Raw genomic sequence first — 71,741 nt, 5'->3', positions numbered from 1 at the left:
ATTCACACTTTATTCACACAACCATATTGTGAGGACCAGGAACAAGAMAGAGTAATGAAAACTACTGTTTGTGCTCTTTTTTTTTATGCATTTCTTCTGTAACTCTCCAGGGAGGGTCATTAAGAATCTTTTTTTAAAGCCCAACTGATGTATACTGAAATTGTGTGTTGTACACAGAAAATTACTGATGATTTGTAAAAGTAATTTTAGTTGGGCTTCTCAGGATGCCAGCTGATGAGGTCTTGTTTGTCAAACCATACCATGGTGCAGACAAGTCTGAGACTTGCTGGGTCCCTCATATATGTGATCCTGATATTTATTGTGTTGTGGTATGAATTAATAAAGGCTATTTTTTCTAGTATGTGTTTGATTTTTTTTTATTTTAATTTTGCCAATAGAGCTTTTACTTGCAAAAGAATTCTTATTGATCCTAATGCTGTTGCTCTTGGTTGTGTTATTTGTTAAGGAAACTTGAAATAGTAGCCATACTGAGACCCCTTAAAACAAAAGTGTTAATATCTGTCTGTTTCTCTGATACCTAAACTGAATAACCACAGACATTATTCCAGGCTGAATGATCTCCTCAACTATTTTAAATTAAGGGAATCCCTAGACTCAGGAATGGCGGTTTCAAATATTGTCCTGTTTTTTTTCCAGCTAGTGAAGTCTAACAGGTATGTTCACAGTCCGTGTGTGTTGACATGCTTCTTGCAAATGCATCAAGAGAAAACTCCCTTGCAATACAGAGCAGGCCGTGTATTATACAGGGCTTAAGCTACTATGTGTTTAGCATTTCCCTTTGAATTTTCAACTACAAAATACAGTGGAAAAAATGCATTACAACAAATCCAAACAAAAGCAATGAAACAGCAAAGCAGTGAGTATTGCTAAATGGAAGAGTTGGAAAAGGAATTAGGAAATGACTAGAAAAAAAATGTTTAAAAACTCTAATAATTTTCTAAAAAATTTCTTCTCAGAATGTAATGAGAAATTATATAAATAATGTAATTCTTCTCATAATTTGCCACTGATGCATTTCTGAGATGGAATATCAACTAGAATGCATTTAAAGACATTTTTATTTCTGCAGTTTTTATTTCAGCAGTGGCTAAAAATGCAGCAAGGTAAGCATTTTGATCATTCTTTCTCCTTATTTTCATATACCAATTAATCCTACAGTAAAGAGGAATAGCAAAAAGTATTAACATAGCATATAGACACAAATCTTTATAAATTGGGAATTTAATGTACTATATTATTTGTATTATAGCTAATGTTAGCTTGTTCTCAATGCTAAGATATTGTCTACAATTAAGTTTTGCCTATTCCCATTTATGCATGCGCTGAATGTAGTTTTATCTATTGGAAAATGTTTCCATGGTAAGTTATTCCATATCAGCAGCTAGAGAAGGTATTTCATTCCAGCAAATACATTGCATGTATTGCAGCGTGTCATTTGTCTTTACCAACCAGAATAGCTGTGTTAGCAAAAACAAAGACTTACACACAGTCTTGTGTGCTCAAAGTTTTCTATTCAGAGGCTTATGCAGATGAAGAAAAGTAGGTAACTTTCTGCCCATATAATTTGCCACGTGTCTAAATCCCAGTGAAATCAATGTACTCAAAGCTAATGTTAGCCATTAATTTCAGTGGGATTCAAGCGTGTGTCTCAGGTCCTTTGTTAAAGGGGAATCGATATAAGCATATGCCAAAATGCCTTTGGAATTACAGTTGGGGAACAGACTGCAATTATTATTCAAAACATAAAAGGTACAATAGGCATCTATGATTAGGCAATGAAATATGCCTTTAATAAGCATAGTGCAGACAGTTTGTTTTGCAATAAGTAAACTTGTATAAAATTCATTGACTTTTTCATTCTTTCAGGTTTGTGTGCTCTCTTTTAAGAGAAGTTTTTAGTTTTATGCACAAAGTTTTCCTGATGTTCTTCCAGCAGAAAGACTGGTTTTGTGTGCATTTATTCTAGTGCCAAACTTAAATTGTACTGGGAAAGAAGGAAAGAGAAGAGCAGACTTTTTTTCTTTTTTTGGGGGGATGATGAATTTAGTTTAGAAATGGAGTATTTCTGTCCACTGCATGTCAGAAAGCTAATTATATTTCTGTTGTGGCACTCAAAGTCAATATTGTCAGTTCTTCTTAGTTTTAATCCTCTACATTGAATTTTGATGGGCCAGGTGAAATATCCCCTTCAGCACCTTATTGCAATCCTTGTCAATCATCTTGCCATGAGAAACACACATATTACAAAGGCTTTGGCAACACTGCATCTGATTTCAGTCTTTAATCTTATACGCACCTTAAGAAAACACCATTCAAGCTACTGACGTTCTGTTTGGGATATGAATGGGATCCTACTCTCTGTGGGAAACAAAATGATCTAATCCTTAATGGATATAATGGAATTCTAAGGCCATCTCAGCATGAAAGTATAGTAGTAACACACCAGTCTAGGGAGAACAAAATTATAATGGTGAACAATGTCGAAATTAAGAACAAAATAACTCACATGAATAAGAAAACTGTGGTTTGTCTCTATCCATTTACCATATGACTTTAAAATATTTGGATTTGAGCCCATCTAGGTTTAGGAGACTGTCTTCCCCACCTTGCCCCCCAGACTTTCTTTGCAAGGCGTGCTGTTCACTGAAGTCCATTTCTAAACATGATATCCATACTCTCTGCATGCCGTTTTTTGTTTTGTTTCTTATAGACAAGATCTAGCACATCTAAAATCTGCTGGTCCTACAATGGAAAATCAGCATCATCCTTAAGAAGCTGGAATATAAACTAATAAGGCAGATTTCCAAAATCCGATTGCATCAGTCAGAAAGATATAGTATGAAGGGAAAAGTGGATATTCCCTGGGGGCAGTGTGAAATGGAGACCAGTCTTGTTTGAACAAGGTGCTTTGCATTGTTAGCGAGATAGAGGTATTGGGAGTTGCAGCCTGTCAGAACCAGCATCTCAGGGCGGAGGGGACTGTTCCAGGTAAAAGCCTCAGCAGTTTATGGAGGGGTATGTCCAATGTATTCATACAATAACTTAAGCAAACCCTTTGCACACCATGGAAGATGAACTATAAAGATACCCTTTCTGCACCCCCTCATTTTCTATCTGAGTGTATGAACCAGGAACACTGTTCATATTTTTCCATCCTTGTTCCCCTTACCTTGAAAAAACATGGGAATCAGGCTTGTTCTTCCTTGTCCTGGCAGAAAACTGAAAGGCAAGATCTTTCCTCTTAAATCTTTCATAAGGAGACCTCTTTTCCCAAGGCTATGTTAGGATTTGGAATTAGGTAGGTGTTAACATAACTCGAACAAATCTGAAACAAAAGGACTATAGATACTTCTCAGTCTTTGTCTATTAGGGCATTACATAACTTTAGTAATATAAGGAAATAACTACCTAATATTTCTAAAGTACTAGAGAAAAGAAAACAGTAAAAAATAGATATCTTYTAGATTTTCAACTTGAAGTCAAGAATATACACAGCCGCTTTCCCTTCTTTGCAGGCTACCTGTGAGACAAGACCCGAATATATTATTCCCCTGTGTATTCCTAACAAAACAGTCTGTGTTGAAAGCTTGTTTTATTTTCATTTCTTACTAATGTGTGAACGAGCCATAATGTAGCTGAACAATATTCTATTCAACACTGTGTCAGTGCAACAGGTTACTTAGCAGCTTTTAGCTTTATACTGGAGACTGAAGGGTATTACATGACTCCTGAGAAGGTCTAACACAATTAGGATGCACTGGAATTTTAGCTATTTAGTGAAATGCTTCTGTTCAACAGAGACAAAGGCTTGAGCTTTGGCATTTTTATTTAATCTTGATAATCTTCCTTTTTGTGTTTCTCTCAAAGGACGGAGAGGAAGTGCATTAATTTTCAACTTCACACGAAGGCAAGTTGTACAAACACAGCTGAAAACATCAGGAAACCCAGGCATTTTCCTTGGAGAGATGGAGCGAACTAGTGTTCTGCTGGCAGGAGACTGGTAAATAGTGGGGAAGATGTTGGCCGCAGTGGTTCAGGCACGGTGGTTTGGGTAGCAGGGTGTTCGTAATCTGACAGAGCCGTTCAGTTCGGCACGCTGGTGAACATTTCCACTAATGTAGAAAACAGAGATTATTAGCCACATAACAGGGAGCAATTTAAAGAGCACAAGCTGCTTTGGAAACATAAGAAATGCCTCTCAGATTGTCAAAAGGTGTTTTTTTCCTTTTTTTTTTTTTTTTTTTAAAAAGATTTAATTTATGCCAGACTTGGAATGAAATCATGAAAGACCTTTTGATTTTTTTCCTCTTTGTGTTTTCATTGAGTTTATTTCACAGACATATTCAAAAACTGGAAAAATAAGGAGAATTTCCTTGACACTTTTGACTTCGTTTACATTGATTCCTGACCCTGTTCCTTCTACATACATTCAGGAGGCCTTCAAGTTTTAGGTGAGAACTTTGATCTTATCCTTAATTAGGAATTTAATTGCATTCCTGACTGCTCTTTGACTTTTTTTTTTTCCTGTTTTGTTTTTTTGGGGGGGTGCTCTTGAAATTTTACTTCAGTTGCATTTGGCCTTATGAAGCCCTGGTGTATTCCCYGTGGGAGGGATATGAGCCCAGTGTACTCTTAACAGAGCATTTCAGCCTTCTCTGCTCCTTATTCCTTTTAGCTGCCTTGTGCACTTACTCTACCACCAAGTTCTTGAAACTTGGAAAAGCTCTTGAAATCTGGAAATGCTACAGCTGTGGAGGAGGCAGTTCAAAACAAAACAAAAAATCCTGTCCTGACTTCAGCCTACTCCCTGGTGAAGCCCAAAGGGATCAACCACTGTGAGTGCTTATGTGGGGCCTTCTAGTGGGCATCATCTTTCCTTAAAATGACAAAATACATCAGGTTCATGAGTTGCAATAGCACTTTGGTGTTTCCCTTGCAGTGGTAGAGTGGACCATCTGATGAAATTGCTCATGAAATGTAAAGCCACCTTCCCACCTGTTGCTGTGCTTACTGTGAGCCTTACACTTGTGCTGAGCAGCAAATTTTCAACCTGCGGACAGTTATGCAGGCCTGTGTTGGGATTGTCCTTGTATGGGGCTTACTCGTCCTTGTGAGGCCACCTCATTGCCTTCCTCTCTGGTGCTGGAAGTGCTCTGATTATTTCTGCAGTTCACAAGTTGGGTGAACATTTGCTGTAACTTATGGAATTAATGCCTAACAGCAGCAGAGAGGCTGCTCGCTTGGACCTGCATTATTGATTGAAGCACTCTCCATCACTGTACTTCAGTGAAGTGTGGCCAAAAACAACAAGATAAAAATTAATATAAGTGACAGGGGAGTTTCTCAGACTGTGCTGGTGCATATTAGCCTGGCTGAAGAGAAAAAGCTGATGCTAAAGTCTTTTGAGCTGCAAAGGGTCTGGTCAGTCCTTGAAGGGGAAGCACATGAATGGCCCAGTTGTCATCGCATTTTATTTTTCCTCCAACTTTGACTAATGGTGCATTTCCTCTGGCCTCCCACGGGCCRTCCGTGGCTGACTTGCTTTGTCACTCTTCACGTCTAGTCACTGGTCTAGTCACTGCCTTTACTGTCCACCCTGTTCCCATGGCGGGAACTCGGTGTCCTCTAAAAAAGCGCACAGGCACAAACGATCTGTCATTYTTCCCACTCCTCTTTCAGGCACCCACTTCCCATATTGTGTGGCCTTGCAGGCTGAAAGCAGCCTACCTCCCCCTGCATGCCTGGAGTACATGCCAAGCCTCTCCACTTGATAAGGGAGCTCCCAAATCTCCGCCTGTAAAAATACTAGTCGGCATCTCCCTGTTGATAACGGCCTCTCCTTTTTTTTTATTGTGTTTGTAGGGTGATAAGTTGTCTGGATCAACAAGGAATTGTCCCTGTTGCTTCTTTGCAGCAAGTTATTAGGGTCAGCTTAGGTGCAAGTTGTGAAATTTATCATTGCAAGAACAAAAAAATTGTCGTGTCCTATGGGCAAAAGGGGAAAAAAAAGGAAAGGGGAGAAGAGAGTGTCAGGAGATGTCATACCCAGGCCAACCCTACCACCTCTGCTGGACTTGGTCTCCTGCACCTATGAACCGTGAATTCAGAATAAGGCAGTTCTTCAGTATCACTTGAGAGTTCAGGTAATCCATGCAACAGGCGTTGTCTTGCAGATCAAACCTGTGAAAGCAAAGCCTCCTTGAGAAACCAAGACCTCTGCATGAATTTGGATTTAACTTGGGGAGGGTGGCCAGAAAAGATAGCACAGCACCCACTGAAACTCTTCCACATTTTCTGCAATGAGACGCCTGAACTTTGTGCATAAAATGCAAAGCTGAAGGTGTGCTAGATTTGTCTGGAAATGCTGCAAAGCAATTCTCATTTCCTGAAACTGTTGTGAGATTGGCCTTTTTCCATGGCCCCAGTTCTTAGCTAGTCAGAATGAAGTGGCAGGAGAAATTCACTCTCTCTTTCACTCTTTCATCTTATAACATATCTAGCAAGGCAGGAATCAGGACTTGGAACCGTTACCTCCTAAGTCTGCAGCTTGATCTCCTGCAGCAGAAATCATGTTCTAAGGGTTTTGTCTTCTCTTACCAAAGCTAATTGTTAATTGCATCTTCTTTTCTCTAGCCACTGCCATGAGGAACAACCGCCTTTTGTGCTGMTGACAGATCTGCTGCTCTGTTATCAGGCGCTGCTCTTTTGTCATCTCAGTTTCATAACTACCTCAGCCTGAGAGTCAGCAGAGCAGCCGTGTTGGGCAAACCAGGGCTTGGAGGCAGAGGAAGAGGATGGATGACAYTGAGTGCTTCCCTTTGACATGATTGTGGCTCTGATGGTGTGTTCTACCAACTACTAAGACAAATCTTTTTTAATCTTTTAATCTTTTTCTTTCCTTCCCCCTTTCCATGAGCTGAATTAGGGCAAATGATGATGTTGTTGAATGAACAACAATATAGATGATGTTACAGTAACTTAAAAAAGATATTTTGTGGCACTTTTGTGCATCACTTTTGTCAAATTTATCAAGAAAGAGATAATTACTACAGGTGGCAGAAGTTGACAGATGACCATCAGAGGATGCATAAGGGAATATATTTGATATTCCTGCCACCTTTCATGTATTTATGACAGGAATACTGTTTCCTTTTCATCGAGTACTGTCATCTACATCATTTTGCTAAGCTCACACGTTTGCCTGCTCTGCTGTGGCAGGAAGCACTCAGACCGTGCTGAGATTCCCTCAGCTCCTGGAGGTGGGTTTGCAGCCATGTGGTTGAATTGGTGCAACACTCGAGGAAGGTGCCACACTATCCCAAAGCAAAGTGTATCTGGAAGCAGCTTGTCCCGGGGAGCATCCGCAAGGGGTGCAGATATCCCCATGGAGATGGGTTCCCAGAACTGCATCCTAGCTCTATTGAGAAGCAGCCTGGTATTCATGTACTTCCCTGAAATATTCTCTCACAGATGATTTGAACACTCTTCAGTAGAGATCATATTTCTAGTTTGGGATTCCCTTTATACATCTTTCATTAATAGAGGGATTCTCTGCAATCAGAGATCAGCACTACAGAACAGCTGGATCCATTTTGGCTTGACAAGTGGCATGGGCATTCTTTATATATATTTATGGATCTTGTGAACCTTCAGAATGCTTTTAATAAATATTAAAAATAATCAGGGGTTCTGGAAAGAATTCACACTGCATTGCCATAGTCTGCAGGAGTTCTTCCATCTTCCTCCACAATATGTATTACTAGCTGACACTGGGAACTAACTGGTCCAGTCTGGGAATTTCTAGCTAGAGGAAAGGGAGTCTATACAGGGAACTGGTATCTCTTTATCATCAGAGAGTGCAAATATAACACAGGCGGCAGCTTGGCTGCCCCAGGAGCAAGTCGAGCAAGAAACTTTCAAGCAGGAACCTCAGGAAGCTCCCTGGAGTTTTGCTCTGCCTCCTGCACCCGCTGTGGTGGTTTGGTAGGTTATTTGCCTTGCTTGTCTGGAGGTAGCTAGAGCTGAAGCATATGTTTTCCATCTAGAGCTTGGAGGATGCCCAGGTCTGACTTGGCATGCTGTTTGTGCTGGGCATCAGCAGTACAGATGTGGAAACCACAAACCCGATTAATATGAGCCTAGGGTAAAAACTCAAATAAGCTTATAAATAAAACCAGACTCGCAGATTATTTGTTTCCATATTAGTCTATAATAGACCCTACTCAATATGTTTGTTTTATTTGGTTTGGTGACCGACATTGGTATTTATATTTCCAATAAAAATTTAAATCAGAATAAAACCAACCAAGTAAGCTTAAATTATTTGTGCAGAAGATGATTGCAACTGTCTGAAGCGTGTAATGCCTTACATGAAATGTTAGCGTGCTTTGAACAGAGATGTGACAAACGCCTCACTATTTAATTTACCATTCCATCTTAGCTCCAAGTCCTACCCTTTCATATATTAAAATAGACTCGTTAGATACAGCATAATCCTCAGCAAGCAATCTGGTGGTTGTGTGATGGCTTGGTGGGTAAGTTTCTAAGAAAGCATCATCTGTATGGCCTTGGTKGAGTCACTGAATGAACCCTAGGTCCTAGCTGGAAGTGGTGACTATCTGTTAATGGGATAGGATGCGCAAGTAAATACCTAAATAGGTTTGTTCGAAACTGTCTATTTTCACTGACAGAGTATCTGCTGAGACCTCAGCGTGCCCAAGGACCTCTGGGTCCTTTCCAGCAAATCCTCAGACAATGCACTGCAGTGAATGAAACTGTCCGTGGGAGAGGGCTCCTTGGAGGAAAAGAAGAACCTGGGAAGGTTTTTTGTTGGTGGCAGCAGGCACATTTGACTCAGTGATCTCATCCTGGGACCTGTCAGCTCTCTACCCAAGGTAAGGTTGCCTCCAGTCAGTGTCATTTAAACATGTTTGTACTTCTGTAATCTGTGGTACAGCAGCAATAGGGCCTCCAGTTTGCTTTGCCATAGGAGAGGATGCCTGCACAAAGCCTGATAAGTCTTTGGAATCAAGCTTGCACCAAGGCCTTGCACACATTTGTGGTAGGTGGTATCTACAGCTGACTGGTTAGGCTTACCTAGATTTCARATTTTACCAAGATGACTTGGAAATAAACACTTCCATGTGCTGTTTTGGATCTCCTGTAGGCTGTTAAGGGAGAGTGCAGTCCTGGTGGGTTTACCTATCTGGTGGGATAAGGTGGGATCAGGTGGGATGAACTTGAGCCATGGGCAGGTATGGGCAGTGACTCCATTGTGTCACTGTGGCTCTGAAATAAGTGAATAAACAAACAGGGCTCTCCTCCTGTCTTTGCCTTGCAAAAAATAATAAGGGAMAAAGTCTCACACCCTTTGTTAGGATGTCAATGCCAGAGGAAAGACACCAGCAGTTATTCCATTCAAATGTCCAGTTTTTCTTTCCGATTGTTTGGATTCCTTTATAACTTTTTCCTCTCTTCAGCCAGTTGAGCGATAGGTGGTTCTTATGAAACACGTTAAATGTCTTTGCAGCTTCACAATGGTCCTGACATCTGATTGTTTGAAAGGCAAGAGGGTCACTCAAAGTAAACTCTCTTGTGCTAGATAATGTTTTTCCACATGGAAATATTGGAGAGCCACTCTGGGCTGTCAAACCCATAAAGGCCAGAAGATGCCTTCAGACTCCCCAGGTGCCTCTCTATTTGTTTTCTCATGTTATTGTATATACAATATCATTAATATTGTGTCCAAAGCTTGGCTTTTTAAACAGTCAACAAATCTAACCTATTACTCAGCCTCAGGGAAGGAAAAAGAAAAAAAAAGGAATGGATAAACACTGCAAGGAATTAACCATTTCCATTGCCCAAAGAAAAAGGTAAAGTGATTTGACCTCATTAAATTGTAAATGTGATTTGATTGTTTTCTCTCACAAAGTAGTGGAAATAAATAATTCATTTCACTTAGGCACATTAAGCAAAATTCAAAAGGCTGTGTCATGTGAGAACTGGACAAGACTTATAAGATGTTCTCTTTTCTGTGGCACACACCATTGAAGGGCAGAAAATTCCCTCCCAACTCCCTGCTGCTTCTTTTTTTTAATATCTTCTTTTCCCCTGGGCTGCGCCAGGTACTGGGCTCGGCTTGGCATGTAGACACAACTAGAAGTATAGGCGAGACTGCACGGCCCAAATGTCCAAGCGCTGAGTGAGTGCCCAATGGGCCGTAGCAAAACGCACAACCAAGTCAAAGGAAAATGGAAAATATTTCATAAAATTCATCTTTGCATCCCTTTTTCCTCTCTTGATATATGGCCCCTTATTCGCAGCTGCCCGGGCCCCGGCCTGCGTGTAAATATGTCAGTGCATCAATGAGACGGAACATGGTCACAGAAACGCCGGCGGCTGCTCCCAGATAAAACGCTGAGCTGGAGCCGAGGCGTTTATTGTAAATAAAGATCAAGGCAAAGCAGCAACATTTCTGCTTAACTTGAGCCTGCCAAGGTTGCTAGTCCAGCTCCCTTCATGACTACCACATGTCCACATAGATCTCCCCTTCCAGCAATGACATGTTACTCCTAGGATGGTTGCAAGTTTCTCGATGCTCCCTATGTGCCATCTTACAGGAACTCCAGTGGCAGGGGGGACAACAGGGATATGTTGGTGCCTACAGGGGAGAAGCAGCTTTCCAGCCCTTCTGTTCCAAAACTGCTCTATCTGAAACACTAACTTTGCAGGGCCTGAGACATAGTGATGCTTTTTTTGGCTGTGCTCAGCAGAGGGCACTGGATCCTGTAACTAGGAGCTGGTAGGGTGCAGCCCAAAGGGCCTGATTGCTTTAGCAGATGGGCTAATCTTTTTTCCTCTGGATACTGGTTGTGTAGAACTGAAGACTGTGGCTCTGTCTGCTGCACGTTGATTGACTGAGAGACGACCATGGCAAGTGTTAGCAGGTGATAAAGTTGTGTCTCTTTTTGTATATGTTTTATTTTAATTAAAGTGGTAGCTACAATAATCAGTCATCTGGAAATCAGGTTGGCTAAAGTACTAGACATCTGGCATCCTTCTGAACAGCAACACCCGCCAACTGGCACAGCTCGAGGAGATGCAAACACCTACAACCCGGTGCTTGAATAGCACGGGCTGGTGTGGAAACACGTTGAATTGTACAGACTTGTTTCCTGTAGTTCACAAGGGAACCGTAGGAACCATAAGATTGGTCTGTGAAGAGCTGGATGAATCAGAGAGCTGAGTCTTCTTCATAGCCCTTGATCCAAGGTCTCCATAATTTGACCACAAGCATTACCTTTTTTTTTTTTTTCCAATGGATTTGCCTTGTTTTCAGCAATACCCACAAACACTTTACTGTCAAACTCCTCTTCCATGGCTGGGCTCTCTCTTGCAGAGTGCTAGTGTTTGCATTTTCCTCACTAAGCCAAAGGGACTAACAAAAGAATATTAGAAATCTAGCTTTTTCAGATTACCTTTTTAGTTTAGATGGATCTTGCTCATGTATATTGTAACATAATTCTTATAATAATAAAAAATTTAATACCAATAAAGAATGTATATTAAAATCCCCTCCTAAGACTTCATCTGGCACTAGTTTAATATGTTGTAGATTTGGCACAATTCACTTATACAATGCAAGAATAAGAGCTGAAACTATTCATTTTCCATATTGATAGATACTTTTCTGCATTCCTGAGCTGCTCTAGGATGCTTCACTTCAGATGACGGATCCACATGTCCTCTTAGGCAATACAACTGAATGCTGCCACAGAACATGCCTCAGTTCTGAAGAAAACTGCAAGGCTGTGCCGATTCCCAAAAAGCAGATGGTTAATTCTACRAGGTTTTTTACTTCTGTGGCTATACATCTCACTGCTGGGTAGCAGCTGCCAGACCCAAACTGGAGGTTAAATGTGCTGGAAAATGAGGCAGCAGCTTCCAGCATTTGCGGATTTCTGTGCTTAGTGGGATTCAGGCATGCCTGCATTGCACAGAGGCAAGAGAGGTCTTGGAGCTGGGAAAGAGAAGCGGCTTTCCTTTCACACGTGTCCTCTCTCACGAGTCTCGGTTCCTGCCTTTGCACTGGCAATGGCACGCACGGTTCAAGAGCTGCCTGTGTGCTGCACGTGGCCGCCGCTTGGCCTGGGCTGCTGCACGCTGCCATTCCCACTAAAATCAAACAGAAATTGTGATTGCTCAGGATTTTGGKTTTTATTTTCTTTTAAAAATAGGTCGGCAGGCGCTAACAATTGGCAGTCTTCTCCAATCCAGGAGTTGTGTGATGAAAGGTTATATTATGGCAGGCTCCAGAGTATCTTTTCATCTGTCCTGCTTGGTACAGCGTGTTCCAGGTGGAGACTAGCAGGGTGCTCATGCTAAAAGCTGCTCTATCGCCATTCCCCAGTGTGAGCAGCAGCATCCTGACTCCTCATCCCATGTTCAGGTCACAGCTCCTTTTGATTGCCCTGGAAACTGCAGTTCCCACCCAAGTTCTTTGATATATGGAGATTTCTTGACTTGGGTACTTGATTCTGGAAAGCGAGCTCAATCCCTTTTAACTTCTTTACAAACAGATGTGCTCTTGAAGTGGTTCTTATGGCTTGTAAAGGCTAAACCAGGTCTGCATTTTGTAACCAACTTCACCTTCTGCTGCAAAGCCTGATATTGTATCTTCATTTATAGTACTATAAATCATTATTTCTTAGCAACACCCAACAGAAAAGTAGGTAGATGATAAACTGTGTAATCAGTTTATTCAGTAGCAGTTGCCTTAGCAGTTTTAAACTGTCTGCTTTTTCTTTTTTTCTTTTTTTTTAGCAGTTTTTTGACAGGTTAATGGGGTACATGGACAGGAGACTTCTGCTTTATCCCTGGGAGACTTGACAGTCTGAGGTGTTGCCTGGCTCCACTCCTTGACGGGAGAGGAAGGAGTAACTTGCCCTTCAGCCCGGCGATTTCCTGATGCTCAGTGGTGGAGAACATGATTCACTCCAGAAGGTACCCCTGAGTGCTCCCAGGTGTCCGATCTGCTGAGATGGTGGTGGCAACACCTCTCCATGAGGTTCCCCTCTCCTGGGGAGAGGCTGGTGTCAGCCCCAGCTACCCCTCGGACGTCTGACATCAAACTGCTTTGAGCTTTGCGTTAGAAGCCGGCTGAGAACACGGTGCTGTTATTATCTGACACTGGCTGAAACAAAAGCCAAATGTTGATGAATGTCTGATCCTAAAAGTAAACAGTTCGATTTTTTTTTCTTTGCGAGTTAGGGGCCCTCTAGGGTTTTATCTGATTTTGGCAATCTCCTCCACACTTTGGGGCCTGAAGCATGGTTTTAATTGTTACATCACAAAAGTTGCCAAATAATGTTGAATGCTCCTTAAAAACTCATTCAATTTTATGGAACTTCTCAACGGCTTGACTAATACAATAATTACTGGAACTCGGCTGTGTTGCCTAGTGGCAAAAARGAATTTTTTCATAATGATGCTGTCTGTCATTAATAGCAGGATTTGTTCTTTCTCTCCATGGGAGAGAGGCCAGAAAGCCGTGATATCTGTCTTTTTTAATGACAGCCAACAGCAAGCGGATAAAATAATCAATTATATCTACAGATAGGTAGATAAAGTATAATTTATCATGTCAAAAACAAAAATGTTTTTAATTGGGCTGTTAATCATTTTGTAATTTTAACTTAAGAGATGGGGATTCTGTGCTCAGACATCACTAATATTTCATGCAGCATTAGCTGGTCTTACTGTAGCTTTAATACTACCACTTACTACAAAATGCCAGAATATAAAATATCATTTCTGGTCTCATTAGCTGGAGCCTTTACAGTTACAAAAGATTCCCTTTACTTCCCTTTGCTTCTTCTAGAAGTTTCTAAAATAGGCTGATCTTTCTGTTTTACTAGGAGGCCCTATACTAGTTGTATTAGATGACAAACATGTGACTGAAATGATGATTTTTTTACAGCAAAGCACATGGTCTGGTTCATATAACAGAGCAAAGATTGGYAGTTGGGAGTCTGGATTTCTAGCCACACCTGTGCTGTCTTGTGGGAAGCCAGGCAGATCACTTAATCCCTCCTAACTTGTTCTCCCTGTCTGCAACTTAGGTATTAGATAGCTGCTTGTGAGGCTGTTGTAGAGCACGTACAAGTGCTTCGAGATTCCTGAAAAACTGAAATAAAAATGGCAACATCTGGGTGGATGGCTGCACAAGCAGGCTCTCTGATGGGCTTTTGAGGAAGGAAATGAGAAGTTTACAATTGGACCAAAACCTTTCCCGTATTATAGCTGAAAACAACTTTGTGATATTGCTTTATTTCAGGAACAATGAGGAATCACCTACTAGAAAAATCTCACAACATTGGGGTAACTTTGGCTGTCTACTCTCATTATTATTCCTATAGCTATCATGACAAGATCTCTCTTTTACCTATAAATTCTACATTAAAAAATGTCAGTTGTGCTAGGAAGAGAAATGCCATGACCATTTTCACAGCTTCTTTGCTGGAAACACGCTGGAATTACTTCTCTGCTTCTAAAGGGTTTTTCATAGGCAAATCAATCGCCAGTCATCTTAACAAGGGTTTKCCTCAGAAAATCCCAACCTGCCTTAAATCGAGACCTGGCCTCTGAAGTCCCCAGTGGGAACAGAACATGCACTTGCATTGCTTGGTGAGGGCAGTTCTCACTTTCACTGTTACTGGCTATGGGTTTTGACATCCCTAGATCTCCATAGCATACATAGGGATGTATGTGGAACAGAGAGGGGCAGAACTACCCTTCCTGTAGCTGGATCTTCCCAGGGCATGGGGAAATTGGGTGGATTCAGCAGGTTTTTTACAGGTCCAATGGCAGGACTGAGGCTGTATTCATCCTAGGGGARCAAGGAGGAGAGGCTCTAGGGCTGGCTTGCCCAAGCATAAATAAATTGGATGTACAGGAACATTCAAAAAATTCCCAGAGAGTCACATTGCACAACTTAATGGGCTTGGTGCCCTCACCTGTGCCAGTTTTATGTGACTCTTAACTCTGGCGTTAAACAAAAATGAGACCTAGCTCTAATGACATCAACAGCCTGCGGAGAAGAAAATAAGCTGCTACTTTGATACAGATCCCCTCTTAAGGAGGTCACAGTAGACAGCCAAGGCACTTTTCCCCATCTGTTAGGTGAATGTTATGATTCTGTGGTCAAAAGTGTGTTAACAACCCCCTCCACGTTAAAAATCAGATTTTTAAAAGAAGAATATGGTTGTATGTTGTCTGGTTTGGCCACCTTCATTTTGTCCTCTTTCTCCATTAGATGAATGAGAAAGGGGACCATGAGTTGGCTGGGGGAAGGGAGCAAATTGCACAGGGGGACACAAATGATCCAGCTGTTCTGTGCAAAGTATCTGCTTTCTAATTGCTTATGTTGGAATTCGGGGGTGGGGGCGAAGGCACTGGCTACACTTAATTAATAAGGCAGGACTCACATAAACTCCAGCTGTGAGCACAGGACTGGTCTTTAAAGGCTAAGCCCAAGAGGTGGGGCAGGGAGTTTGATTTCCTTGCACTAAACCCTATCACATGCTGCTGGTCGTTTGGGTGTCCACTTAAGCCTTCAGTCGGGCTGTCTGGACCAGACGTGAAGTGTCTGTTGCTGTCCACACACGCCACTCCAAGAAAATTGATCTGCCCTCCAGTGTGCGAGGCGGCGTTTCCAGCGAGGGTGGGAGCACGGTGCCTTCACTCCAGTTTGCAGTGGAAAGCCTAGAACGCGGGGGCGTTTGCATCAGAGGTGTTGCAGAGATGCAGCCTTCTGCAGCTGGACCCTGATACGTGSTTGTCTCTTGGGTCTCCTCTCTGCCTAGTTTGAGGGTTGGGATTTGGCACGCTGTCAGCATCTGCCTCTCAGATGAAAGAGATGCTCCAGAAGATGCCCAAAGGCCACTTTCCAATGAAGGCTTTGAGGAGARTAAGGGCCAGTTTGTGTCTGTTCTTTGGGAAGGGTTGGGCAAGACAACCTGGAATTCTCCTGAGGTGCCCCTAAACACATGAAAATATRGGTGTCACTGTGTCCCCCGTTTGGTCCTGCTATGTTCCTCACTGCCATAAGACATCCCAAYGGGCTGCCCTCACCACCAGGACAAGGTCTTCCCAGCAGTATCGGAGCCCATGCCAAGACCGAAGGCGTCTCCCGCTTCCCATGGAGTGGCACCTCTGGATTTCAAAGCTTGTTTTTAAAGCATGTTACTCTAGGAAACAGTGGAAGCAGAAACAAAGCTGGAGGGGATATTCCCACGTAGTTAAGAGCCTGTTTTTCCTTGCTGGCTGTGGAGGGAAATGAGCTTCCTGCTGAAGGTGAGGTGTCATTTGCTGGCCGGAAACATTTGCATCCCGGCTGCGTTGCTCCTTTGGGTGCAGCCACCCAGGGCAGCGCTGCTGAGCAGCGACYGTTCCCCAGCACAGACCCTCTCCTTCCCCGGCCCTATGTTCCGATGCTGGTGCTCCCCACAGGGTGCCAGACTGAGCACGAAGGAGGGGACACGGCCATGGGGCTAGGTTGTGGCAGGAGGAACGCGCTTTTTGGCACGCAGCGCCTGTGGATAGGCCCAGCTCTCACCGCACCCTTCCTCCTCAGSCTGGAGCACAGCGAGTCTATCCCCATCATTCCCCCGTCTCCCTCTTTCTGCCTAGGAGCAGCCACTGCCTTCCAAGAGCTCTGAAAAATGCAAGGACCTTCAGATTTATGGTCAGAGCAGTTGGCTGTTTTGAAAGGTAAAATAATGAGAGCGTCCAGCATCCAGGAGGTTGTTGGTGTCTCTGCTCCTGATTTCAGAGGGAGTTAGGCCTGGCATGGGCAGATGCACGTGGGGTGCTGGTCCCCTGAGTTGGCTGCATGGAGCGAGACTTCCCACCGGGGAGATAAACAATTCCTGGCGTCTAGGCAGGTTTCCAGGCAAGAAAGGTGGGGCCTCATCTTGCAAAGCTCTGTTAACAGCAGCTCTTTGTCTCCTCCTTTCTGTTCACCCCAAACATCTTGCCACTTTCAAAGGCTTCTGCCTCGCAGCACCAGCCAGGTTGTTTTATCTGAGAGAAATTAGACTGAGAATGTTGAGATTTTGTAGTGTAAAACTTGATTGGAAATAGCAGTGTATTTGACATGAGACTGTTATTTATGCTCATTTCATTTAAGGCTGAAGTGGGTGTCTTTTCATTCTTTTTTTCCAAGTGTAGCTCAATCATGTATGAAGATGAACTCCCACTCAGCCTCCCTTGGCCCCTAATACTTTCATTTCATTCTTCTGCTGCTCATTATTTTATGGTTATGTCCTTGACTAGTAACATTTCTCTCTTTTCTTCCTTACATGCACTGTTAAGGAGGAGAAGAATTGAAAGTTCAGGCCTTGTGTAGCTCTTAAGCCATAAATAATGTTTTATACAGATTCTAAGATTATTAAATCCTTCCACTTAGCCTCCCTCTTTTCTTTTACAACTCATCTGATTAAAAGGGACGTACTCTCTTGAAACTTGTCTTAACTATTCTGTTTTGCTTTTGCAAGCAGACCTAAGATACAATCTGGTTATATACAGCGCTAACTGAAAGATGTGCTGTAGGAATGCAAAAACACTGGCTGCAAGAGAACCGATTGTTGGCATGGAAAAAAAAAAAAAAAGAAAAAAAAAAGAAAGAAAAATCACCTGAGAAACTGTGTAATTCTGAGATGGGGTTGACTTTCTAAAGAAAGACAGGCAAGTCCATAACTGAAACTGAAATCTGGAAGGGAGTGGGGGGAAATGCTTTCAAAATACACTTCTCTGGAGGGAGCTGGCAGGCATGTGGTGAGCAAAAGGAATGTTTGGTGTGAGAAGATGGCTATGCCTGGGTAATAGCTGATCTTGGACAGCTCATAGAAATAACCCACCAGGTTATTTCTGTACACCACCTGATAGCTACATATCCAGCTCTTTAGGATACAGGGCCAGATGCTATAGAGCCAGGGTTGCAAAGCTCCTTTTTTTTTTTGCTATAGATGAAGCCAAATGAGCTGCTGAGCTTTGCGGAGATCCTGACACTGTAGCAAGGAGCTGCTCTTCATTCAGCTTATTGATATCTCCTCATCTTAGCCAGCACCCAGTTTGTCAGGCCTTGCCCAACTTTGGAGCTGAGCAGGTGGAGGAGAAATATCCCTGGAAGAGACAAAGCAAGTGAAAAGCTGCTGAAAAGCCTCATAGTAGACAGAGCCTACACAACGAAACTATCTCCTCTAATTAGTCCACAGTCATGAATGAGGCAAAACGTCTCTGCCTCCTAAGCCAGACAAGGTGGTGGTGTTTTAATAATAGGCATAAATCTATTGTGCTCCTCTCCGCGTGACCTAGCACATGCTGTCAGGGCACTGCATACCTCAGAGAAGGAGTAGAATTTATGTGCACAATAAAACAATAGAGCTTCAGTGATATCAGCTGTTTGACAAACTTTAATATACATTTGCTATAAAACAGGCCTCAATTACCAGAATGTGATACTGAAATAAAAATCCTTGATCCGTTTGCACGATAGATCTTCAATTTACTCACATTCATGTGAGAGAGACACATAAAAATGATATCCATGCTTAAAATCACTTAGAAACACAGTCTGAAAGACCCCACAGTTGCAAGTGATACTGCAGTACTTAGCTAATGCTCATGTTTCGATGGCTTTGCCTTCATGATTCTTCCAGTGGTTCCTTTATGTTTTCTGGTATTTTGCCAAACACCTGTGAATCAGCGCACAACAAATATTCTTGCCATTTAATTTAGCCTTGCATAGAAAGGCTATATTAGGCCTGATGCAGACCTAATCCCAAACCTCTAAAGAGGTTTAAGGCACTCTGGTTTCACCTAATCCCGAAACCTAAACCAGAATCATTGAAAACCTCCATAACGCCACAGGAATGGGCAAATAAAGGGTTTCCACTATGAAATTATTAAAAGGGCACAGTGTATCTTTTGGATTTGAGACCCAAGGCTTTACCTAAGGAGCTTGGACTGTCCACAATAAAGGTGTTTATTTTGAGGATAGGAGGTTAAAAGGTTTATTTGACTAAAGGGTTGATTCTACCCCTCCCATCCAAAAAAAGAGAGAGGGGATTGCCTAGAGGAGTGAAAAATCAGAAAAAAAAAAAAGAAAAAAAGAAAAAAGAAAGAAGGAAAAAAGAAAAAAAAAAAAGTCTGAATAAGTAACAAGGCAGTGGCAGCTCAGCAAAGCAGCCAGAGAACATGAGGTCCAACTTTCTGCTCGACTCTCAGTCACGGCATTTTGTCTTTCTTCTTCTGTGAGAAAGGGAACAGCCTTCAGTACTGTGTGGTCTTGGTCCCTGCAGTTGTTCACAGTACACACATAAGTGAGTTACTGGTCATACTATACTACATTGCTGCCTTGCAAAATGGGGAACCTGCCTCTTTTGAGATCTCTTATTAATGAGAGAAAGCGTGTAAAAACCTGCACTGTAATGGAACTTTCAATTACAAATTGCATCCAACTGTAATAAATTTGATCTTGCCTTAATTCATGTTAAATTAATTGGATTCTGTCATTCCTGAATTCTGGTAACCACCTTATCTTGCCATATAACTCATTATCTTTGTGTTGTGAAAGGGGTATTTCATTTTGAAGGAGACTGCAGGGAATGTTAACTGCATCGTATTCCAACAAACATTTAGTTCCTAACAAATTAAAGACCTGAAGGGATGCTGTACATGTGCTTTCATTATGCATAGATTTTTATGGGCATGATCTGCTGTCTTTAATCTCTTAATTTTCAGCAAAACATGTAGGAAAACAGAGCTGTATTTGTGCCTTGTATAAGACTGAAGCTATTTATCTGTATTTAGGACATTAAGAGGCATAGCCTCTCCAGCGCATTGCGTTTTCGTTAACCATTGAATCCAGCTGACATGCTCAGGAGCAGCCTCAGGAATTAAGCTGTCCTACAGGTAATGGGTTTGATGTAATAATTGCATTAGAGTAGGAAAAAACAAGCCCATATGTGCATTCACATACTTGCTTAAAAAGTACACGTCTTTATTTGCTTTAATGGAAGTTGAACTCTTACTAAACAGCACTGTGATACTCTAGGTGTCATTTAACTTTGAAAAGCCCTTTGACTCCAAAGCCAAAAATAGCAAGAAAAGTGAAAAGCATTATTTTTATCATGTACCAATAGCCCAAACYGAAATTATGGCAGTATAGCCTTCTGAGAAGCTACATAAAATGAGTAAGTTATTGAGTTATATATAGTTACTGAGACGAGTGCTCCAAGCAAATCATGGTTGGTTTTCCCCTCAGCAGGTCTCAGGGGACCTGGAGAGCAAGGGGGGACATTTATAGGGGAAGGTGTTAAACTTTTCCCTCTGACGAGTCCCTTCCGCAAGGAAGGCAGCATGCGGGACGCCCACGGAGGCTGCGTGGGGCCGAGGCCGCGGGGCGGCTCGTCCCACGGCAGATGSGGACTCATGGCGGGCTGCACCACGCGCCGGCGGCTTCCCGGGCTCCCCTCAGGCGCCGCCGCCCTCCTACGGCGCATGCGCGCCTCGCTGCTCGCTCCCCCCCCCGCTACGTCACGCGCGGGCGTCGCGGGCGTCACGTGCTCGCCCCCGCTCGCGCTCTTCCGCACCCACCCGGGGCAGCGGAGGCGCCTCTGGGAGCGGCCGGTCCCCCCTGCACCCGCTCGGCCGCCGCGGAGCCGCTGGCCGGCAGCGGAGCCCGCCGAGGGAGCCCGGTGAGCGGCGGCGGGCGGGACGGAGGAGGCAACGCTGCCGCCGCGAGGGAGGCGCGTCACGGGCGTGGGGGCGGCGCGTGCGGTGTCGTCATGGCAACCGTTGGGCGGCGCGCGGGGCGTTTCCGTTAGAGCCGTTACGTTTTCCGTTAGCGCCGTTGGAGGGGGCGCGGAGCTGGCCCGGCCAAACGAGTAAGCGGCGGGGCGGGCAGGGGGGGACTGTGTTCTGGGCAGGCGCTCCCCGGAGCCCCACGCGGTCCGGGCTGCAGCCGCGTGGTCCTTCCCCGGCGGCCGCCGCCGAGGGTGCCCCGTCCCGCAGCTCGTGCTCTGGGTTCACAACGTGCCCCGAGAAGCGCCGAGTATCAGCGAGCCGTAAATACCAAACCTAGCCGAAATGGAGCTTGCGGTTTGGGTGCATTGAATTTTACAACTGTTCTGTAATAACCTCTGCTTTTGTTTTGAGACCAACAGTAATGATTTTTTTGTTTGCTTGCTTTTTAAGATAGCTAAAAGTAAGAGCTGGGGAACAAGCTTGTCTCTCCTGCGCTCGTGTGCACTCTGCATCATGTGCAGTAGATATGGGATGGGAACTGAACCTCCTGAGTTGTGTATCCAGTCCTTCTGTCCTTTGAAAACAAACCCTTGGTGGGATTTTCCTTCCTTTGCACTTCCCTACCTGCAAAATTGTAACTGTGATCCTCAAGAAGAGCTGCTGAGCGTAACTGACTTCTAAAGTGCTTCAGTAGCTTTCACTTAAAAACACTTGCAAAAGTAAATATATATATATATATATTCTTATAATACTTGTACTATAGTAATAGGAGAAAAAAAAATGCATTTATCTCACTAGAGATAGTCCTGAGCAACCTCATATGCTGTCTTAGCTGAAATCACTCTGTGCTGGAAATTAGACTGAGATTCCTTCCAGCCTGAGTTATTCAATGATAATTAATACACCACAATTTTATGCAAATAGTGCACATTTCTGTTCAGGTATAGCCTACTGAAATCTACAAAACTCTCCTTAAAGCAACAGCTTGACCAGTGTTACTATGTTTTTACTCACATTGCCATCAGAAATTCTCCTAGTAGGTTTTCCTGTCGGGAAAGTGAAGAAATCTCGCCTGGCTGCATTTTCACAGACCGCTTTAGGTAGTGGGGAAAGAGAAGGAGCCCCCGGCTCGCTTGTGCAGCCTGGGCACACAGCTCCTTCTTCCTGCACGGCAGCACTGGCACTTTTGGATTTCTGTTCCGTGTTTACTTGCTTTTGCTCCCTCTACTGGCAGTCTGATTCTGCAGCAAAGTATTGCAGATTTATTTATAAGGTGTGGGAGACTTAAGTCTRCTTTCCAGTTGTTCTCAACATGAGCGCTTTGTTTGACCCATAACATTTTATGGACCTAGTTTGTRTTCTGAGTGTGTTCTCGTAGTGTTTAGATGGCATCTACATGCCTGAAATTTGGGTTCTTTTATTATATATGTTTTTTCATCTCCTGTAGGAGTACTTCATTAGAAAGAATGCAATACYTTACGCAGCTCATTTATATGGCAGAGCTTAAAGTAGACAGTGCTCAGAATCAGTAGCCTTATTCAGACATGAGCAAGGCACAAAATAATTGTTTTACATCCTTTGGAGAAATACAGGATGTGGGAGACTGAAGTCTGCAGGCAGCTTTCTCTGACAGTCATTTGGCAAAATACCTTTTTTGTGCAGTTTTACGTTTTAGTGCATTTTCTTTGCGTTTCATCTGTCATTTGTATAAAACTCCCACTGCCGAACTCCATTTCACTAGTTTTTTTATGAGGCTTTTCAGGAGGGGATTGTGACTGGAAAGCATTTAATTTATTCATTTTTCCTTTCTGTATAAGCTATATGGAAAGTAGAGGACATAGTATTTATTTTTAACAAAATAAATAGATTATTTATAATGTAAATAAACTACTAGGATAACTTATTGTCCTTTAATGATCCCTATTCACATTTTTATTGATTTACAGGTAAAATTGTTTTTCTAGYTATAGTAAAAATATCTTGTGATCAGGAATTCTAACTTCTTGCTTGAGTTGTTGCTTGAATGTGTTTTTATCCTGTATAAAAATTTAACTGGTGCACACACTAGAGTAGAAACCAGTTTCTCATTTCACAGATATAATTGATTATTGGTGTACAAACTTATTTTTAAGCATTAGAATTACAATATTAGAATCTTAATACATTAGGGAGTTGTCATTGTCTGTGTTGCACCTTAAGGACCATGTTGATCAATTCAGAATATTGTGAATTCCTTTCTGCAGTGAAACCCTTAACTAATGACCCGGGTATGTTTTTGCATTCTAAGCGGACAATAATTTGGCACACTATCATGCAGTACATCTGGTTGTATCGTGTCTTGTGTTTGCATACCTTTTGTTTGGAGTGTTATTTCCCTGCAAGCTCAGCCATAACAACATACCATTTCATTGAACAGTAAGAACAGGAAAACACTCAGTTGTGGCTAATGGGCATTTATGGGGAATTTAATGCTAAAGAATACTGCTTTCCAAAATGTTATTCTATTAGGCATTGTCTTCTTGGGGAAAGCAGCCACTATGATTACTCTTCTGTAATAAATTGCTATAGATATATAACATATCTATATAAGCTATATGTAGATATATATTTATTGTCATAGCTGTATTGGGTTAGAGTTATGTATGTGTCAGTTTTCTGGTACTGTGAAAAAAATAGTAATGATTAAAGAAGGAAAGGTTGAGCTTTTCTGTTTGGACACCTTTTGTGGTGTCCAAATTCTAATGCTGATGCAATACTTTGGCACAAACGGCAAATGTCAGCAATTTTATATTTTTATTTATGTCTTTGTAAAGGAAAAAAAAAGAGATAACTTTTCCTAAAGTTATGTTGCTTGAATCCAAAAATTTTATGTGTTTGAATTTATGCTTTCTTTGTGAGAAGACAGTTTGACTCGCTAGAAACTTGGTAATACAAACTAAGGATTTTAAATTGACAATAGAATAAAAACTACTGTTTTTTAATATCTTTGTGAAGCAGTAAAAATGAACACAGGACAATGAGAAAGAAAGAACTCTTTTTTTAAAAAAAAAAAGTGTGATTTTTTGCAAAACAACTTTCTTCACACATTGCYACAGCTGTGTGATACAAAGTGGGGTTTTAACTTCTCTTAAGCAACTTTTTTCACAAATATGATGAACACATTTTAATTATATGCAACTAATCATGACATAACAACTCATTTCAAAATAGTTTCAGCGCCATTCATGACTAAGTCTAAACATTCATACACAGTGGGATTATTTGGAAGAACTGGAACTTTGAAAAATGTCAGTGGCCCTGTTGAGAGAAGTGACTCGTTAAACAGTAGCTGCTAGTTATTAAGAGTAGATTATGAGGTTTCAAATACTATGGAATTAATAGTATAATTAAAACAAGACAAAAAGGTATTGCTGGATATCACTTTAAAAGGTATATATTAATCTTGAAAGTTTCTAGACTGTTAACTACAGAATCTAGGTTGTATCATGATTCAGAAGCATTTTCATTAAAATATGAATCAGCTTCCTCTGTACCACGAAGTACAAGGTAGATGGGAAAGCTCCTTTCGTATAAACAGTTTTGCCATCATAGATGTTCAGGTAAATTTAGAATTTTAGCATCCCACAACTAGGAAATAAAGAGGAGAAAAAAAAAAAAAAACCTTAGCAAATTGTTTCTTAGATTTATTCATAAAGGCCAGAAGGTGACTGTGATCATTTAAAAAAAAAAAAAAATATTACAGGAAAACTTTCCCAGATGAGATTTAACACTGCCCTAAAGTTTGCAGACTGACTTTCCCAGAGCTGCTGGGTGACAGTTGGGTGTCAGGTAAAGCTGAGCTGAACTATTTGAAAAGTAGACCAACATTTAACAGTTTTGTAGTTATTGTACAACTTTTCAGTAGAAGGCAAATTTCTTCGATTTAGTGGAGAAAAGGACTGTGCTCTAGAAAGTATCTGATGGGAATCTTAGGACAGACTTTTCACACTCAGGCAGCTGGAACAGCTGTAGATTCCCCACTGAAAAGAAAATGCTACACTTCAACATTTAGGAAGGTAAAAAGTGTGGCCAGAGCATTAAATAGAAGGGCTATGTGATACCAAAATTTAGCTCTGTGTTTATTATAAAGAAAATCCTAGTTGTAGAAGAGAAAAAAAAAATGAACTTGTTCCACCACTTTCTTTTTTTCTCGGGAGAAAACATAGAATATATCCTAGGTAATAAATCTGTTTTATGGCTCACATGAGAAAGGGTGGAGAAACTCCCATTATTTTCTTCCCAGAAATTGAAATGCACATGATCTAACATGGGAGACACTGGGATTTTCATCCAACAAATGCACAGCTGGCTTCTACCTTTATTATTTTTCTAAGCATAATAATTTTTCATCTGATTAGCTGGTGGCTGACAAAGCTATCACTTGTTCCGTGTTTTGTATATTTAGTAGAGTAGGTGTGATGCAAAAAAGAGCTAGCTATACATATCCAGAAGCATAGCTCAACTTGTTTGGTTGGTGAGAAATTTCTACTTGCCTGTCCTTAAAATGCGAGTTTCTATCATCGGGATTTGAGTTTAAATATCAAAAAAGTAACTGCTTGAAAAATGGAGACAGGGGATTTATAGCATTTGACAGTGCTTGCGGGTGTTTTTTCACGTTATCGAATTGCTTTACACTCTACAGATAAAAATAAATAGCCAGGAGCATCTCCTAATAGGATGACATTCTAAAGTGCCAATATTGCCATGAGAAAGTGGGAGACTGTTGGAGGGGAAAAATTTTATTTAGAGTAAGGAAATGGATAAGTAGAGCTGCAAACAAGAGGATCAAAGTGTTTTCAGGGTGAACTGTGCAAAATCAGTAAATTTTACAGAATGGAAATTTGTAGCAGACCCAAGGTAAGGCAGAAGAACCCAAAGAGATGAACCAAGTCTTGCTAAGGTGAGTGTCATACATGTGAGAGGAGATATTTAGGAGTGAAATTGATGTGACCATGTATAAGCAGAGCTGTAAAATGTGAATTCAAAGTCAGGAGGCAGAATGACTTGTCAAAGCTTCAACTCTTCATACATTCTAAAAAAATAAATCTGTTGAAGAACCTTCTATCCTTACCTATTTTGTGTTGGTCATTGATAGGTAGATAAAACCAGCGATAAAGTAAATTGCTCCTGCTCTTGTGACTATCCTGGCACTTAAGATGCTAAGCTATGTCAGAGCTTGCTACCTTGGTTGTATCAGGCAAAGCAATGCCAGCGTGTTCCCTAAGGAAGTAGTAGAGGAGGAAGAGTGTGATTTTATCCCTGATTGCTCGGTCTTTGTTGTCATGTGTTTAACACCATGTTTCTAATCATTACTTTCAAAGATTCCAAAACAATTCAGCATGTTCTGGTAAGGTGGAGAGCATGTYGTCTATCTGCTTTTGCTTGAATATTCTATGAAGTCTTCTCTGTTTTTAGTTCATAGGGATTTATATGTGATAGATGTTCAAAATCTTGTAAGAAATTTTTAAGTGAAATGACCTTGAAGCTACAAGTCATTAGAAATCCAAATACTGTATTATCTAATGTTAGTTTAGTATTTTTTTGTACTGTATTTMGCTGAGGAGGAACTGGTTTTCTAAAGGTTAGTACAATCTATGTACTGACATGGCTCTACCACACTCAATAAATAATTGTTGACAAGTTCAAGCTCTCTAAGTGGAAGGTTACAACTTTGCTAAATGCCATAAGCCAATATATTTTCATAGATAGGGAAGATGACCTTAAAGGAAATACATGAGAGTACTGAAGTGGCTATAGATCATCATGAGGGCTCTCTTTTGGATGCAGCTCTCTCTGAGGATGTGTGTCTGCTGGGGATGAGAACGTTTGGTGTATGGGACTGTTGCTTGGCCTGAGGAGGTGTGTGAGCCTGTATCAGTTCTGCTTGCGTCTTTCCAAGCACAGAACCATGTGGCAACCTCTCCAGAAGAAGTAAAACCCGTGCAGCCAACTTCATACACTGTCTCCTTCGTTTTTCCTCATTATTCCTTGAACTTAARTCTCTGGCCTGCAAGTACTTAGCTACTTACTCTAATGAACTTTCTGTTCTTTAATGGGCCTGCTTGACATCATGAAGCTGCACTGTTGAGTTCTAACACCTTTAGCCCAGTTGATTCTTTTGGCTTCTGACCTGTGTGATAGTGCCACATTGGTTCCCGGCTGGGGACATGTGTTGCTGTGTGACAGGAGGGCTGCGTTCCTGGAGCCCCTGGGAGCAGCGGTGGCCGTCCACAGCAGCACACACTGCTGCAGCCCAGCCCATCACGCAGCTCAGAGCAGGGCCCACGCAGGGAGGCCTCCATGGTGCTGAGCTACGTAACTGGGTGCTGTACAGCCTCGTCTGCAGAGGCATTTCTGGCCTAATGTTGTTACAGAGCTTTTATGCTCAATGCATGGGATTTGACAGGTCYGCTGTTGGTAACAATTTCACCTTACTGAACAAGACTCGTAAATTTGAGGGTAACTGGGAGCATGTGAAACATTCAGAACATATTTTCATTTTAACTTTTTTTTTTCCCCTTGTAGTGCATATAGGCCCCCCACCTTTTACTTCAACAATTGAGGGTGTTGGTTACTTCCTCCTGTGTTTATGTAAGAAAAGCTTTTTATAGTCCGTTTTTCCAGTTGGCGCATGCACTTCCTCCATTGCAGCTTAGCACATCATTCTTCCCACTCCCTCCCAACCGCTGAAGTTAATGGTAAACCTCTGGTTTTTTATTTATATTAAAAAAGGAGCTGGGGATTGGAATGTTCATCATTCCTGCTTGGAAGCATGTTTTTAAACTAGCTATATTTTGTTTGTTCTCACTAAAGGAGAAACATGTAAGATAGCAAAAAATAAAATAAAGCTAGTTTACAGGTTGTTTGACCAGGAAATTTCCAGTTTACTGCATACTTCACTGAAATTCTACCTAGAAAAGCAAAAAAAAGTTTGTTGGTTGAATGGAAGTGGGCTGTATTCTGTTTTGCTCTAGAAAGTTTCTTCAGGGACTGTCAAATGCAAAGAATTTTTCATTCTCATCCCTCCTCGCCCTTCAAGGATCACAGCAGGGGTGAAGGTAGTTCAGGAGCATCGTATCTACCCATCGTTTTGTCCCCTATGTGTGTGTCTGGCACTCTAACAGCAGCTTGAGCTTTGCAAATTTGAAGCTGTGCTAAAAGTCCTAGCTGGAAGCAATGTTATTTGCTCCCAGAAGGGAAAAGGTAGCTGGATGCCAGACATAGGCCATGTCAGGACTACGTGCACTGGGGCCTCTTTAAGGAGAAGACAGCATCTTTTGGGTGGGGTTGCACTACTCCTTTCTGGATATTTTATCACCAACTTTTATCCAAGATAGTAATGTTACAGCTCTATGACAGATAGCTTATTGAGAATATGTTTTGAGAGTGTCTCCTATATCTTGTGTTTTGAGTGATATTTTTCAATAAAGGTTGAGTTTTGGAACTTATTTTCCAACAGAAAAAGAGCAAGGTGACATGGTGGCTGTGGTCCGGCCAGAACAGGAATTCACACTCCACTTTTTATATATACCAGTCCCAGCTGCACAGCAGAATGTGGATCTGAGGGGGACAGAGCCTAATCACAGCCCTTGGCCTGAGAATCCTTGTGCTTTTATTGTACGTCTCACCCAGAGGCATTTAAGGAGCTGAGAGGTCATTTAACCCCTCGTGGATTGTTTCATTACTCTGTGAAAAGAACATTTAAAAGGAACTCACTTATTTTATTGCTTCATAGCTCAATAACTGAAATCAGCATTTAGCATTTAATTATAGTGGTTTTGTACCATAAATAGTGTAGTGCCTGCAGATGTATTTGGGTACTTTATAACATCCCCTATTTTTTAAAAATAGAGGGAAAGCCTGAAATTCTTGCCTTGACACTTGTGCCCATTAAATGTGGTTATCATTATCTAGTGAGAGCATATGTTCTTTCTAAACAGCATCCTCTTCTCTTTTGTGCTGATACTATCTTTGTGCAAGATTATTCCTGTCCCTAGGAATAATCCTTGGGGCAGGAAGTAAATGTGTCCCATGTGGCCTCTTCAGAGAGCAGTCTGGGGTGCAGGGAGACAGGAAGGGAGACCCTGTGAGGGGCCTAGTGGCCGGTGCTTACACAGCAGCAGGGAGCAGAGCCATGTCCCTCTGGACAGGCTGTCCTGGGACTGCGTTTCATTCGGGATGGGGTGAAATTCCTCCCCTAGGAGAGGAAGGGAGCCAGGGAGGAGCAGTGCCTGAGTCACCCATYCTTCCTGGAGCACCTCCTGGGCTGGTGCTGCTACATGCAGCCTGTGCAAGACTGAGCCTGAAGGCCTGAACTGGCTCATGGCAAGTATTTCACAGAAGTCTTATTTTCTGATAATTACTTTAATATGATTCATTTTTTCTTTTGTCTGATCTTGTTGGTGACTCCTCATGCATCCTCCTTCCCCCACTGTTGTGGGAGCAGGACAACCATTCCCAGACTGCCTGCACTRTTCCTGATTTCTTCTACCTCCTAATTTCTGTGACTGCAAGAAGGTGCATTTCAAAGTGGTGTTGAGAGCTGTGGACCAAGAGGGTCCTTGCAAAACAATTTCTAATTCTGGATCTGCTCTTTAGAAGTCGTTGAAACCACTAAGCCCACTGGAGACTGGGGGGGTAAAGCAGTTTGCAGGGCTAGAGTCCTGCTGCTGTTTGCCTGTTAATGTTTCTAGTGATTCCCTTGAAACTAGAGCTCTTGTGGAAACCTGGGGTTTTGCTCCTGAGGCAAGTGCTGTGTATGAACAGTGCCCAGCGCTGGACGGATACATGAAGAATGGTTGGGATTTAGGTTCCAGTGGGTCCCCAACACTAGCGACTAATAATAATAGTGAACAGACTCATTCCATTCCCAGCTCCCTAGGGTTTTAAAAATCTAGCAGAACCAGCAAAATACCTAAAGCTCAACTAGTGAAATCCAGCCAAGTTTTTTAAAGATTACAATAGTAGCTTCAATTAAATGTGAATTGTGCACTTTAAATGTACAATTTACTTAAAAGGAGTTACTTTGCCAAACCATAAATGTACCAATAACTAAACCAAGAAATAACAGTTTAAGAAATTTAAGTTTACAAGGCTTAGAAGAAAACTTGCAGATATTTTTAATGCTTTTATTTAAGCATGTGATTCATATTTAATCCTGGTTAGACCTAATTCGTACTTATATATATATATATCTTTATAGCAGGCTGTACACTTCTTATAAGCAATTCATGTTACTGTGTTTGTTCTACATGGGGGGAGAGAGGGGTGAGGAGTACAACTCACTTTCAGAATCTTTTACATATACTAGAAAAAATCTGTCTCGTATTATACCTACAAGAAATACATGGGTGCTCATAATTCATATTATCCCATAAAATTTAGAAGAGCATTTTGAGACTGTAAATGAAGGTAATTTATGTATAAAACCTCATCCATGAAGAATTTATTGCCATAGCAGATATAATATAGTTTGGCACAGACTTCTTCCCCCAAAACTAGTACTTGCATATTTGAAAAAGGAACATGCTGAGGTCCTTGCAGGTTAAATTATAATCTGATTTTATACCAAATATATTATTATGAAAGCTTTTGTTTGAGAGTGCTAAAGCTGTTTGCCAAGTTAATGTTCCATAGCTGTTTGGTGCAGATGTGAACGAACCTCTTCACTGTGTGAGTAGTCTCCTTAAAAATCAGTATTAGTCCAGCAGTGTTACTCGTGTGTAAAATTATGGATATATGTAAGTACTTTTTACCTTAGTGGGAACTTTTTACCACTGAGGGAACTGCAGAGGTAGATTTATATGATATATTGTCATGTGCAGTGTCTGAAAATGAATCTTCGGCTTTGCAAAGGTAGTTTGTTATCAATTTCATGACATTTAGGTCTCATTTCCTCCTGCAAGGACTGCACTGGGAACACGAGGCCTCGTCTTCCTTGCTGCACTTTGGCAAAACTGCCAGATAAAGGCCGTGGGATCCATCCATCCATCCCATCCCTGTTRCAGGACAGGGGCCTTGCTGGGTGGCCGCAAGGAGATCTGGCCTCTGTGTCCGGCTGGATTCCTGCTTGTGGAGCTGGGCACGTGGTGGCAGAAGGGAGGCCAGGGAGGCCACGTGGGGCCAGTGCAAGTCTTGGGAGATCCCAGCAATGTCTCCTGCAGCACTTGCAGGGCTCGAACAAAGATATTTCCCTCTGTTCCTTAGACTGGGAGCTGAATTCTTTTTCTTTTGAGACTCCATTGTGCATATGTGTTTCTATTATTGATGCCTCTCTGAACCAAGCACTTTCACTAAGATTAATGATTTGAGATCAAAATGAAGACAGCAGGAAGAGAAAACTATTTCCACTCCAGCCTTTCTACATGGTGGAAAGTAATAGGGAAAGAACTGTTTAGCCATAAAATAAACTACATTAGTGCATCTAGCTTGGGATCGGAGAGGAACAGCTTCCAGCATGCTGTGCTGTAGGGAGTCAGACCAGGCGCCACGAGAAACTACGTCGCTTATCGCTACAAAAGCGGACCAAAGCTCTTGAGCACTGATACGAAGCAGTTAAGACCTTTAAAATTCTTCCTTGAGAGATACGCAGCAGTACAGGGAAGCAGTCTGTTAGGCTTGGATGGACAGAGAACGTTATCAGTTCCTCTGGGATTATAATTAGTAATTCCAGGAAGTCTAGGTGTTTCAGGAAGTGTTATTAAAAATATTATACTCTTTCTTCCGGATATAGATCCTTGGACAGTGCGCTTACACTTAGCCTTTTCTGTTTTGACTTGCCCTACAACAGAAATCCTTCACTATTGAGAGCAAAGATAACTTCCTGTGCCAGGTATATTAGCTAGAATTATATCTATTGCTGAAAGAAACAGTTTCAGCCTTGGAAGTCATGTGTGGCTTTTAAGGATGCTGTCTCATCCACTTGTATTTCCTGCAGGCGTCTCTTTGCTACTAAGTAAAACCTGAGTGCACTTATACTGTGAACACTGTGCAGAGTTCTCTACTTTTCCAGAATGCTATAGTGGATTTAGAAAAGAGGCAGAAAATGGCAACTGAAATGATCAAAGGAAGTGACATCGGAGAGATTCAGAAGGCTGTGACTGTGGTTTAGAGAGAGAAAGTCTGTGAGGGGGTTATCACTGAGGTTTACAAAACCATAAGGGTGATGGAAAAGCTGAATGTGGAGCGGTTGTCCTCCAGATCCTGCAGTGTAAGAACCAGAGGGCAATCCATGAAACTAGTGGGTTTGAAATAGATAAAACAAACGATGCCTTCATGTTCTGAAACGTCAGGTAGTGAATTTGCTCTCGTATCAGGGAGAGAGGGCAAAGTATCACTGGATCAAAAAGGATTAGGCAGTCTGGCCAAGTGGAATCACTGTGCCTGCTAACATCACTAACAGAGCAACTATGGACAGAGTGGACTTCAAAGAGCAGTCAAGTTTGTGTTTTCCCTAAGCAGCATCTTCTGTTACCGCTGTTGGGCACAAGTTGCCAGGCTGGGTGGCCCACTAGTCAGACCCTGTAGGGCATTTCTTAGTGCTAGAACTGAGTATTTTCATATGCAAAGCTCTAGTTGTTCATTCACTGAATTCTTGTAAGGATAACCACAAAAATACCCCAATACGGCAGGTATGTTAATACTGTATTGTTTTTGTGTGAGTTGTTAGTGTGTGTTTCAAAGTCTCATCTTTTGGTAGCTAAATGCCTGCCTATTACTGTGTGTAGCTAACATGGCATTTACTTGGAAAAAGTACGCAGCTTGTTAAATGCRTTTTAAGTTTATGTGTATGTTTATTTTTCTTGGCAGTAGGTTTTAGTTATCGCTGAATTGAAAAGCCATCTGGGTGCAGTGAAACTGTTTGGTGAGCAGCTACTCTAGCAGGACAGGCATGGGGAAAGCTGAATTAGAKTAGCTTCTTCGTGCTCTGTTACTATGTGCTGCTGAGATGTCTTTGTGCTAGTTCCAGGTAGGCCAAATGAAGCAGACAGGACACACAGGAGCACTGAGATATCCACATCGGTAGTTCAGCTGCCCAGAGCTTTCGCACAGGAGTCTGGCCCTGTTTTAGGAGTGGAGTCTGTGCACCAGATCCACTCCACCAGACACCAGAGCAGCACCCATGTCTTTGCATAGTGGGGTGTCTTTGCCCTCTGTTGTGCTGTCAAATGCCTGATGGTGAGGGTCAGCAAACCCTGCATATACAGGTGCTGCTTTTTATTTAATTGCAAGCACTTTATTGTTTGTATTCTTTTGGAAAATTATTTAAATGTATCTTTTATCAAAAATTGTAGCTCTTAGAGAGAACCTTTATAGAGTGGGAAAAAACAAACATGTGCTAATTCACTTTAATATAGGACACAGAAAAGCCATTTAGAAGATGTTTTGTCCATGTATGTTTTATTTTGGGGAACATGATGTTTATCAATAAAAACACTCTATTTTAACTAGAGCCCTTGAGGCTGTTCTCACTGAGGCTTTTGACTTCTTGTGAAGCTTCTCTGCGCTGGAGACGGGCGCTCGGCACGGCGGGCGTTGCACCGTGCAGCGCCTGGGGCCGCATCCTGGCCGAGGAACCAGTAGCGCCCTGCTGCTGCCGAGAACCACAACGTGAGCAAAGCCTGGCCCTGGGCTCCCCAGTTGTTTGGCAACATGTTTGGCTTTTAATCAAAAGAAATGCAGTGCTTGGTACTTAACATGAGTCCAGAGTTTCCCTTGTTCCCAGCAAGTTAAATAAAGTTAACACAAATGAAGAGCTTAAAACATCTGACTAAAACCTCTGTTAAGCTAATTGAGATTTACTTCCTTGAGGCTTTTGATGCCATTGTCCTTTTTGTTCTCTGGTTTTCCAGGGAAGTACTTCAGCTATAGGCAAAAATAAACCAAAGAAGCATTTTAAATCATCTTCACACTTAAAAGGTTTTATGCATATTCTTTAGTTCCTATTTACTGGATGCACATTTCTCTCGATGTGGAAAAAAAAAATACAAAAATACTATTCCAAGTACTTTGTTTTTTTCTTAACAAAGACTTAATCCTCATTTTTATATCAGTTTCACTATTTTTTCTACCAACATTTAGTTCAAAGGAACATTTCTAAGCACGCATGCAAAAAGCAGCCTATTGTATGAAACAGAGATGTGTGTTTTATATCAGGAGTTTAGCGAACAATGCAAAGGTCAATTGTGTTGCTTGCTCCCCTGCCGCATGGTGGGGGGGGCCATGAATGCATCCCTGGAATTCCACCGTGGGATCTGCATCTTTGAAGCTGATGCTAAAATTACTGCTTAGGCTCTTCCAAAGGCGGATACTGATAGAAGATTCAATGAAATCGAAGGTCGTCAGCCTGGTAGGCGTTGAAAGATACCTGGCTATGATACTATTTCTGATTTAATAAGGCGAATGGGAGGCTAGCCCTTTGTAATAATTAGGACTAATTACTGAAGAGGTGTTGACAGATGGGCTAAGAGGAAACAAACTGCCTTTATCCAGCGGCTTAGAGTCGGATTACTAGTCTTGTGTTATCTGTTTCTCAGAAAGTAGAAGCTTCAATCATTCGCTAAGTCTTCAAAGGGGAAAGAATCCTAACAATATACAGGATTTGGGATGAAACCATGAAAAACGTCTTTAACTCAAAATGGCTAAATTAATCCTCTTTCCGTAAATTATCATACTTCTAAAGTTTGAATTACAGATGGAGAATCTGATTATAGTCCTGAAAAATAAGTGAAATCAATATCRATGACTGTCCTGTTGTTGTTTGCTGCTCCTCCTGCTTGTGGAATAATCTGTATCTAGTTCCTTGCTCTGTCAATTATCTTAATAGGAATTCTTTGTTTCCTGCTTTTGCTATGCTTGCTGTACACCTGAAATGGAAATGACAAGGTAAAATGCTCTCTTTTTTATTGTTTGCTTATAAACAGAATATAGATCTGTCAATCCTGATGATAATTATTTAGCTGCTTAAAAGACAAGATCATGTAGTACAAAAAGTAACAAATAACATATAGCCGTATTCACTGAGAAACTGGTTGCTGATGTAGGATTCCTTTCTCTTTTCCGTTACGAGTTGGTGTCCATCCAGGACTTCTGGATGCAGTAAGTAGATGCCATTGTCCAACAGGAAAAGAGTTAATGAAAACATTCAAGGGTTAATGCTTTATCATTAGAATGAGCACTGAGCATGGCTTGCTTCAGGCGAATGATTTAAAACTCTAGCAATGCCCCGTCCTCTCAAATGACTGCTTTTAAGTGCATCTATTCCCATTCTCCACCTCCACATATAGGTCCTGTTTTCTGAGAAAGARGAGATAAATGTGGTTGCCTTGGGTAGCTTTTATAAGAAGAGGTAGTTTTCAATTATTTATTTACTTTTTAACAAAAGAGGCCTTTTAATTACTGTTTAAATATTTATAACAGTTTTATTGGGCTGTAAAATCAGTTATACTTTGATCTAGATTTTCTGGTTTGAGATAATAGTGCTGGTAAAAGTTTCCCTAATGAATTTGGTCAGAACATGACATAATCTGATTATCTGATGAAAGATTGGCACTTCAGTTCCTGCCAGCATAAAAGTGCAGTACAATGGGGGGCTGTTGAGCACCAGTCAAGGGCTGCAAGTTCAAGTTCAGGTGCTGCAGAGTTGTTTAAACTTCCAAAATATGGTACTGAAACAGTTTCATGTTTTTTATCACATTTTTGGTCAGTAGTAGCATACCTCGGATGAGAGGAATGAAGTCTGAGGTTACATATATAAAGCATATCYCACTGCTTTTGTTTTATCTCTCTCCATTTTCTAAATAGTTATTAGTGTTACTGCTTAAACTATTGGGAAACTGATTGAAACCTCGCAGGCATAGAAAATATTACTATGGACTGGGCATTGAGCAGCATCAGTAGTCAGCCGGTGCTGGGCTCTCAACCACCTTTTTATTAACATCCCTTATGCATTAACCATTTAACTGTTGAACACGTGATTACTCTTATGAGCCTACTAGTCATGTAAAATGGAGACAGAATTATGTGTTCAAACTAACATGAAAGAAGAGTTGTAAGTTTGTATCTAAAATGGAAGCTTAACTTCCACTGTTAAAATAAACATGTGTTTTATTTGATGTTCAGACAATATTTGCTTTGTAAATGTCTCTTCTGTTTGCACGGCAATTATAGGGATTCTTATTAGATTTCTTGGAGTAATTTGCTCCCTCATAGCTTGGTTTATTTAAATGGCATTTGTCTCTGCTGTATTAGATTGGAATCTTAATGCACAAGTGGCAATACTATTAGTAATTACGCTTGAATTTTGAGTATTTTATAACTGATTCAGATTAAAGCAGTGTCCACACTGCTTGGTTTCTTTAAATATTATGTGGCCTGTTAGTGTCACTGGTGATGGGAAGATTGTGTCTGTGTCTGGAGCCAGCAAACGGATCCCAATCTGAGCTGCAGGGATTGCGCTGCCTTGGGCGAGTCCTGTGCTCCGCTCCCACCTCCCTTTCCTGCCTCCAAGAACCACAGACATTCACTCACAGAAAGCTTCTGAAGAGGAGATGAAATGAATGAACCCTGCAAATGCTGCCTCGCGTGAGCAGGCCCAGCAGCTTCATCTGTCAGTCTGGACAAGTGTAGATTAGGACCAAAATTTAGAATTTGAAACATGAGCTGGATACAAAGAGGGACTATCTGTGGTTATTTAATATTCCTTCCATGCCTACTTCAATTTATGCCATTTAATATTCCCCATTTCAATCTATATTTTTGACCCATTAATAAAAATATCTCTGAAATATTGGAAATATAAGCAAAGTTTGTGTGCTGGCCAGAAACAAGCACAATATTCAGATGTAAATATAGCCCCTGCTGTGATAGTGCTAGGAGAGAACTTAGCTTGTTCAGTTAAGTGCAGAATCTTTTTTTTTTTCTTTTTTCCCCTCTCTTCAGATCAGTTTGTTTTATGAATGTGGTGCGTACTTCTTAGAAGTGGAGAAATAAATAAAAWAAAGGGGGGGAATATTTTGGAAAGCTTTGTCAGAAAGCTCAGTGCAGCACATTTTGGTATAATCGCCTCTGCAAGGTGTATCACTATTGGGAAAGTATAGGGGGTTATTTCATAAGCACAAAAAAGGAAATAGCCAAAAACAGAGACTGAAGTTTAAAAAAGTAGATGAAAAGTAGATTTGCTTCTATTATTGTGTCTTCATAGGAGTCACTGCTCAGTATGTCCTCCCACCGAAATGGCAAGAACTGTGAATTTCAGGGACATTGATAATCAAAGAAACTTGAGGATTTCTGACCGAAATATCCTTTCTACCTTGAGCATAGCTGAGGCAAAATAAAATACAACACTCCTAATTACCTGTGTAATACAATAGTCAGATACATTTCTGCTTTACCATAGTTAATTCCAAATAGAAGTATTTATAAAGCAAGAAAAAAGGGGTTTGTTCTTTTGTTTTGGTTGAAGCTAGGATAACCTAACACAAAATTACAATGCAGTATCTTGTAAAACTTAATGAGATATAAAAATTAATATAACTTTAAGTGTGAAAATAGTCTCTTTGGCCTCCATCTCCCTTACTGTTGACAGCACCAGACCAGATCGTGAGCAAAGCTTGAAGTCAACAGAAACGTCTCCATTTCTAGCGGCTGTGCACATGGTCTTACATATCGGGAATCAATTGATAAGTCACCATAGGATATATTTTGTCATCATATTACAGATTTTACAAGTATTTCTAGAACTTCTTGGGCTTCCTAGAACTTTTCTTCATTACATAGTATCATATTTCATATACTTTTCTTTAATTCCAAAAATTCTTGAGTTACTTCGAGGAAGAAAAGTCTAGCAGACAAAATATCATCCGATGTGTATTGTGTTTCATATTCCTGTGCCCTGTGGGAGGAAAAGTAATAGAACAGACAGATAAATAAGTGTGATGATGTTGAAACTGGCATGACAGTTTCTGCTGTTGCGCAACAGAACTGCAATCAATTTATTGTCTTCATTGGTCACATGCCAGAATAGCAGTATAATATTATACAAGACTAGATTAATTAAAGTGTAATTAGAATGGAATAAATTAAATAATCATAAAAGTTTGTCATGGGAAAAATATGTGTTTAGAATTAATTAGTTTTCAAATAAAATGATATTTTAATTGCTCAGTTACAGAATCCTTAATTGCAGACATACTATTCTGGCTCAAATAACTTCAGTTGCTGTAACAACTTGATATATTCCTTCTAAGTCAATTCTTTTTAATAGTTTGTTACTAAACAAGATTATTGCAGGAAATGTCTGGAAGATGTTTAATTAAGCCCATGCAATCTAAGGACATTATTAGCCCTTGGAACCAAAGGGTTTGGAGCTGATCCTGCACTAGGCAGCTCCCCTAATTAAGGAGGATGGGCAGACAGATTGCCAGGCATGGCTGAACTGAAGGGCTACTCAAAACAAGCTTTTCATGATCCTTGGCTTAGCAATTTTCTACTAGTCTGCACATTTAAATTCATCTTTAGTCTGATGCCATGGTATAGTGAGACAGTTGTACATTTTTTTTTCATTTATATTGTGCATTTCCTCACTCTATTTTTAAGATAATTTGAATTAGTGGTCCTGCATCTTGTTTTTGCATGAGCTCAATGCAGAGTCCTTGAACCAGGCTACCATGTGCTTTGTTTGTGTGCCTGCTATCTCCAAGAAGGCTTTCTGTGGCTATATCATTATGCTTTACCAAGCAGTTAATGGTTTCAGAAGGTAAAACAGATAGGTTTCTTTTCCCTCATCTGCAAAATTAGCTGGTGTGTGAGGCACTAAAGTTTCATTAGTTTCAGCTTTATTTTACATGATGTATTTTCCAATCCGATAATAAAAAGCTAGTGCAATGCCATATAAGATAGGTGCTCATGTTCTCACTCCCCATGTTTGTGGCATAACTGTATCCATGATACTTGGCTGTCTCCAAAATGTTTACTTCAGTAAGATTTGCAATGCCCAAAATGTTTAACTTTGTTTTAAAAAAAAATAGAAAAGGTCAACCAGCTGATAGCTGAAGGCAAATATGTCAGAATGAAAGACTGAAAAAAAATTATCAGTCTGACACAGTGGGAGTATTAGAATGATTAATGTTTATGTTAATTTATGGCTTTTACATATTGATTAATAGCTTTTTGTTTCAGTGACCAATGTGTAAGTGGCAATGAGATCCATATGCTAACTCAGTATCTTTCAAATAATCACAGTTATTCTCAGGTTTGTTCCCATGCTGAATCTATGTTTTCTTATGGAGAATAATTGTTATACAGTTACTTTTTAAAAATTGCAGAGGTAACTGAAAGTGGATCTCAGTACAAGTCTAAGTTTTACCCGTTTCTGAGGATTACATGCTGATACTCATATATTTTTCTTGTAACCTTGTTCACTTAAAATCATAATGTAGTGTGGTTTAGTCTCAATTAGAGGATGCTTAGAGACAAAAAAGTTGTCAACACTGTGAGGAGCCAATATCTGAGTGGCAGTTATTAAAGTGTGTTGTATTGTGTGATGGTTATTAGCTCTGTTCCTATAAGATTTCTTATAGGTATTCTTCTTAGTGGTAGATGAGCAATTGTATTTTCTCTCTGTTCATTGACTGTTATAATAAAAATGTGGAAACTTCCATCATTTCTTGTCTAAATGTCAGGAGAGAAGCTAAACTGGGGAGAGAACCTGAGCGAGGACGGAGTCCTCCTAACCTCCTGGAAGTCAGTGGGAAATGGACAATAGAAATTAGACTTTTGAAGTGCTTTTGAGTGCAAGCATTTGTTGTTACCCATTAATAACAAATTYGGGACCATTTAGAATCAAAGCTCTGACGGCATTTCATATTTCCAATCTGTAAGAAGTAGGTTTTTGTCAGTCATAATGTTTACTAACACAGTTTACTGATTGAATGAGACATTTCTACCAATTTTAATTTCTACTTAAATTGTTTTAAATGCTAAATTAATTATTTTTAAAGTTAGCTTTAAAGAAATCCTATAAATRTAAGGCAGTCCAGAACTACATTTAGCACCAAAGCTGTAACGGGAGCTTCACACCAGATAGGTGGTTGCTACATGCTGATGTTAGGAGATAGATGAGTGAATATATTGCAGGCTCCAAACTTTGCAGCCATCTGTGCAGCGCCCCCCCTCCCCCCAGCCTCTGTCTCTGTGCCGGTGGGTGCTGTGGGTGGCTGTCCCATTTAGGGAGGTGAGCTGGAGCCACAGAGGTCCCAGCTGGACACGTTATAGGGGTGTTTCTCAGGCCAGGAAGATAGCAGCACTGTGAAGCCCAAATGTTTGTGGTGAGATAGCCAGATTTGCATTTGGAAAGCTCATGGTGCAGGGGCTGCCACTGTATTTTAACTCTGAAGATGGAAAATGTAACAGAATAAACAGCATTGCTTGCCTTGCACTGCCAATTTGATGGAGTTTTCTTATTGCAATGACTTGTTCTGTGTAGAAACCCCAGCCACACAGTGCAATGTGCCCATGCAACAGAGCAGGCTGCCCTGAAGCTCGGAGGCACGGTAGGCAGAGACCTACAGGCCAAAAGGAGTGTTATGTGAATGAACTATGTTATGTAGAAACAGCCTGGAAATGAGGAAGAGCAAGTTATTGATATCTTCAACTCATTCTTTGCTCTGACTTTTCCTCTGGGAGGGTAGCACCTGGTTGACTAGGAATTCCTAAAAAATAACAGGGATTTTGTGTATCTGGTGGTGAACACACCTGGATGTGTTGAATAATTTGCAGTAGTAATTGTCTGCACACCTGCTGACTTTAGCCCCCAATCAGTTTGCTAGACATGCCCAGAGAGGTTTCTTCTATACCTGAAAAAGCGCTTTCTACGCACAGGATTTTACTTTAAATGAGGCTACAGGAAAAAAAAAAAATGTTTCGTGGAGTTTTTGTCTTTGCTCAAGCCTGTGGCATCTCAAACTGAACTGCAAAGTTTGTAGGGGGAGGAGGGTGTTTGGATGATATTTTAATAGCAATTTGTTTTTGCTTCAATGTGTGATAGAAATTCAGGTGACAGGAGTGGGAACAGGAGAGTTGCTGAATTCTGCAGGAATTTTTCCTGTGGGAATCTGTTAATGTTTTTAATTCTCTGAGAGATTTTTCTAAGGTAATCCTTTTGACATTTACATATTTTAAATGACTCTTATTAAATAAAAGCTTAACTTTTCAATATCAAATGCTGAAGTGATGATACTGAAATACCATTGTATAGAAATTCAAATAGCTTGAAGATTATTCTAATTGCAGCCTAAACAAAGCAAGTTTTATGAAGGATATTAATAATGAATTATTCTTTAGAAGAATGGAATTTTGAAGGTGATTCAACTGTTTTGGCATATGGCAGAAGCATATTTTGCTAGACAAAACCTTTTTTAGTACCTAATGTGTCATACGTATAGCCATTTGCTAATGGAAACACAAATTTGAACAGCTGGTTTTCTCCCCTCATTGCTCATGTATCAGCCACAGCCTGCATACAAGCCCTATGCTCACAGCGCCCCTTGTCAAGAGTACCTTGGGCTCTGGGTCCCTTTGGAGTACAGAGGAGATCCTGGGGGAACAGGCTGTTAGCAGCACAGGGGAGGCTAGAAGGGAAAAAGGGGAATAGCTTTTTAAAAACAAGAACATGGTGATGAAGTGTTGTATCTCTTACCTGCGATACCTTCTTGCAACAGACCAGTGACACGAGCGAAACCCTTCATACCGTTCGGTGTCCCTTTGTAGAAGGCACGAGCCAAAAGATGACAATCAGAGACAAACATTACAAGTACTTTTCACTTATAAGTATTTTAAGTGAACTTTGTTCTGTAGATTTTATTTTACTAGTTCAAGCCCTTGAGCAAAATTTTGCTCTCAGACCAGCCTAAATACTAAGTAAATTCACTTAATTAAATTTACAGATATTCCCAGTTACAACAAGAATGGATTGGTTTCCCTGAGGCTAGATGGAGTTAACAAGAAAATAAATGTTGTGCTAATTAGAGAACTCATTTTTAGACACCTGGGGTGAAACTGCAAAAGCTCCTAGAGATTTAGGATTGAAAGTGCATCCGAAAAGGAGTCTCAGGCTTCTAAATCGCTTAGGCACTTCTGAAAAACTTACCCCAAGGGCTTTAACCAGCACCCAGTCATTACCTCTMGTGTGTTTATAGCTGCCTGTTTAGCAAAGCACTTGGTAACCATTACCTATTAGTAGCATTATACTAAGATGTACTTCATTATCCCTTTGAATAGGTATATTGAACTACCTCTACAGTTGAATGTAGCCCCAACTAAATGTCGGTGTCACACATTTGAGGATACACCTATGTCAGCAGAAGCACGTGGAAGCCTTCTCAGGCTTCTAGCACACCACTACAGCAAGCTTTTTCTTTTTTTTTTTCTTCCCCTTCACCCTTCCCCTTCATTCTCGTGGGATTTTGGCTGCCTTAGATACCTGAGAACTTTTAATAAAAACATTAATCTTAAGTGGCTTGTCCAAGTTCATGGATGGAGAAGGCAGCCTGGATGCACATGTTCAGTTATGTAGGTCAAACTGCTGTACCACTTGCAAGGAGAAAGGTGAGACACTCAGTGCTGTCACAGAGCCCCTTATCTGCTGATTGGCAACAAGTCACTTTATATGCACAACAGAAAATCACATGCATTTAACATTAAACACAGTTTCCAGAGTGGTATATCAGATTAGCAAAAACAGAGCAAAAAAGRAGGCTCCAAGCAGGGAGAATTTACCTCAGCTGTTTATAATTCAGATGCGTGTATACAGTTGTTATTTGTTTCCTACGTCTAGTTTGAGGGTTTTTTGAAGTACTGTCCTTGTGCAGACATGCACAAGGAGCRTCTGCTTCCTGCCAGTTAAAGCTCTCCCCACAGCCACGCACACACTCGCTGTCTGTCAGCAAAATCTTCTGTGTCAGTAATTAGAAAAATGCTATTAAAAGCCTGCCTTGTAATCCCAGATAGCCTCTGGGTTGGCTCTGTTCTGCTCCCTTCCTTGCACAGCAGCCCAGAGAGGGGCACTGCTCCTCTAGCTATGCTATTTATGCAGTTCTGCAAAGCAGCATTTTGAGGGCAATAGGATACAGCTGTAGTGTCCCAAGGAGGTGCTCTTCATTGATAAAAACCTTATTCTAAGAGGCGGACTAATAACACAGGTGAAACGTATTACAGACAGGCACTTGGGAGCTGGATCTCAGCAGAGGGTGAACCTGTGCGACKTGTGATCATCTGGAAAGTTACTCTGTCCTGTCATGAGTCTGGATTATCAGACATATCATAAAAGAGATGAGTCAGGGCACTAAAACATGAGAGTTATCCACTGAGCTCATTATTTTCGTACGTAATTGCACAATGCTACTGAGGGAGAACTGTACATTATGCTGAAAAAATCTGTTTCATCACTAGTCCTAAAAGATGATTGTATTTAATTAGAACCTATAGATACAATAGTGATTAGTGATCTATAAAACCCCGAGTTAGACCTGGATCTCCAATTGCAAATGAGTGGCGATAGCCAGTACTTCCATTAACGCAATTTTCAATGTGATGCTGATGTGAGGTGACAGTTAAGAACTGAGCTGTTTTAATTTACTTTGTAACTTGTAGCTCTGCTGCTTTGTTCTGATTCTTTGCAATTCCTCTGCTTTGAACTAGCAGGCAGGCAGATACCTGCTGCTCTTCTACACAATTTAGAAAACATTTTTTTAATATGGTGTAACATGAATGGGAAAGAATGGTGAGAGTTGACATCAGTTGTGACCAAGCTGTCCATTCCAGGCTGTCTGAATACAGGGCAGAAAGYGAGAAGCATGGCTAGGAATGTCTCACAGAAATCAGTGAAAGCAGTTTTTGTAATGGATGTTATGATGTATTTTCCAGTGAATTGCCAATTTTGTTACAGCCATAGGAGCTGCTAATTACCTGACCTCCGCACAGGCATATGCAGCAAGCGGGCACAAGGGAGAGTTGCTTTTGCCCTTCCTCTTTGCAGGCAGATCCTGCAGAAGGATCAAAGGTGCTAAGTCAAATGGTCTTTTTTGTCAGGTGCGGAAATATTTTGTGAAGGTGCCAGGTCAGTAGGAATTCTCTAATCAGCTCACACAAACTATCCTTGTTAATTTGTAGTAAACTGTGCTTCAGGTTTCACAAAAGCTACATGCTTTCCAATAAATATTTGTCTTGTTCTTTGCTGACTTGACCCATATTTAAATCAGAAACATAGGGCTGAAAGTATCCATTTCCCTATGGCTCCCTGTTGTTTTTCGTATTTGTAGGAATACAAACCTCTAGAATAAAATGTTTAACACAGCAGTCACAAAGTTGGGGTAAAACTTGCCAAGGGGCTGAGTGATAACTTGCTCACCAAATTTCTGAACATCCAGTATCCAGTGTCCTGTAGCTCTTACTTGCTGGTGCTGTTTGTGACGTGGAGGGTAGCTGGACAGTTTGCACTTACACGTAAGTGAGAGGTGCGTACGCATGGCTGGCTTAGCAGCCTTGCAGGTTTGGGAGATGCCTCAGCAGTACCTGTTAGGAGGAACCATTTTATGCAGGACTGTATGGCAAACGGAATAACAGATGGAAAGGGACTAGAGAATGCAAATGTTCTGAGCAAAGTAAAGGTAGAACTGTAGTTTCACTTTAGGCTGTCTTACCCCCTATGTTATCTGTCTTCCTGTCTCTCCCCCAGTTCATTCCTCCGATGGCTCTGCCGCCTCCGGATCCACGGTTTGTCCTAAGAGGTACCACTGCTGCAGTCCACACTCTGCATTTTTCCTGTGGAGGCCAAGAACCTGATTTCCCGATTCTTTTCTCTGGGCAAGTAAATCTTTGACCAGGAATTATGCCTGAATTCAGCATCATATAGACATTTCCTTTTAAAACAAGATGCATTGTTTAGATAAATAATACCCGTGAAAGCAAGAAAATGCATGATTGGTGATGGATGTATTATCTTTGTACCAACAAATTCAGCTTTGGGGGAAAAAAGGGGGGCGGGGCAGAAAGCATCGATCAGATTGTATCGGATTGTATGTAATGGTCACACTAAATGCCATCTGTTCCTACCGCTAGGTCTGAGAGTGGTTTTGTCCATGTCTGGAACCTGAAAACACGCAGAGTGGAAACAGCACTGGATGGGCACGGAAGGAAGTCAGTCTACTGGGTGGAAACAATGGGTGCTAAAGACAGACTCCTCAGGTTGGTGAAGCAGCTAAAAAAAAAAATTTATTTTTGTTTCTGTAATATACTTGATTAAAAAAAGGTATGTGTTATTTCTGGAGTCACTGAAAGTCTCAACACATACAGAAAATGTACAGAAGCACAGAAAATAGAAGTGGAAAAAATAGAACAATCCATTTGTTTATGATAGATGTGTGGCTACATCATGGCAGCTTGGGGTCTGTAGTGTCTTTTATTACTGTACTGAGATCAGGTGAGGTCTATGGGGAAAAAAGCTGACAAATACTTCACAACTGGTTTCCAGGAAAGATCAGATTTAAAACAAAGAGTTTATAAGAAGGGAAGAGGAAGGAAGTGAGGAAGGAAGAGAAGAATGAGAGATGGAGAGAGGATGGCACTGAGAATAAGCAGAAATCCCGAGTTGCATTTCTTTGCCTTATTGTTCTCTTTTAGCAAGGGAACGTTGGGAAGATTTGTGTACTTTGGATTACACAGGTGATCTAGAGTAGAGCAGATGCCAAAGCGTCTGTGTGACTTGGAGATGTTCTGACAGGTTTATCTAGAGAAGACATCTCTTATAATATACAGTGGAGYTCATTAGCATTTATATATGTTATCTGCTTAAGTATAGTTATCAACTCTCTCCCCTATAAAACCATACTGCATGAGTATTGCTTGTATAATTATAGGGTTTTTCCTTTTCCCTTATTTTTGCTATATAACAGTTCACCTAGCAGTGTAATTTTTAGGAAAGCAGTTACCTGTATTTTTATTTCTCAGCTCTAAATCTAAATCACAGTAATTTCTTGCAGTACCATGCTGTGTGTGTGTCCAGTGCTATGTGTTTTGATATTTTGTCACTTGAACAATAGATGAGAGTTTCTGCATTTACGTTGATGTCTCAACAGTCTGTAGATTTGCGTCTACCTCTGTTTTGGTTTCATAAGTCTGTCAAGTAATGCTGCTAATTAAAATGATGTATGGATAGGGTATGTTTGAATACTCCTTATTGCAGGTGATAACATGAGGATAGGTATTCACTGCTACTGTAGTCTGTGGATTGAAACAGCCATAGCTTCTGCACAGTAGTGGTTTGTTCTGTAACTGGGATCACATCAGTGTGTAACAGTAGAGATTCGACCCTTCTCCTGGCCTCCTCAGCCTCACTGTATGGGCCCAACACACAGGCTTTTCTTGGGATGGAGAGATGGGCAGGAGAGTTTCTGCTTGAGCTGCCCCCACACATCTGTGATGTAGCCCCAGCCCCTCCATTGCGTGGATGGTTCGGCCGTAATATTCCATTATTTAATTCCTGCTACTCGTGATATTGCTTGTAACTCTCCTCTTGTTCCTCTGCACATACGATGGTAAGAACCCTCCRTGCCATCTCTGTAACTGTGGGTAGGTGGCCACTGAGTAACTGTAGTATTTTTGTTTTTTAATGTTTCATGTGGTCTTTGTTGTCCTGCTGTTTGTTTCTTTGAGTTGTCAACATGCCTGATATTTGTATTACACTGCTAGGGTAAAAGTGTTAAATGAGCTGTACTCTGTATACTTTGGGTTCTAATCCTTTTAAATTAGGATTGAACCTAATTTTAATTGAATTTTAATTGAACCTGCTGACAAGTTTCACAGTCAGTAAATGATAGCGGTCTCGGTGCCGGTGAGTTCTCACACATTTCATAAAAGACCCCATTAATATCCCASTAAAAGGAAAAGCTCTAGTGACCCTGCTCCCTAGTAGAAGTGAAAGACCCATCTTGCAGAGCTCACCTATAGGACGGCAGGTTTCCTCAGTCTGCTGCTCACAGAACAACTTGTTTTACTGTAAAAGTCAGGGTCGGGACCAAAGGATCTGCCTGTGGGATTTAGCAGAAGGACGGACTTCAGTGACGGATTCTGTGTTCACGGAGAACGTGGGATTCTGCCGATGCTCGCTCTTAAAGGTGGCCCAGGAGCGCTGGCTAATGGCCATGGCAGCCAAGTCCCTAGAGGAGGTAGGAAATATCTCTTTTTCTGGTGCTTGGCCATGGTTTGCTTTAGTTTCTTAAATCAGATGGTCCAAAAGGGCTGTCGAATACTCTGCTCAAGAGAAGGTGGGACAAGGAACCTTTTGGGGTTGCTCGCTTTACCTGCAAGAAAGATGACCTAATTATATAATTCCCGTGCTAGTAACAAACTGTCCCAGGTTCTGTCTGACATTTAAATATTTGCAGCTGCTGCTGCTGAGCTTTCATGTGCAGTTCCCAAACTCGTCTGGTGCTGCTGCTGAATTCTGTTAACGGGATCTAACTTCCTTCTGGGGAACTAATGGTCAGAGAGTCTGTCATCAGAGGGAGACACTCATCCTCCGGACGCGGCTGCTGGGAGGAGGGAGGGTGCAGTGATTTGTAACGTGCTGCGCGGTCTTTCACCCYGGGCTAATTCTTTACCTGGTATGTGGCCTGGAAGGAGCTGAATGACTCGGAGCTACCAGAGGTTTGCTCAGTGCAAGATGACTGCGGGCTGCACTGTAGTTCCTGCTTGATACATCCTATCTGCTTGATACACCTACTATCTGCTACCACGGCTGGCATTAACTCCCAGCTTTACTTGGGAATCTCGACTTATATTTATTGGAATTGCATTTTTGTTTGCTTGGATAGACTATTTGTGATTATCACACTAAATTAAATTAATCAGAATGCCAAAAATAAGAAAAAAAAAAGACTCAATTTAATGAATGAAATATTATAGTTAATTGCAAATTGTGCATGGACATTAAAGGCCACGTTTTTTCTAGAGTTTAAGGCACCTCTCCTGAACTGAGAATTACATTGGATATATATGAAGTAATGTGGGAAGAGTGCCTGTATTGCAAGAAAATGTGAACTTTTTCTTATTCAGAAGTTATGTACATATTTAAATGCTTTTCTGGATCACAGCCAGAGTGTTCAGCATTTTGCAGGATGGAGCAATGTGTCAGTAAACACAACTATTGTAACCTGTAAATACAAGCACTGTAAGTCACATACATTGCTCTGATTGTACGAAAAAGCTGCATCCCTTTTACAGCAGTGTCCCGTGAAAAGTGCATTTTGTGTCAGACAGGAGTAAGTTACAAACGTGTATTTTGTTAGTGAAGAATTAAATAACCATCTAAGTTAAAGACATTTACCCCAATGTCTTTTCCTTCCTTCGTATGACTCTTCTCTATTTTATTTTCTCTTGTATCCTTGGGCTGTGCAAATGGATAGTGATTTGCTACCTCCTGAAGTAAAGGTGTTCCACTCTGTGTATGAACCTTTGCATTAGACTGTGTCAGGATTCCATAAATTCACGTAAGCTCCCATAATATATAGTGTTTCCAAATAGGCAGCACTGTGTGAGACACAGCACATTTGCAGCTTATGATTAAAATTAAGACTTAATAAGTGTTTATGCTTGGCTGGTGCCCAAAAAAAGAGTAATTTTGTCTTAAAGCAGGTTCAGTCCATAAATAATGAGATCTGAACAGGCATTTATTTGTTCATGATTGCATTTAAATCACCAATTATGAGTTACATGCGCTTTTCTTGCCAATTTGCCAGAAACATGTTAAAAGCTTTATTAATGTGAAAAAGAAAAAGGGTGTGTTTCCTTGTGGCCAGTTTTAGCCACCCAGGAACACTATTAACCCCAGGCAAAGGCAAATCTTTCTCCTATTAAGCAAAACCAATATAAACACAGAACTTCAAGTTTTAGGTTACAGTTGTCAAAATACATGAAATAGTATTTATTTCTAAGGCTTGGTTGCCTCTAATGGAGGCAGTCTCTGGAACTGTCAGTCTAGCACAGGCAGATCATGCCTGGCTGCCTCCTGCAAAAAGCTCCTCTCCTGTTTTTTCCCTTTGTTCTTGGCAAGCCCAACTACAGCCCTTATATCAGTTCTTCCCTTTTGAATTAAGGTAAAGCCAAGGAGTGTTTTCTTCTAACCTGCAGAGGTGCATTTTTCACAGTGATACCTTTTTCTTTGTTATGTAAAGTTCCAGCGTCAGTCTTTTTGTTCCTGGGATCTAGCAGGTAATCTCTCTTTGGAGCCAGTGATGAGAGATGCTAGATGAGCACAGGTCCTCATATTTACAGCCTGTTTCCTGACATGGCTAACGAGGTTACTATGTTGATAGCAAGAAAGCTGCCAAGCAAAAAAACAGTTTTTTTGTTGATGTCATAGCTCCAAAGAACCAAATTCCCAGAAGATCCAGGTTTGGTCTGTTCAGGTTTCATCCCTGCATTGGATGGTTCTTTATTGTAGTCCCTATCCCTCAAAACTGGAGAAGAGTTTCCAGCTGCACCGTTCCCTGGCTTCAGGAGATGCTCTGTGTATTGTGCTTAGTGCCTGGTGGACGCGCGGTGCTGGAGGGCTGCCGGCTTTTGGCACGCTGGCCAACACTCTAGAAATAGGAAGATGTTCTGGCAGGCTGTGAACCAAAGGTATGGGTTGGAAGCCATCGCAGCTGCCGTGGCCCTGATTGACGGCTCCCCGAGGAGCCGTATTTGTCTAATACCTCAACTCAGATGCTTAAGGAAATTTGCCTGACCGGGGCTGTCCAGCAGCAAGATTGGGCCTTTGCACATGTTGAAATAACCCGGAATATCTGGTGACTCTGGATTTACCAAATGCTTGAAGTCTTTTAATTTTATGAAAGAATGCATGCAATTGTATATTGAATTCAAATAAAAGATCACCCCAGTGATCTTAAGTATGCATTTGAGAAACAGGGATATGGAAAGAAGTATTCCTAGCAGCATGTTTTGATACCTCAGAACTTCACTTTCTCCATAGTTACAGGCTCAAGAAAAAGCCCAGAGCAAAACGCTTCTGTGTCAGTCAAGAGACGCAAAACCCACCAGTGCCAAATTGCAACGGCAGCCTCTGCTGATCCTGCCTGCCACCATCCTGGGGTGGAAATGAGCTACTTCCTTGGCAGAGGAAAGACTTGCCCTTTGCTAAGCATGAAATCAGATCCATAATTCATTATCATTAGGACATGCTGATGATAATCAGAGAGGCTGCTGTGTAGCCAGCAGCCAGAGTAGAGGCTGCTGTGTAGCCAGCAGGTATTTGATGCAGTGTTGCCTGACCTGCTCATAGTGGGGTCAGACTGTACTGGAGTAAAAATACCTGCATGTCAGCAGTGCTCCAGCCTGCATTAACAGAGAATTCTTGAGATTTAAAATTTGCTAGTGCAGAGTCAGACAGGAAATAAATATGTACCTTAAATATATGCAGTGCCTATGTATCCACAAAAGCGCTGTTACTGTGCCGGAACAGAGGAGATAAAACAAGTCCATAACTGCAGAAACTTAGCAAGAGAGGTGGAAAAAGAGGAGAAGGAGAGGAGAGGAAGCAGGGAAGTGATTTTTAGATGAGGCAGCCTGCAGTGTAATCCACTGTATGAAAGAAGGGTTTTTAAAATACAGGTAAAAGAGCAGAGGGGAAGAAGAAGATATGTTAGATTCTAGCAGTTTTTTTCTGGTCTTCTGTAAAACAATGCCATTATTTAGATATCTGTGGGTTTTCCTACAGATGCAACTTAACTTACATTTTCCARTTTCATCCAGACGGAGTATTTACTGAAAGAGTCTTAATCACCTTACAMGACTTCTGTTTTTAACAGCAGAATTTTGAACTGGAGCCTGACCAAATACTCTTGTTTTCCTGATGTCAGGTTCAGGTTTTGGAGCTGCCATCCAAGACATCAGTCTGTACCTTGAAGCCAGAGGTGGGTGCCAAGCTGGGCATGCCCATGTGTCTTAAGTTATGGCAGGTAAGGCAAGAGCGACTGCTAATTGTGAAATGTTTTCCCTGTGATTCATTTTATATGAAGCACATGAATCTTTCTTCACATAGATTTTGATTTATTATCAAACCAATCAAGTCATTATACTATTAAAAGGGAGAAAGATTTGTGAACATCCTTAATGTAACTTGCAGAGCTTTCCAAGCTTTAATGGAAGATTTGCAAATACTCAGGGAAAGCTTTGTATCCTTAGGATAGATACGTGTGGGKTTTTTTTTCCCATTAATCAAAAAGAAAACGAATGACTTTCCAAAGCCACTTGTTTGATATGGTTTCTTGCCGTATTAAGAAATAATTGGGCTACTTAAAAACTGTGATTTTAATGGCAGGTTGCGTTTACTTCAATGCCCTCAGGAGGAGGAAGTACTTTATGAACATTTCTATTCCAAGCATGCAATAGTAACAAAATTCTGTTGCTGTATTTGCTTTGGGCAAGCGGGCAAAAAAAAAAAAAAAAAAAGAGTGTTGCAGGGTGTTTAGCAAATAATGTATAAAGGGTGCCGATACTGAAAGACAAGTGATGAAAAAGGGGGCAGTAAAGAGAAGGAGTTTAAGTGTTTGGCTCTACATTGTTCAAGAATTGGTGGTAAAGCTGGTCCCTTATTTTAACTCTTCTGACYACATGCCCTTATGGGTCTGCAGTCCCATTAGGGCCATTTCAAGTATGTTATGCCTGGAAGCTCATCTGAACATTTCTATTTGATACAGTTGAAGGAAGCACCTATGGATCAGTTGTGAATTTGAGATTTTAGGGTCTTCACTCCGGGTCATGAACCATCTGAAGACAAGAGGAATTAATTTGCTGACCATAAAAATGTTAGGCCAGGCCACAGTCCAAATCCCATGGTGGAAGTAAAAACTAGAGAAAAAATCAGAAGACAAATTAAAATAGAAAGATTGGGCTTTTATTACACAGAAAGCTCCCTCTAGAAATGCAATCAATGTTCGGTACTCAATGAAATGAATGTGGCTTTCTGTCCCTTAGACATATTTTAATACAGTGAAGATAACTGAGGAAATGTTCAGTGTCAGAAAATATTGTTGCCTGTATAGAAAGTTCTCTGTCTTGCCACACTTTCTATGTACATTAATATTGCTATTCCCCTAGGAAGCAGAGCAGGTGCAGAGACTTAATTTTATGTAGTTTTTAATTTTGTTGCCAGTGGGGATAAAGCAGAGGACTGGGAATCGGAAGAGCTAAACTATTCCATGCAAATTCTGGCTTTGGGAAGTCACCATATCTTCCTAGACCACAACAACAGATAATCATTTACAGCTTCACAGCTGTATTTGCCCCCTTCACACATCTGTACAGCTGAGTCAGAATCGGSAGTGGATGGATACTTTGGAGATGCAAATAATTGCCTGTGATATACCAACTTTTTGCTCTGTTTTCTGTTTTGTGGTTTAATTGCAAGCGGGTGCCTGAGTAACCATAAAATCAGAAGAGCACRGGCTAGCACAGCTGCACCTCTCCCCGATTAGAAGTAATCCAGGATGTTTTTGTACATTACTGCATTGGGCAACATAGACATATGCAGAAGAGGAGCACTTCCAGCCTACGGCTTGTGGGCTCCGTGTTGCCAAAGAGACCGTTTGGTGTTGCTTATGGCGTAGCACATTAGCAAGTTGAAACAGTGGCTGACACGGAGAGAGAGCCACGGAATGGTGGGAAGGAAGGAAGGAAGGCAGCTGAGGGTTGGGGTCCAAGGGCTGGGGTCCACRACGTGTCTGGGGGGCTGCTCCCGTGTATCTGCACATTTTGCTGCATGCCAAGGAAAAAAAAAAAAAACAAAACAGGATCCATTTGTCAGGGGAACAATAGAATTCACTAGCAATGGCTTTGACTAGGAACTTGGTTGCAGAGTGGAAGGAAATTGAGGCTTATTTCAGACTTGTGCATTAATCCTTGCTGGCTTCTTCTAAGCTGTTAAAAAGCTGGCATCGGTGCATTTTGTTGGACTGAGACCACTTTTTATTCTAGTTTGACTAGATCTGTGCTTAAAAGTATCAGTGTGTGCTTTTCTTTTTCTTCTTGTGCAGGTTCATATTGTTGAATACTTTGTCCCCTGCTCTTAGTAACGGGTGGGGTGGCATTTGCAAGAGTAAGGAGAGTTGTCCCTTACATTTTTTGCACTCCTCAGGGAAGGCATCATGTTGCGTAATGGTACAAACAAAATAATTCAAGAGGAATAATACATGTAGAAACTGGAAATGCAGAGTTATTACTTTATATAAACTCTCACAATTATTCCTGCAGAGTTGACAGCAGATCACCTTTTCTTCCTTCCTTGACAGTTAACCAAATGCAACAGCAAAATGTTCTGCTTAGGAAGAGCAGTGATTTATATTTTAAAGTTTCCCATGCAACCAGAACGAGTGGAGGTGATTTTCCTCCAGAGGTGTCAGCTRTTAGCACCTGAAGGAATAGGCTGTTGTGATCCATTGCTTGGATCAGGCATCAGACTGAACACCCCCAATCTTTCAATCAGCCTTTCCTGGGGAATTTCAATTATGTGTACTTACTAAAATATTACACTTCCTATAATTTGAGAAAGGCACGAGCGGGATGTAGGGGAGATCTTCATTGCAGAGGCAGTTTTTTAATTTCATTTTATTTCTAATTAGACAAATCTTAGATCCTGCCTGCACATTGCTGTTTTTCAAATCTCAGCTAAGGGACCTGTAGTGGAAAGCAACATGTTTTAGCTCAGCGCCCTGCGTGGCACGGAGCGCCCGGCCGTGCCGGGGCCTGTGACAGCGCTGGGATCTGCCCCCCCACTGGAGCTCTGGCAGGGCTGCCCCTGCCCAGGCAGAGCTGCTCGCCCTGGCTAACGAGGGCTGCATCTACACAGAGCCCCGGGGCACCGCACGAGTCCTGGGTTGTACACGAGTACAAGTAATTGATTTTTTGGTTTGCTGCCCAAACTGGGGGCTTTTTAGAACTTAATTGAAGCACTATGAAATATCTCATTTTTCTTTGAAGCTTTTACCATGTATTGCATGTAAATAAATATATAAATGTTTCTTTCACTCATTTTTTTTTCTCCTTCCTCCCAAAGGAAAAGGATATTCTTCATTCAAAATACCTGATGATATAACATTAACTCACAAATATTTGATATATATTTTTGACCTATAGTTTTATGATTTTAGCAAATCAAAGACTTGGCAGACAGCTCCTGCCSAGTTTTGGCTGAGAGCTGCTTATCACGTGGGCCTTTCTTTTTTTCCCTTTGTAGTCTGAGCAGGGGCCCCACTTTTCCACTAAAAAGCGAAAGATCTTAAAGCAAAGACACTTCTGCAGGATCCCGCATGAGACAGTCCTGCTCAGAGGGAAGATGTAGGAGATTCCCCTTTGGCTTCCTAATTTCAAGGCACAATTTTATACCCTGTTCAATGAGATTCCTTTCTCACTTAAACATTTCTTTAGACTGGGTAAATCCAAGGAAGAACAAGAGGTTTTTACTCAGCAGTCTTAGTATTTAGACCACCCATCTCTTGTTAGTTTAACTCCCCCTAGAACAAATAATAACCAATGTGAGAATAGTCTGGACCATTAACGGAGACTGAGAGCCTCTGGCCAGTGCAGGTTTGCATCACTGACAGCCAGTCAGTTCCAAGAACCCCATTCAGTGGTACCATAACAGTAAAAATTCTTTATACACGTCCTTTCATTTTCTTTTTGAATTGAATACAAAACAAAGGAATCTTGTAGTATCAGATGGTGTTCAAGAAGAACTGAATAACCTAATGGATGCATTATTAGGGTAAGATATCCCTGTGTGAGGTAGCTGCAATCCCCACATTTATTTTGGTGTGTTTTCTGCTGTTAAAAACATAACTGGCACTAACAGATGCCAGTTTTAGTTGCTTTTCATTAGGGATTTGCATCTTCACTCACACGACCAGTTACTGCTTACAGGGTCATTAGTCTTTTGGCTGGAGCAATGATGAATATTTTCCTTAAGTGTGACATGTAATCCAGTAATGTTCCCTTCTCTGAGTTATTTCAGAGGCTTAAATAAATTAGGTGTCTGCCCAGGGTGCCCTGGCCTTTGGCCTGTGACATCGTTAATCAAAATAGCTCTCAATTGGTTACAGGGGGACTGAGGCGCCCATTAACCCCTTGGTGCCTCGCCCAGAGATCCTCTAAGAGAGGTTCAGTGTCTCCAAGCACTGCCGGGTGCTGGGGTAAATGAGCTGTGTCTAGAACCTCACCCTTAGCGAAGCAAAACCAGGCGCTGTGCATGGACTTCCTTCAGTGTCCATACAGTTCTGTACAGCGTGATTGTAACTCAGTTGCCCTAAGTAATATTCTTAAGGAGCACAACTGACGTTTAGGCCATAGAAGAACTGAAGTTTAGGCCGTAGCACTTCGGAAGACTTCAGACATAAGGATATTGTTCAGCTCATGCTAAGGATGCTAGTTTGGATTTTCACCATAAAGTGTTTCTTACATATTAACCCCCACCCAGCTTTATATATCTATATGAAAAATGTAACAGTGTCAGCAGTTGCATAATGATGTTTTTACATAGTAAGAATGTCTTCAGTTGCGTTGATTTTCGGACTTCTAACTTTTCACTGCTATGTCAGTCAGCATTTTCTTTTTTTTTTTTTTTCTTTTACTGCTTGGATTGAAATCTAATTGTGGGTGAGAATTTTCCTAACAACCTTTTTATGTTTCCTGTTCAGCTGGACACTGGTTCTCAACCTTGGCTTCTGGCTGGCTATGAAGATGGATCAGTGAGCCTTTGGAACCTGTCAATGGGCAAAGTGTGGAGCCAGCTTGTTTGCCATCAGGAGCCAGTGATGAGCCTTGACTTTGACTCGGAGAAGGCCAAGGGGATCTCAGGCTCATCTGAAAAGGTGCTTAGCATCTGGAGCCTCAATGAGCAACAGAACCTCCAGGTCAGGATCATTGGCCCTCTAGTGTCATTTATCCCACTTTGCACTAACAGTTTGATAGACTAAAAAAAATATTTAGTCATGAAGAGGAGTTGTTGCAGATCTCTAGCTAATTAATCACAGACTGGTTAGAATGCCTATGCTATGTGACTCGACTTAGCGAAAGATGGTGAGGATTTAAAAAAAAAAAAAGAGAGAGAGAAAAAAAACTTCTCTCACATGTTTCTGGTTTTACCAAAGTTACAACAGGCACACAGGCCTAGCATTACTCAAGCCATTGCCTCTACATCTTCATTTATCATGTTAGTAGTATCCAGCCCTCGGAATGTCCTAAACATTATAAATGAGTTATAAAAATGAGAAACAAAGGCTTGCTTTTCCAAAGGTTCTGCTTGGATGGCTACAGCTCTCCTTCCACTGTAAGAAAGGCAGAACTGTTCCATGAAATACTTCACAAAAGAGAAGGAGTGATCCAGATGCCCAGCTGCCACCAACAGGAACTGTGGTTTTTGGCAGCCAGCTTCCTTTGACATCTTTGAGAGTCTTAATCTGAGACAGGAAAAATAAGTATGAGTTTGTACCTGAGTTACCTATACCTGGAATGGCTGGTTTAGAMGGAGGACTTATAACCAGCAGTTCAGTGTGCGCTGGTGAATGGCACTAAACATTGCTTAATCTAGACAGCCTCAGCAGGTGCTCAACGGTGCCAAGGGGTTAAGTAGGTTTTTACTAGGTGTGGAATTGAAGTACATAAATTAAAGTTCATGCAAGTTAAAATTGCCCCTACACAGCCTTCCTCTGCAGAATGGAACCTTTTCTGATACAGCAGCTGTCCCCTGATTGCACAAAGATGAGGCTGCTCCCAAAGCATCCTTGAGAAGGTAGATGCTAGATGTATCAATTCATGGTGAAACAGTAACTGCTCTTCCAGCTTGCAGCTTTTGTGGAAATCTTTTAAGCAGTGTAGTGAGTTAATGCTGTTTTGGAAAGGAATTACAGAAGGAAAAACATGTTCCAGGACATTTAAYAGTGGCTTAGCTTGCAGGAGTGCCGTGAGGACACACGGCTTGCTAGGCATCACCTCAGCATGAATGTGTATTCTGTGCATACAAGATAAACACACATGTAGGAAATAATATTGAGAGAAGACACTTTTCACCAGATCCTGAGGCAATAATAATTGACTAATAATCAAGAAGACCCAAGGTAAAAGAAGTCCTCTGGATTCTGAATAGTTTGGGTTGGAGGGGAAGCTATTCCTTCATATTCATTATAGCTTTGTTTTTTTCTGAAGCTCACGCTAGYCCGATAAATATATGTGTGTGAGTGTGTTCCCCACAGCACAGTTCAGCTGCAAGTTAGCTTCAATGCAGGGATATGGGTATGACACATGGGAAAAGGAAACCCTTGAGCTGGTCACCTGAAATACTCTAGGTTTTGTTTTCCCCAGAGCGATCACGTGCCCGGGGTTGCAGCRTTAGTTATAGCTTCAGCGCATGGCACTGAGACAGAGTAACTTTTCTCAAAAGAAATTGAAATGCCAGGTATTCTAAACCATACATAGAGCTTCTGTGCTTCATGGATAGTGTGAATTCCATAATAAAATACATCTCTTACACAAGCACCAGAAAGTCTCAATGACATAGATTAAGGATTTTTTTTTTCCACAATTGCATTAATAATACAAACCAGATGGGGAGTTTTTTCCTGACATTCCAGGTACCTGAGGTAATGGTAGACGTTGGAAAGCCACTCAGTGGCACATTATTTTTATTCAAAAAAGYTTTAATAAGTAAACGTGGTGCATAGCTATCTGCTGTTGGAGAAATAATGACGCAATGATGGTACTTGGGCTCTGTTTTAAGTGGCAATGTTCCAGTGTGTCAATGAAGAGATGATGAAGGTAACTTCATAGTTTATCGCTATGAGGAAAGTTTGGTGTATTGTCTTCTACCAGAAAGTTGCTGAAATCATCACTGTCAGCAAATGACTGGATTGGTTATGAGCTTTCTGATTTAGATGAGATAGCATAATTAAGTGATGATGTTCGTGGCAGAAGAACATCCGAGGTAAACAGCTTCTGCAGGTGACTAAACAAAGCAGAATTGTGAAATCTGATAATCGCAGAAGCTCCTTAGTTTAGAACACAAGAAAAAAATATCTGTACCTTGTAATGTAGGTAAGCACATGAGTTTCATTGGTTGGATTGCTAAGGTTTCTCAGATTCTGGAGCTTAGGTTGCTGTCACCACCATATTGGCTATTTCTCTAATTAAGTATAGGATTTAAAGACATGATTTGGGGTGTAGGAGAAGGAGATTAGAAAAAGAAATCACAGACACTGTGTTCAGGAGAGGTGCTGTCTGTCGGCCTCAGTGTTTTAAAGTTTATTACTGTGTCAGTAAAAGCAATTGTCCTTGGCTCTAACCAGCTGAAAGCAGCTCACCTCAGCTTTGCATTTCACCTCCTTCCTTTCTGATTTGAAGTTAGTTAAAATACAATGATATGCATATATTTACAGTAGCTGCCTGTAAGTTACTGGCTAGCCCAGATCCACAGTAGGATTTCCCCTGGCTGCACATGCCTCATGCAAGTTGTTCTGCTTTGTTTTGTTTTTCTGTCTCTCACCTCCAGTATTTGCAGATCATGCACAAATGCCCACTGTTCCCTCATGTTCCGCAGCCAAAAGGCATCACCATTATAGGCTTCATTTTCAAGTTGGAGCTTGCCAGCAACATGCAGTTCCTCCCAGTCGCCTTGATTTTGCTGCATGGATCTTGCCCACGTAATTGACAGTAATGAYGGGAAACACCACGCCCAGGATTGGTTATAGCCATTAGCTAGAAACCTCAGTTACAAAGCAAGGCCCTTCTGACATCTGCCAGGCACAAATGCTCCCCTTGTCAGTGCACATGTGCCATGCTGCAATGGCATAACTAGGGAGTTTGGAATAAATAAGTACCAGCAAAGAGCACAGCTCTTACAGAGCATGTCAGAGCCCCACGGAGAGGCTGCATATAGACTCATAGTGCCCATTAGACTTCAGAAGCAATTGCTACCCCCTGGCCTGAATTGAGTGTAGACRCCTTCTTCAGGGCTTGTATAAATAAGGATATATGGAAGATGCAAGAAAAATTCAATTAATCTTTTTTTCTTTTCTCATTGAATTTGCATATCTTTGAAATATATTGCTGGTTAGTTATTATATAGCTGAAAAATAACTACTTACAGTTTAGTTCCTGTAAGATTCCAAGATGTGCTCATGTCTATCTGAAGCCAACTTTGACTAGCATTCCACAGGTTGCAGTTCTTTAGATCCAATGATCATGTTAGTGTAAGCTGCAACCAATTATATTCACAAATGTATATATACATATATATCTCTCCACAAAATGTGGAATGTCCACAATGGGGAAAATTACTCAGATGTTCTTTTCATCCCCTTCCTTCATGAGGAAGACAATAAACATGCAGTGTATTAGAACATGCACTGAATTAAGTGTTGGTGCAAGATAGCTAAATGATAGCTTTTAAGTACATGGAAGCATTAACATGACATTTCCAACTGTAATCTTGAATTTTGCGCATTGATAACTGCATGCAATGATCAGAATACTCAGCGTGCCACAGCTGCCACGCACTGTGATGCATATTCTGCACGTCTGAGAAATGGACTGCTGACCAGTGCAGTTGTCCAAGCTGAGCATAGCAGAAGTGCATTAACACTGAGCCCGCTCTCCTTGGACTTCAGAAGACGTTCCAGACTCTTGAAATGAAAACTCTCTTTTTGAGAGTTGGGCTGAGTAGGGTACAGGCTCAGTGCCTGAAGAAGGATGCCAAATGCTTTGCACTTTAATTAGACCCCCTCAGAAGTTCGTGCCCCAGTATCCAGGCAGTAAGAAAAGGCTTCAAAGGTTGAAATCAATAACTTGTTCGTAAGCCCCTTCTTGGAATTTGGTGAAAATAAAAGTCTCTTGGGTAAAGTACTCGAAATACAGATTTCCTGACGCTGTAACCTAATTCCTGGAAGCATTCCTTTCTCAAGGCTGCGGTGAATGCTACCACAGCTAGTGGGGTTTTTGTGAGGGGCCACAGTAGTAGAAAACAGTAGCAGGTAGTTTAAATACTAGATCAGAATATCAGCATGGGAATAGTTTGGAACTTTGCAGCTCATGCAAGAATACCTAGAAGAGCAAAGGGGTGCAGTCTGAATCTCAAACCCTTGATTCAGAATTTCAGTTGTGATAAAAAATACAGCTTAAAATGCAATATGAGCTGGAACATAAGGGATACTAAAAAAAGAAAAACTGAGAGGTTGTTGCTGGAGAAGGGCTCAGGTCAAGGGCTTTTCCACCTTTTGGCTATGATGGGTCGCACTAGGGCATTGTCTACCATGTGGTGAGCGCTACTCACTAGTGTCTGGCACTGGTGTTTGTGGGTGGGTGTTGTAACTTCTGAAATCCCCCAAGATTGCTTTTTCTTTTGTTTCTAGATAATAGCATTTAAAAACAAAAACATTCTTCCTCAGGTTCACAAAACACATGAGCTCATCAACTCTGGCATATCTGATATTACCATCCGCTCGGACAAGAAGATCCTGGCAACAGCGGGCTGGGATCATCGCATCAGGATCTTTGGCTGGAAGAAGATGAAGCCCTTAGCAGTGCTGGACTACCACACAGCCACGGTCCATTGCGTGGCCTTCTCAGATCACAGGAACCCGAGCGAGAGGCTGCTAGCAGCTGGCTCAAAGGATCATCGCATCAGTGTCTGGTCAATATATGCTCAGACATGACACAGGCTGCACTTTCAGGGAGTGTGAAGCAGGAATTCAACTCTGGACTTGGGGAAGCAATACAGTGTATTTCCAGGCTGAAGTCTGAGTCCCTGGAAAATGAGAGATTGATTTTTATGCTGTTCTACAGCAATGTTGCAAGATTTTTTTTTTTCTAGAAAGGGGAGTTAATATTTAAAATTAATATGAAGTGGAGCAAAGCCAGTCATGAATGAAGACACAGGACGAGTAGCTCTGAGTCCTGTTGCAGGTTTTGTCATGGCTTTTTCTTTGCCAAGTTGCTTGAATAGCTCATGCCAATTTCTTCTTTTGCAAGAAGGGACTGGAATCTCTCAAGACTGCTGTGGGGGCAGAATCTGTCTGTTTGTAAGTCATTTATGGATCCAAGATTCTGAATCAGTGTAAAATATGACTCTTTCTTGAGAATTTATACCCATTAAACCACCTCCAGTGGTTTCTCATTGTCAGTTACTTTTTCTTCCCTGTGACTGGAAGGCTATCAGAACAACCTTGATTTGTTCACACTTCTGTCAGTTTCTAACTTAAACCAACAGCCAGGAATGTGACTAGGGACGGCCTTTGGCATTTATGAATTTCATTATGTCTCCTGTCACCTCAAGCCTTGCAATTAATCACAAGAAAGAAAGAAATCTTGGGCTGGCCCTGTGCTGCAAAGCTGTGTAAAGCCTGTTACAGAGCYGGTGCTAAATCCGTTCCACAGACTGACTAGCAGAAGGATTTAAGCTCAGCAATCCAATTAGCACCCTTCTCCTTGGAGAGCAGGGGTAAGTTTTCACCATGGTGACACTGGGATTCAGCTACACAACTCCCATTAACATTAAGGGGACCGGCATGGATAAATACTTATCCACAGAGTGCAAATGAGTCCATTAACTTGTCATCTCCATAGTCATAGAAGCTGAAATTTGTTCATAAAGGGTTTATATTCTTTCAATCACAAAACAGCAACAGCAGTGTTTTAAAACTCATGCTGGGCATGGGCAGATGTTCATACACATCTTACTGTTGAATTCAGATTTGTCAGAAGGTCGCAGTTATAACTACACCACCGGAGCAATTAATTAGTAAGTGCCAGTTTGTTGAAAGAGGAATTTAAGGCAAGGCAGTGGCCTACAGACTGAAACTCAGCTTCTCAACTGAAGTTCTGTGTATTCGCAGTACTGCTGTGTTGATATTGTAGTGGAAATATATATATATATATATTTTTTTTTTTTTTTTGCCTCAGTAGGGACCTGGTCACCAAAGAAAAAGTTACCAAACTTGCAATGAGCAGCAACATCAAAAGGCTTCAGAAATTATTTCAGGGAAAACGGACAGGCAGTAAGGTAAGGTCTGCTCCCCAGCTGTGCTTTACAGGCAGTGAGAATGCTGCTGAGCTGTAGCTCTAAAGCACCAAGCCTGATGTTCTTTCCATTAAAAAACAGAAGCAACATATCGTTCCCAGGCTTTCCTAGATGAAACTTGACCTTTCTCATTTTGGAGTGTGATGACACTTCTTAAAATATTTTATTTCCTTGATTATTTCTTTACTGTAAGGTAGCTGCATGGAAGATCACACTGCACTTGAAATTTAAGGCCCAGTTTTGAGTGATCCTAAGTGAAGGGGAGGTGCTGGTGTTCATTACATCTACCAGATACAGTTGTATAGATGGTAATCTCTCCATCTCCACATGTCATCTGCCTCCCMCATGAAGGAGGAGCCATCCTTACAGGACAAGATTCTCCAGGCCAGCAGCCTTATGGAATGAGACAGGGACCTTCTCAACAAGCCTGCTCCTGGAAGAGATATTTTTTTCACCACTCTTTAAGTGCATCTAATTGAAGTGTAGATTTATAGTGTATCATTACAGAAAACATTGTCATGTCTGGTCAAGATATTTTTCATTACGCAGCTTGCAAAGAGATTTCATTTTGCCTGCCCTGCCCTGCAGTGCAGCACAGATGAGGCCTCTCAGGCAGCCCTGAGCCTGCTATCCCTTCCATTTGAGTGGAGCTCTTTAAACATAACTTACAGAAATTCTGCTTTAACAGAATTCACATGCATGACTATCCAGTGACCCTCAATTTTCAGAACATAACCCATAAGATAAACACTTGAGTTTTAGCCTCCTTTTCACTTAGATTCTAAATAAATGATTATATATTAAATGAAATAAGCAGCTGACCGCAAGCCCTTCAGTCCCAATGAATATGCAAACTGTGTCTTTAATGAAGGATGCTGTACCCTACATCCACAGYAGGAAATAACTTTTGATGCAAGCACCCTAATGGGGGCAGCCCCTCTAAGAAGAGTATATTAATACCCGATGTCTTAATAAGTGTGCTTTCAGATCAGAACCTGAGTTAGACACTCAGTATATTTTTTTTTCCAAAGTAACCTTTTAATGGCAATGTTAATGTCAGTAGTAATTATGGAGACTCATAAGAGAGGCTTAGATTTATTAATAAGTTTCTTGGCATTACTAGCTATGTTCCTTAATGTCTAATTTACTGCCCTGTGCTTTTGTTTTAAAAATAAACCCAGTGCTACAAGCACACATTGAGAATAAGAGCATGAACTGCATCCGTAATCTTGCACGCACAGAGGTAAGGAGTCTGATCAGCTTCAAGAGGAACGATGCGTGTGTGCAGATCTGCTTGCAGAAATAGACCTAACCTATCTTTATTTARGTCCCATTACCGAAAAAAATATCCCCATGATACTTTTGTATGTTACAGTAGTGAATTCTTTAATACTTCACATGATTATTGATTAAAAACAAAAGAAAACCAAAACCTCACTCGGGAAGAGGAATTTTAATGTTTTTGACATTAGTTTTGTTCCACTGAGCAAACAGACTATGTTAATTTGATTTAGAGTAGAGCATAAATGTCATTGTTCAAATGTGAATTGCAGTCTTCTAAAAGTATATTTGCTTAAGGAGCAGACTTGGACTTTCTTAGCAGAGAATGTTTTTTTTACTGCAATGGACAATCTATACAGGCTATAAAAACAGAGTTACTTGATTGCATCTAGGAAATGAAAATATTTTCAGAAAAAATGTAAAAGTTCTTTAAAATTGTAAAATTAGCATGTTTATCACTCTCGAGTACAGCTGATTTACTTGCYAGTAAGAAAGTTATGAGTGAAGAGCCACCTTAAGCCGCTGGAGTCAGCTCTGGAATCTCACATGCCAAAAAGGAACAGGACTAGCCTGTACCTGGCCTAAAGGATTTGGGAGTGAAGGTGATGACAGCTAAATTATTACAAAAGGCTTCCTCCCAAGGATCCTAACACTGCGAGAGGGAAGAAAGCAGCCAGCATTCATAAACTAATAGAAATAAATCTCCAAACATTAGCATTTGTGTAGCAATTACATGGAATATTTAGCGCCACAAGAATGAATGGTGATCTCTGACCCTCAAACATTTTCTGCAAATGAATCCATTAGTTCCTAACCCTTTCTCTTACCTGTTCATAGACCATTGCCAGCCTAAGTATAGATGAGCAAGGAAAGAGGAGATTAGCTATATTTGTAGTAATGAGTGAAAAAAAGAGACTTGCAATGAGAAAGTTGTTAAATGTAGCCCTATGCAATGCAATTGCATTAATCAGCCAATAAATTATTCCATGCAGCTTGAGCTGGATTGTTGCAGTGTTCCCTTTTATAGGGCTGTGTTTTATAGTTCAGTCAATACTAGCTTCTGGAATGGTTTGTTTCTTAGCACATTTAAAATGTATCTACAAAGCCAACTAACAAATTAATAAATCTTTTCCTTAATTCAATCTGCCAAGAAGTTGTTAAAACTCTGACTGCTGCAACAACCATGTTAATGATGTAAACCAAAGGACTGGGGATTAAACAAGGATTATTGAGTGTTAAATCAATGTGTTTCCTCTTCTGGTTCTATGTCTCTGGTGTGAAAATAGGGATCATTATATGAAACATGGCACACGACTGCTTGGATTAATACTAGATGTTAAAGCAAAGCTGAGACACAAGATTTGATGTTGATGCCTGACCATTCGGTGCACTACCAAGAAAGTGATGCAGTGAGCGAGGAAGAAAGGAAGACTTTTTCTACTAGTTGCACTACTCTGAGATTCCAGTCTTTTTAGAATCTTCTAGTACTAGAGTATTTTTTCTCCAGATACACTTGGCTGTGTTTAACCCATGAACTGATCTTAGGGGCATTCAGGAGGTTTGTTTTAAAATGTGAACAAGACTGACAAGAATTAAAATCATACGGTTTTTCAATTCCTTTAAGAATTTCATAGTATGACATTAACATTAAAAAAAAAAAAAAAAAAAAACTAAAAAAACTTTGCACTCTAACCAAACCAAAGCATCCTCATCCTGCCCCCCTGACACAGAGAATACAAAGATCCTGGGAAGTACAAAGGCCCTTGAAGCAAACTGAGGTGCCAGGTTCTTTGTGGAAGACAATGGAAAGGGTGGAAGGAGGAAGGGTGCACAGACTGAGCAGATGGTGCTAGTTCTGCCCTTTCAAACTGCAAGCCAACTCATCTCACCTTTAGAAGTATTTTCTGTCACCTGCAGCCCCTTTAAAAGTGGTGGAACATTAGGAAATCCTGTAAACTGCAACATGTACTGGGAACTATGTAAACACAGTGTCTAAAATGCCTGTGCTCTCCCAGAGGAGTGTATATTTATTGCTGTACCACAGACCGTGCCAATGTCAAATGTTGTGATGCCAGTGGAGATAATAGCAGGAGGAAATAGGRCTTCTTGAAGAAGCTACATGTACTGCACAGCCATCTCAGATCAGTACAGACTTGTCACAAGAGAGTGACATGGCAATGCAAGTATTTATTATAACTATTTTTATATGAGTTGGAACTTCTGATCTTTAAAAAAAATGCTGATCAGACTGCCATTACAGTTGAATGCTCTTTCTTCATAGTTCTTATTCAAAGCGTATGCAAAGTAGAGTGGCAAAATCCCAGGCACTTTCTAGACAGCAGTGATCTCTTTCCTCCCAGCTGCACAGATATCGATCCTGATTACATCCAGATCAGGAAATCTAGGGAGCCTGTTAAAATGCTGAGCCAGACTTTGGCTCCATAGTTCTGCCATCTCATAAAGGCACAGGTACATTTTCCTAGTACCTTGTCTTGATGGTAATTAAAAGAAATGTTGCTCATATGAAAGCTTAATGATTTTTGGATACTTACTGTTATCTTTTAGGATTTTTTTTTGCCTCAGATGTTTTGATGGCATGCAGACTTGGCATCATGCTAAATAGAGACATTGAGTCTTTAAAGTGTTATCTCTTGAGCCCATCTGGTTTGAAGTAGCTGACAACAAGCAGGAAAGGGAATGGAGTGAAAGACCCACTTCATTTTTGCAGAAATAAAAGGTACATAAGGCAGCATTCAAACGAAATCAGGCTGTGAGAAGCGCTTCTGTGCTCCCCTTTGCCACCCCTCCTCTGCCCCACCTTAACATGTTTGGAATGGGAAGGCTTCTTCAGTGACCCTTGCGCCCCGGCGCTAGCCTGGCTGGGGGCCTCACATCCCACCCAGCAGCACTGGACGCAGGCAGCAAGGCTGGAGCACAGACAGAGGAGGGACCGTGTGCCCCATGGAACGAGCAGCAACGGGCGCAGCAAGCGAGCGGGGCGAAAAGCAAACAGCAAGGCAGAGCCCGTGTCCACGAGGCAAGCTAAGGTCGCTGGAAAAACTAATAGTGCAAACACTTCAAATGAATGTGCTGCAAGCAGCGTTACACGCTGTTTATTCTGTTTTTAACTTCCTTTAGCAATTTACGGACACAACCCAAGGACTTTAGTCTGAGTATCTGGGCACTTGTGCAATTACCTGTTTTGCAGGCAGGTATCGAGCACAGCCCCTGTCACTGCCCTGCCCACTAAAACAACCTTAGTTACTTAAACTATCTTCAGTGAGACTGTATTAGGCAGCAAAAAGAAAACACTCTCTCCATCTAAATACCCACTGAGAGCTGTTCATAAAAAAAAAAAAAAAAAAAAAAAAAAAACCACCAGCCTGGTAAAGAGACCTCAAGGTAGAATCGAATAAAAAGGGCACTTGCTTTCTGAATGAGGCAGACCACAATGAAATGCTCATCTTCTCATGCAGGTGATGAGAGGTGTCCATTATCAGCTACAGAATCACTCCGGGAGCATCAGCTGGAAGCTGCTCTACAAGCTTTGCATGATTTTACACCATGTAACAGCTAGTCTTGCAAATACAGGTGCTCTCTTTACCTTTAGGTCCCAAATGTGACTTTCTGGCTTTTGTTCTTGATCACTCTATTACTAGTTCAAATTCATACATTTAACCTCAATCTAAGTGATTTATTGTAATTATTTTGTATAGGCTGCTCTTCATAAACTTTTTTTAAAAAAATCTGGGAAAACATTTAATTTCCCATATGGAACGAACACATTTATCATACTTTACTTGGATATACTTGGCTGAATATTGCATATATATGCAAAACATATGTGACATATTCGAGGCTGAATTTCATAAAACTGAAATGCTATGAAATGTGATATAATAAATATATTACATAGACATATGTGGCCAATTTATAAAAGTATAGTATCTTTGGTAAATTTATAATAGGTCATTTCTATTAATGTGGAGGGTGGTGGATGCATTTTTTCTGGCGTATATAACACATGCAGTGCTTTACATAGCCCTCCAGATGCGAGGTGGACCTTGAAAAGWAGAGCTGCACATGCACATATATAGTGGGTATAGGACATTGCTGTATATTTCAGAATTAATTTATAGCTTAATTTATAGCTTAAATGGTGTTTCGCTTTTTACATTGACAATGTGCACAGTATACTGGAATATATATATAATATTTATGAATACAATRCTTAGAGGATTTGCAAACCTCTAGCAGACTAACTAGGTTCATGCAGACATTGGCTGTCACTTGCTTCAATAAAGAACATGTCACATTCACCGTAGGGCCAGTAATAGACATCTGTGTACAGTTGCTTTCCTCGAGGTGTTTTACTCATTCTTGTAAATCAAACCTCTTACAGATTAATTGAATAATTACATGAGGGGAAAAGATATATTTGCTTACAAAAAAAAAAATGTATATACATACTACCCTCTGTGCTATATTCTCTGACTCATGTCAATACTGTGTTAAAGTAACATCTAACTTGTTGTTGATTGTCTTGAAATGCAGCTCCCAGATTAATGCCCTCCCTTATTCCCGCTTTGAAGATCAGCCCCTGGTACTGAAGGGAGCCTGTTTGCCCTCCCCGCCCGCTCGCTTGCGAGTCCGCGGCTCCGTGGGCGCCTTTCTGCACGTGCGCGGGGTCCGAGCGGCGCAGTGCGCGACGGTCCCCTCTGGAGGGAGCCTCGGGCACGGCGGGCGCGCGGCGCCCGCGCCACCCCGCGCCTCGGCACCGCAGCGCCCACCCCGCGAACAGCTTTTGGGCTCTACTGCCGCATGCAACGGAGCGGCAGCAGGCAGCGCAGCAAGATCCACSCGCGCGCGCACACAGGCGCACGCACGCACACCCGTCTCAGCTGCATCAGCTCGTCCAACACGCCTTTGAGGCAGTCTCACACAAAACGCCGGGGTGCCTAACATTTCCAGGGGCCGCTGACACCATTTAGACATTTTTCCAAGTGCAGATTGTTACACAGCTTCTGTGAAGTTAACTCTTTTAATCCGTTTCAGACCAAAATAAAGTACCACTGTTCAGGGAGCCATGCATCACACGTTGAAGTCCACTTGCTTGGGAGAATAAGGTCTGCTTGACACAGGGAGGACACCACAGGAGCAGAGGTGGCCCGGTGTCACTCAGCCCCAATAGCCATTGCTGGCCACAAGGGATGAACCACAAACTGCGGGGAGACCCCCGCTGCCTCCAGAACATCTGCACCCACTTAAAGGGCAGCCCGAGTCAAGGGGAATTCTGAGTGAATTAACTTTTCAGGGGAATTTCACACCGTTATCCAGAAAGGGGCAACTATGGCAGGAAGGGGAGGTGCCCTGTTTGCACACACACATTTGAGCTCTTGGGCCCTGTGTCAGCCCTTGCTGCCCTGCACCAGGGGCTCCTGCAACAGCTCAGGCCTCCCAGAGGAGCGAGGCACATGAGAAACCAAACCCTGGGCAGGGCACTCCGAGGAACTGAGATTTGCAGCACCTCTTTCCTTCTGCAGCAGCTCCTCCTCCTAAGCAGCTTGTGATCCCTTGCCCAAAGCCTGAAATAAAGGATGAAGATGCCAGACTTCATACAAGCTATTCCTGCTCATTTGTAACTTTTGTTTTTTGGTGGGGGCAGGGAAATCTATTTAAACCTGCCAAGGTTGCAGCATTCCCTGTAGAGAAGTCCTGGACTTCCTGGCAAAGGACACAACATGCTGGAAATAAAGGAAAACCCAGTAGGGCACAAATAGCTAGATGGTACAGAGGTCTGTATGGTGTGCGTGTGCATGCAGCAGCCAATGAGCGTTTCCACTCACAGCTGACAGAAATCCGAGCATAAAAACCATTGGAGTTCCTACCAAATACAGGAATCTCACAGCACTCAGAGATGGTTTTGCAAGTGCACATTTGTTTTTCATGATCTCATAGGTGGATCTTGCCCATCAGACCAGACTGGGATAAAACCTCCAAGTCTTTCCTGCGACGCTTTCCTGGAGGCTGCAAAATTCCTTTCCACTCTRACCGCAGCCCTTGGGTCACCCTCCACACCACAACTCACTGTTACACAGCAGCCTGCAGGAATCCACACTACTTGCTCCCCTAGCAATGGTCATGACTAGGTTTATTTGAAGTAACTAAAGTGGCTTCAACCACCCTGGACACAGAGAAGCACATTATGGTGACCACCTTCTCAGTTCCTCCCCAAACAGCTCTTGAGTCTCCCTGAACTCAAGCAAAGATTTCAAATAACATCCATGAAGTGTGTAAACATTATGAACACTGCAAGCACACAGAAATACCACCCCTGTGCTCACATACTACAATGAATTTAGACAGTTCCATCAGCAAGAAAAAAAAAAAATCCAAAACAAACATTTCTGAAAACCTGAGTTGTTTCTGATGTTTGGTGCAAGTTTTTAGGTACAGAACACCATGGTTTCACCTGTAGATACCTAATCCCATATTTATCCACTSGTGTAAGTGATTTAGTTTCAAATCTGCTGAGCAGAAAAAAATGGTAAATTCAGCCTGCATCTCTGGAAAAAGCAGTCATGTGGCTAATTGCAACCTCTGTGCTTGGGTCTGTATTTCTGACCACAAGCAGAAATATTGTCTGAAAATGCAGTACCCCCCAAGTGTTTTCCTTGAACCTCAGTGATAGTATGGACAGAATTAAGATTAATCATTTGAATAATCAAATCATACAGAGTTACTTTTCAAATGAAACTGCAGTTCATATAGATAAGGTATGATCTGTATGTGATAAGTCTTAACTAACTCATTGATAGGTATCATGAATTTAAAGTATCCTTGGTTCTTCATGTTGCAGCTTTTCTGTAGTTTTCATAAAGCTACTACTCARTGTGTAGCAGGGTGTTTTTTATGTGACTTGATTGCAGTTGTTGTTCTAGCCCAGTGAACCTGAGGACTACCGTCGCACAGACAAGTAAAATTTTGACCTATGACTTTTTCTTCCAAATGGGAAAAAATAAACCTTKCACATCCAAGGGAAGGACTTGGAGCCACTTGCTGTGAAAGCACACGTTAGTCCTGGTGTACAGGGCTGTTTGCTCCCCCCTGATCTTGTGCAGGAAAGCATGTTTGAAAAGGTCTGCGGCCRCTCCGTACTGAATGGCAGCACTTCCTTGCTGGAAACGATCTGTGTTTAAAGCAAACACAACTGTCCAGCACCCATTGCAGGCTGGGACCCCAACCCTGCTAGTCATTGCATAATGATCATTACAGCCATAAGCAGCCCCCGAACTAGGGAGAAGGGAGGGAACAGTCACCTGTGAAGAATCACTAGTTCCTCAGGTGAAACCAATCATAAAACTACAGGTTCAGTTCATAATACTGTTTAAGTGATCTCAGCTTGTAGGGGAGCTTTGGACGGATAAACTGACAAACACACACAAGTAATTAGACAAGAAAAAGAAAGGAAGGAGAAGAAAGCATTTATGAATGTCACTGTCCAAAGTCTTTTAAGTGTAATAAGATTATCTACACATATCTACAAATATCTACAAGTATCTACACTGTTTGCAGATATGATTCTTTGGTTGTCATGACTTTTTTCCTACACTGCAACTATCACGGAAAAAAAAATGCTTGTATAATCTTTGAAAGAAATAATAAATATAATAACTTCATTAAACGTTTGACCAAAGCTTTGGCACTAATCAGTTTACAGGTAACAAATCAAACCTCTGGAATAACRGCGGCAAAGCAACAGAGCACATCAGAGAGCCATTTCCCACTGATTAATAATAAGCACAAGGCTATTTTACATCAGCCTTTCTGAGAACATTAATTATGGTTTAGTCAGACACTAAGAATTTCACAATTCACTGCAAATGTCAAATAAAATACATATTTCTTGCACAAGTCTTTTCCATGGATCCAGATATATTTTTTATAACAGAAAAAAAATACAGAAAATACTCGTGTTAATCTGCAATCCCTTCTTAACCCTTCCAAAGRGTTTTAGAGCCCAAAGCCTGCTGCCAGGGAATGAATAAATGTTGCTATTAGCACTGCCACCTGCRTACGGGAAGGATCGTTTTTAAAGGTATTAGCAAACTGCTGCAGATTCTGTAGTAAAGACGCACAAACACAGATGAATAGAGAACTYTAAACACTTTTTTCTTTCATAGAATCACATGAAAGGATCAGGAAAGTATAATACTGTATATGGAGACAGCTGGGGAGCTGCTCAATACCTTCTCTGAACGACACAAAAGGACTGACATTTGGTGACACTTTTTTTTTAAATAAGACAACTATTCAAAACACATCATCACTGGAGAAACTGTGATGAATGGGGCCATCTTTTCCCCACTACAGAAAGGCTACTAAAGGGGGAAAAAAAAAAAAAAAAAAAAAAAAAAAAAAAAAAAAAAAAAAAAAAAAAACCTTACCAGCTTTAAGAGGCAAGAGGCAGCAAGCAGGT

General features: G+C 41.3%; 2 protein-coding genes and 2 long non-coding RNA genes across 6 annotated transcripts in view; 3 read left to right on the top strand and 1 right to left on the bottom strand.

Moving 5' to 3' along the window:
* The window catches only part of TXNRD2 (thioredoxin reductase 2), a 28,370-nt gene extending 28,225 nt beyond the window's left edge, over positions 1-145 (top strand). For all 3 annotated transcript variants that reach the window (XM_026037726.1, XM_026037725.1, XM_026037728.1), the window contains one exon: positions 1-145. This exon is cut by the window's left edge. The gene's annotated coding sequence lies outside the window, so the exon portion shown is untranslated.
* Positions 146-3,903: 3,758 nt separating this feature from the next.
* LOC112946081 lies at positions 3,904-4,426 on the top strand. The gene is made up of 2 exons (XR_003249140.1): positions 3,904-4,021; positions 4,359-4,426. It is a non-coding gene; the product is annotated as an uncharacterized LOC112946081 (long non-coding RNA).
* A 16,493-nt stretch (positions 4,427-20,919) lies between these two features.
* On the top strand, positions 20,920-61,143 carry GNB1L (G protein subunit beta 1 like). The gene is made up of 7 exons (XM_026037710.1): positions 20,920-20,969; positions 44,600-44,727; positions 44,983-45,108; positions 46,925-47,087; positions 50,781-50,879; positions 55,611-55,826; positions 60,351-61,143. The coding sequence occupies exons 2-7, from the start codon at positions 44,612-44,614 to the stop codon at positions 60,615-60,617; spliced, it is 987 nt and encodes a 328-aa protein (XP_025893495.1). The 5' UTR covers positions 20,920-20,969; positions 44,600-44,611; the 3' UTR covers positions 60,618-61,143.
* LOC112945960 lies at positions 37,295-42,738 on the bottom strand. Its single transcript, XR_003249106.1, has 3 exons — positions 42,643-42,738; positions 41,564-41,626; positions 37,295-37,759 (listed from the first exon to the last, which is right to left on the bottom strand). It is a non-coding gene; the product is annotated as an uncharacterized LOC112945960 (long non-coding RNA).
* Positions 61,144-71,741: the final 10,598 nt, after the last annotated feature.

This window comes from Nothoprocta perdicaria, unplaced genomic scaffold (genome assembly GCF_003342845.1).
Source record: "Nothoprocta perdicaria isolate Ctin4 unplaced genomic scaffold, notPer1 scaffold_2, whole genome shotgun sequence".
Taxonomy (NCBI): Eukaryota; Metazoa; Chordata; class Aves; order Tinamiformes; family Tinamidae; genus Nothoprocta; species Nothoprocta perdicaria.
This window is presented reverse-complemented; position numbering and strand designations above follow the sequence as displayed.

Bases quoted from the DNA above. Each gene is read 5' to 3' on its own strand.
- GNB1L (XM_026037710.1), top strand. From the start codon at position 44,612: ATGGCTCTGCCGCCTCCGGATCCACGGTTTGTCCTAAGAGGTACCACT. The intron at 44,728-44,982 runs GCAAGTAAATCT...TCCTACCGCTAG, and splicing joins TTCCCGATTCTTTTCTCTGG to GTCTGAGAGTGGTTTTGTCC. The intron at 50,880-55,610 runs GTAAGGCAAGAG...TTTCCTGTTCAG, and splicing joins TGTGTCTTAAGTTATGGCAG to CTGGACACTGGTTCTCAACC.